This window comes from Solanum lycopersicum, chromosome 5 (assembly GCF_036512215.1).
Source record: "Solanum lycopersicum chromosome 5, SLM_r2.1".
In the NCBI taxonomy this organism is placed as follows: Eukaryota; Viridiplantae; Streptophyta; class Magnoliopsida; order Solanales; family Solanaceae; genus Solanum; species Solanum lycopersicum.
In genome coordinates, this window is record NC_090804.1 from 19,582,645 (window position 1) to 19,654,733 (window position 72,089).

General features: G+C 33.8%; 1 protein-coding gene, 1 long non-coding RNA gene and 1 pseudogene across 4 annotated transcripts; 2 read left to right on the forward strand and 1 right to left on the reverse strand.

Annotated features, from left to right (window-relative positions):
* The first annotated feature begins 1,988 nt into the window (after nucleotides 1–1,988).
* Nucleotides 1,989–8,077, forward strand: ACAT1 (acetyl-CoA C-acetyltranferase 1). 3 transcript variants are annotated; one of them, NM_001366014.1, is given in 15 exon segments: nucleotides 1,989–2,131; nucleotides 2,952–3,015; nucleotides 3,582–3,680; nucleotides 3,774–3,947; nucleotides 4,076–4,181; nucleotides 4,594–4,732; nucleotides 5,094–5,171; nucleotides 5,259–5,324; nucleotides 5,735–5,820; nucleotides 6,139–6,238; nucleotides 6,383–6,493; nucleotides 6,585–6,626; nucleotides 6,857–6,943; nucleotides 7,055–7,164; nucleotides 7,848–8,077. In NM_001366014.1, coding segments are annotated over 13 exon segments (1,215 nt in total). In that variant the 5' UTR covers nucleotides 1,989–2,131; nucleotides 2,952–2,978; the 3' UTR covers nucleotides 7,145–7,164; nucleotides 7,848–8,077.
* Nucleotides 2,314–2,423, forward strand: LOC112939976 (U6 spliceosomal RNA; annotated as a pseudogene).
* A 39,202-nt stretch (nucleotides 8,078–47,279) lies between the features above and the next one.
* LOC101260727 (uncharacterized) lies at nucleotides 47,280–49,864 on the reverse strand. Its single transcript, XR_182730.5, has 2 exons — nucleotides 49,039–49,864; nucleotides 47,280–47,622 (listed from the first exon to the last, which is right to left on the reverse strand). It is a non-coding gene; the product is annotated as an uncharacterized lncRNA (long non-coding RNA).
* Between the last annotated feature and the right edge of the window lie 22,225 nt (nucleotides 49,865–72,089).

Genomic DNA, 72,089 nt, shown 5'->3' on the forward strand with positions numbered 1-72,089 from the left:
AAAAAAAATAAACTATTTTTTTTGTCTATATTGTAATTTGATTTTTATATTCGAAGAAAAAAGTTTTGTCATCTACAATAAGTTTTACAAGAATATTAGTGAAATATAAATAAATTTAATTATCAAAATAATAATTCTAAATTAGTCATTGAAACAAAAAAAAGTAAAAAAAAACATGTTTGACGAGAATTAAATTTACTCATATGAGATTATATTTTTTAAAAAAAACTAATAAAAAATTAGGTTAAAATTAAAAAAGTTTCTCATTTCTGTTAGAGGAAAAGAGTATATCTGAGTCATTTGTTTATAAGTAGGGGTATATATTAGCTACATTTATAACAAGTAATATATCAACTCTAAATAACAAAATTGAGGGTATATCATACTCTTTTCCTTTTTAGTTAAAACCAACTCAATCCAAATATAGTCAGTTTTTTTTCCAATATCAAACCAAGTCAAACCAAATAACTAGTCGATTCTTTTCTGAATTGACTCGATTTGTAATTTGATTCGATTTCGATTCAATTTTGTACACGTCTAATATAGATTATAATATATAGGAAAACTTTCACATATAGCCACTTAAAAATAAGTAATTACTTCTCATAACTATAGTTTGATAACTACAATTTGTAGCTACATGTTATTGGAGGAGAGAGGCGAGTGACTAGGAGAGAGGAGAGAAGCGAGAGAGAGAGGGGAAAAGAGTGGGAGAAAGGTGAAATGTATACGTATAGTGGTTAGATAATTGTATATTATACATATGTATTTGTATATATGACAAGAGAGATTGGGAGAGGGAGGAGAGAGGCGAGCAAGACTGGGAGAGGGAGGAGAGAGGCGAGCGAGATTGAGAGAGGGAGGAGAGACGCGAGTGAGAAAGGGTAGAGAGTGGGAGAGAAGTGAATTGTATATGTATATAATTGTATATAGCTGTATATTATACATATACATTTGTATAAATGGCAAGTGAGATTGGGAGAGGGAGGAGAGAGGCGAGCGAGATTGAGAGAGGGAGGAGAGAGGGTAGATGGTGGGAGAGAGGTGAATTTTATATGTATATAGATTGAAAAAATTGTATATTATACATATGTATTTGTATATCCTGGCGAATTATACATAAACAAACATGACCAACTCTACAAACTTGAAGTCAACCCACGTAATTAATGTATAATGTTAGTCGCAAGTGGTAATTATAGCAAACTATAGCTATAATGAGTAATTAAATAATATAAGTTTGCTTAGCCGTATAATTTTCCCTAATATATATGCCATAAAAGTACATCAAGCACAAATAAAGGAATTGTTTTATTTATAGAACATATTTTCTTAGGTTTTATTCTCATAATCTAGACTAGCACCTACACCTTCAAATTCAAATTATATATAGAATAATTAACCTTTGTTTTACTATAGCTAATTCCTCTTGAAAAATTTAGTATAAACAAGTTCTAGCACTTGCGATACATATAGAGATTCCTCTTAATGGCCTTTTCATTGTTTTGAAAAATATTTTATATCGATTAAGACAAGGAGTATACTGCAAATTAAAGGTCATATGCCATGTAATTAGAATATCAACTTTAATCAATATTTTAAGTTATTCTTTTTATCATATTTGCATAAAAATAGTGGTTATTTATAATATATATTTTTATAATTAGAATTTTAAATTCTATAAAGTTAAATTTGTGTTAGAAGCGCCCATCTATTAAAAATACATATAACATAAAAATATTCCTTCTAACTTAGAGTATGTATAAATAAACATTTAAACTTATATAAAATTAAATAAGAACATGAATAGTAGGTGACATAATACACATAGAATACACACTTCTTGTAAGACGTGTATTTTTATTTATTCAAATATATGAAAATTTAAATATCTACTTATACACGCCTTAAATAAACATAAATCTAAGTTAAATCGAATTAACTACTAACATATTTATGTATTATTAGCTTTTAAAAGGACAGAGATTAGAGCATCGAAAAAAATACCCACGTTTGTCTTCTCCCACCCGCACCCCTTTCTTTGTTTATAAATAGTCTCCCGCTTCTGTTGGATTTGCATATCATACTCTTTGCTCTCTGCTATTTCACCTACCAAACTTTAACTACACAGGTATTTTTGCAACATGCAATTTCATTTCTTCAATTGTTTGTTTGTTCATTAGATCTGATAGTGGATGAATCCAAGTAAGGTATTTTTTATTAGAGATCATTTCAGCATTTTTTGTGGATCTAATGTCTCATTTCTTTTGATTTTTATGAATTTGTTTCCATTTCCCCCCTCGTTTTAGCTCATGTTCCTTCTGGTACATTTTGATAAAATTGGAACGATATAGAGAAGATAATAAGCAATATAGATCCTGTACAAAGATCACACTCAACTCTAAAAGAAAGGCACAAATTTTGAATATGAAAAGGAAAATCAATTTAGAGTGTCATGAGCAACCTTTACTATGAAACATATGCAGTGAAGTGAGGTCTGCGGAAGATATTGTTTATGCATATTGAACCCCTACTTTGTGAAGTTAGGTTTATTTTTGCTAGACATTGGTAGCCTTTACTATATATATGAGGTTGCTAATGCTAGGAAATATTGGAATCAATGAAGTGGTTGATGGTTAATACTCAAAGGAGACAAAAACACTAGGTGATTCTTTCTATTTGTCCTAGCTTTCGTGGACAGAGTTTCCCGTGGAAATAGTTGGCTAGGACACCACGGTCATCAAAAAAAATATTAATAGCCAGAAGAGTTAGCTAAATTTCCCATCCCGTTAAATGCCCTTACACCCTAATTATTCCAATTTATTGAAGATAACTCATGCTAATCATATGATTTGGCAACAATAAGTAGCAATAATTTTAGGTTATATGATCATTACATATTAATGATTGTGTTTAGAAAGAAGATTCTGATTTGTTTTGAGTGAAAACAGACTACTATTTCACATATATCACTCACGATGGCTCCAGCAACTGCAGAATCAATCAAGCCTAGAGGTAACACATTTGTTCGTTTTGCTCATTGCTTAGATATGTATAGCTCATTTCTTTAATGTCTCAGCATAGAACTATTGTAGTTTCAATATGCCATTTCTCTTGTTGGTTTTGTTTACCACGTTGTTAAAAGATTGCATAGTAAGAAATAGGTCTTCACTTCAGTCGCGGAGTGAAACACCTGTTCAATTTTTGCTTTCTGGGCTATTCTTTAGAACAAGTCATTGTTGGATGTAATTTAGTTTTATGTTGAACTAATGTTTCAAGAATTTGAATCTGTGTTTACTTTTGTATTGTAAATGTTAAAATTTTTAGACCTTTAGAGTGGAAAAGCCCTTTTGATGTTTGTTATCTTAGAGAGTCAAAATTCGGCAAGTACATCTTTATTTTACCTGTATTATGACATTTCTACTGGAGTTCCATACCAGTCATATCCCCTTTTCCGATAAAATTGACACCAAAAGTTGTTGTACACCTAGTCTTATTTTTTGCTTTTTATTTCAGGACCACAAGGTTCCTTAGATTCTAGTTTCTCATTATTGCTTACTTTTTATTCTTTTGTTGAACAGATATTTGTGTTGTTGGTGTTGCCCGTACTCCGATGGGTGGCTTCCTTGGCTCTCTTTCATCAGTTTCAGCGACTAAACTTGGATCAATCGCCATTGCTGGTATGACTCTAAACTAATTTGACATAATTTGTTAAGTATAGAGATTCATTGTCAAATGACATAGATTGATCTGTCTTTATATTGCAACTTTAGGTGCTATCAAGAGAGCAAATATTGACCCAGCACTTGTAGAAGAAGTTTTCTTCGGAAATGTCCTCAGTGCAAACTTGGGGCAGGCTCCAGCTAGACAAGCAGCATTGGGTGCAGGGATACCCAATACAGTGATATGTACTACCGTCAACAAAGTTTGTGCATCTGGAATGAAAGGTGTGCACTGTCTAGTTGCAATAAGTAGATCATTTCCTAGAGAACCCTATCACCCTTTATACAAATGTTGTTAAGGCCACGAGATGTGACTTGGTTGTAACTTAATGTTACTATATACGTCTTTGCAGCAACTATGCTTGCAGCACAAAGTATACAGTTGGGCATCAATGATGTTGTTGTTGCTGGTGGAATGGAAAACATGTCTAATGTCCCCAAGTATTTTGCAGAAGCAAGGTTTGTTTTCTTCAACAGTTTAGCTAGCACAGTTCAGACTTAAGGTTTCCACCTTCCTCCCCCCTCAGTGAAAAAGAGTAAGAGAGGAAAGAATTTACTGAATTCGCGACTATAAGGAGAATAAATGGCTTTTTCCTAACTTTTTGTCATATACCTGTTCGGGGACGATTCAATGTAATGTCTACAATGCCCATGTTCCCTTTGTTTGATCTTAGCATGCACATGTTCTGTTCTTAAGCGTAACGACGAGCTTAATGAACACTCAAACAGCAAGCCTGTGTGACTTTCTTTTTCTTTCATTTCTAATCCATGTGGTAGACTTGGTGTTGCCCACTTTTGTTTCTTATTTTTTATTACTTCTGAATAACATTGTTCTTCAATTCATTAATGGCCTAAATTGGCACCGTTGCAGGAAGGGATCTCGTCTAGGTCATGATAGTCTTGTTGATGGAATGCTTAAAGATGGTTTGACGGATGTCTACAATGATTGTGGTATGGGAGTTTGTGCTGAAATATGTGCTGAGAATCACAAAATCACAAGAGAGGATCAGGTTTGTTTTCACATTTCTTTTTATGTGAATAATATAGCTTCAACAACCATTATTTGACTTTGATGTACACTGGCATACTGTTGTACGATTTTACCATTTAAAGATATTTTTGTGACAAAAGATTCAAGTGATACACTGCATCTCCACCCTCTCTCTCTGTGTTTCGTAAAGTTGGACAATTCCGACTTTATGTTCTTTTGTAATTTTTTTATGACACTATTCGTATGTGGAAAAACTACCATTCTCTCATTTCTATGTTCCATCCTTTTGTTATCAAGTGTTTGCATGTCCGACCAATCTTTTCCTTTTCAAAAACAAAAAAGGGGAGTCAACTGCTTATGTCTGAACAATATTTTTGCAGGATAACTTCGCAGTTCAAAGTTTTGAACGTGGTATTGCTGCACAGGAAGCTGGTGCTTTCACATGGGAGATTGTGCCGGTAAAGCAACGAAAACTTCAATGCTATAGATAGCTCATAGTTAATGTAAAAACGTTCTGTGCACCTTTTAAATTTGGGCAATTTCAGGTTGAGGTCCCTGGTGGAAGAGGAAAACCATCCACCATTGTTGATAAGGATGAAGGTCCCGGAAAGGTGAGTACATATACTGCTAGCAAGACTAAAATATCATAGATGTCTTTATCCTTTACATCTTCCCTTTATGCGGTTCAATGAAATTACCGATACAAAATCTAATCATGTATGACGAGAGCATTGGAATGCAAACAAAAAGAGTTAGTTCCTGAAAATTGAATGCCAAATTTTATATCAATACAAGCATCATTTTTTTTGACCCGAAGAAGGGAATGAATTTTTTCTCGAGTGCAGTATGCCAGTATATGCCTTTCAAATACCAGAGGATCAAAGAGAGGACTTTGTTTTCTTGGTAGTTAAAATAGGTTAAACATACATCAACAGAGATTTTACAACGCCTATATATCCAGTCATGGAACTTCAAAGCTATCAGCTTTACATTTCTCATGTCTTTTGTTCTGTCTTGCTAGTTTGATGGCGCAAAATTGAGGAAACTCCGACCAAGTTTCAAGGAAAAAGATGGTACTGTGACGGCTGGTAACGCTTCTAGCATAAGGTTTGTGTGTTACATGCACCACGTCCTTTTCTTTCAATTCTTTCATTTATAAATATGTCGTGTGTTACCCTAAATTTAAATGCATTATATCCTTTTGTAAAATAGCGAAAGTAGTATATCTGTTACAATTAAGGTTCCTAAAAAAAAAAAGTACAGTTGTTTTTTGCATCCTTAGGGCTGTAGCGATTGGTAGTTTTATGTCATCTTCGACTTGCCTCAGGAGTATTTGATTTCTTCAATTCTTATAATCCATTAGAAATAACTGGTTTTTGCAATTTTTTCAAAATTGATTGGCAAGTGAATTATTTCCCTCTACAGTGATGGTGCTGCCGCACTAGTTTTAGTAAGTGGAGAAAAAGCTGTAAAACTTGGACTAGACGTGATTGCTAAGATCTCAGGATATGCAGATGCTGCACAGGTACTTTTGTTTATGAATTGAAAAAAATAACAATTATGTTATCCTCCCATGTATGAATCTGGAGATTTGTTGAAGTTTTTGTTTTCACTTAGGCATGTCTGTCAATTTTTACAATCTTGACGCGTAAATTCAACTACCGTGCAGGAACCCGAACTATTTACAATTTCACCTGCTAAAGCAATTCCAAAAGCCATCAAAAGTGCTGGTTTAGAGGAGTCTCAAATTGATTACTACGAAATTAACGAAGCTTTTGCGGTATGACTTTTTTTTTTTTTTTTTTTGTATTTCATATAAACTAGCTTTCTGTCTTTTGTCTGAATACGTCCTTAACAGATACTGCTTGCAGGTAGTAGCTCTAGCAAATCAAAAGCTGCTTGGTCTTAACCCAGTGAGCGCTCTCTCTCTATCTCTACCTTGAGCTTCTAAATATCTGAATTTCTTAAACTTTGAGAAAATTAGACTGGATCTGTTCTTTAGAGAAACTATTTGGATTTATCCATTCACGAATACAGATCAAGTTTGGCGGATTTTAAGACATTTCTATTATTTGCTTAGCAGTACATAATTTAGCGTTGGATGATCATGGTCATAAAAAAACTTTTCAAATTGTTCTTTCAGGAAAAAATTAATGTACATGGTGGAGCTGTTTCTTTGGGGCATCCTCTTGGATGTAGCGGAGCTCGTATATTGGTTACTCTACTTGGGGTATGTGGTACAAGACTGAATTCTTCACTATTACTAAAGTTAAATACAAAACCTTAGGAATGGTGGCACCTTCAAATGTTTATTATGCATCTTCCTCATGGAATGCTGCAGGTATTGAGACAGAAAGATGGCAAATACGGAGCTGCTGGTGTTTGCAATGGAGGGGGAGGTGCCTCGGCTCTTGTTGTAGAACTTATGTAATACATTTCTTCAGTCCTTTGGTAAGTACTAAAATAGGAAATTCATTTGAATCAAGTCTTACTTACATTACTCAGCATAGTGCATACAATACTTCATGTGAAATTTATGAATTATATAGGATGTAGTTGATAGATTGGACATTAATGTTTGAAAAGTGTCAGCAGGACAACTGTGGTGTGAGAACGAGAAGAATTTATATTTACAGTGAATACAAGAGACTATCACTGAGATGACCATGAGACAAAAGTGTTAACTAGATTGTAAATGTGATTATGTAATAATCGTTTGTAACTCAATTTGAAAATCCAGCAGGGAAATCTGCCCAGGGAGAAATGCTAGCCGATAGTTGAACAACTTTAGCATCAACGATACTTTTTTAACTAGGCACCTAAAAATTAACCACCTCTATAAGCTAGCAATTCTCCCCTCATTTACCGTGAAACATTAGTTTAGCTCAGGTGCTAAGCTTAACGATTCACACTTCCTTTGTTCTTCCACATGCATTGAGAGTTGTTGCTCATATCCTTAGTCGTTGAATGTTTTATCGTTGAAATTTCACTATTTCAATCAAAATATAGAGTTAGACTTCTAGGAAGGAGAATAGTGATTGTGCACTATGATCATTTCTATACGGAGCAATAGAACAATAAGTAGAATTTTGCTTGCAAATGTTGTCTTATGTGAGCTGCTAATTTGATTGCAGGTGAGAATTGCAAGCTTAGTTACAAGAGATGGAGTTTCAATGGTTGATTAGATTGAGTGGTTGGTGTCTTTAAGTAGAAGATTGTTAAATTTTTCTATCTTCTTCCAAGCATTTGTAGTCTTCACATATAAATAAATGTAATAGTGATTACTTTCCTAAAAGAGCTCTTTTCCTTCTTTGTGCTTTGTAAATGTTGTTATAGAGTTTGTTATTATAAACTAATTCAAATTATACATTAGGAGTGGCAAGCAGCTAGTCAGATCGAAAATGGGTTAGATAAAAATGGATAAGATATTTTACACGTTTATATTTAACATGAATAAGATATAGGTTAATTGGTGGCTTCCAAATCTTATGACAAGATGCCTATTAAGTTAAAATTAATTTTATAAATAATAAGTTGTGTACTTTTATATTTTTGGATGAAAGTGTTGCTTTTCAAATATACAGAACAATGTGTCACAGACTTAGAGTATTTGCTAAGACTTCGTGCGGCACTTGACAATTAACTCACGAATCTTTCACGATCTTGTAAGCTCAAATAAGCCTTTAAGACTTGGAAAGCTAAGAGAATGCAAAGAAAGACTTAGAAATAACAAAAGAGAATTTTGGAAGAAGGCTTGTATTACTTTGGAAGATTGCTTACAACTTGCTTGGTTGATTTACAAATGAGAGCTCACCTGTTTATACTACTTCATAGGGGTTTAAGTGTAAATAAAAATTACTTACAAGTCTCTAAGTTATTTACACTTTGATCCATATTCTAGAAAAGTTAACACTTTCTAGGATCTTCCAAAGACTTTCTTGAAATGTCTAAGTTATTCTAGAGAATTCTAAGAATTCTCTAGCCTTCTTATTAATGTAGAAGGTTCTAGAGTTCTCCGCAAACCTCTCCACAACTCTAGACCTTTCCGCCTCTATCTGGATGCAAAATTTAACTATGATGTGGCGGGACGTGATACTCTCCCCCACTATTGATGCCACGATCGCGTTGCATCGTCACTTCATCGGCCGATCGAGTCTTGTCTTCTCGTACGCGCGACCAATAGTCCATTGACTCGATCAATGCCCTTGCGCAACTCCTTCAATTGCATCTTTACCTCTTCTATCTCCACCTCACGATCTACCTCCATCTTGGGTGGCAAGCGTCTCAGCGACTTCTTTGGTATCACAACATTGTTCCCTCTTGGAACCTTCTTCATGCATTGGCAAGGACTTCTTAGCATCATTCTCTTCCTTCGAACTTGTAATGGTGGCTACAAATATCAACTTCTCCTTCTTGGGATTTTTCTTGAGTTGCATGGCCGTTAGTCGTACTTGTCCTTCCGTCTTTGGTGTCTTACCTAGGAGAACCATGCATGTTCCTCCTTGCTCCATGACCAGAATTCGTTGGAGGTAAGGATCAATCACCGCGTGACACGCTTGGAAGAACTCCTGCCCAAGAATTATATCAAAGAGATCTAAAAGAGTGACAGTGAAGTTGGTTTAACCTTGCCACTTGCCTAGCGTGATGCTTACTCCATGCGCGACTCCACTCGCGGGAGTCGGTGGTGCCTTGACCGTCCTAAGTTGGGCGTTGCTTGGACTGTAACGCAGCCCTAACCTTGTCGCTGCCGTCTTGGTCATGATATTGACCTCTGCACCTGTGCCGACCATAGCACGAGCGGGTCTTCCATTGATCGTGATGTCGACATACTGCGCCGCGCATACTCTCGGCTTCTCTGGTTGCTTGGTGATAGCTCTGCATAGTCTTATTAATCCCAATTGTGTCGTCTCCGCGCCTTGTTCTTGCTCATGTGCTTTCTTCTCTTTACTCTCTCGCAGGATAGCACCAACGCTCTTCAGCTCAGGGCACCTTGCATAGCTATGCGGCCCACCGCATATGTAACAACCACCTCTTTTGGAAATCTCTGTATTTTTCTCCATGTCGCCATGACGTCCAGACTTCTTGCCATCGGACTTAAAGGTATCATGTTTCTTAGGATGTGGCCGTTGCTCCTCGCCTTTGCCACGATCTACCCCACCATGGTCATGACTACCTCTTACTTCGTCTCCTCCAGCTTTGTTAGGCTTTTCATTCCTAAAGTCTTTCAAAGCTTCGGCTTGCCCGATGGCTTCATTAATCGTCCTGACCTGTCGGCATTTCAACTCCGTCCTGGACCAACTTTGCAGCCTATCCATGAAGTGGAACAACATCTTCATCTGTGAGGTTGGGAATCTGAAGCATGAGTGTGGTGAACTCTTACACATATGTGCGAATGCTACCCGTTTGCTTAAGATCCCTAAACTTGCGCTTCACCTCATAGATGACGTTGTTAGGGAAGAATGCCTTCTTGAACTCCTCTTGGAATTGCTCCCTAGTGTTTATGGTGCAACTCCCATTCCTTCTCTCGGACTCTTTATGCCTCCACCATAGCATGACCATCTCCGAAAGATACAACACAGCGGTTTTGATCTTACTCTCGTCGCTCTTCAGCCTGTTGCACTTGAAGTAATTCTCCAAATGCCACAGAAAATTCTTCACCTCTTGTGCGTCACGGAAGCCTTTGAACATAGGTGGCTTGGCTGGGAGCCTCGACCTTGGCCTCCCTTTTTCAATCGAACGACGACGATCCTCCAACTTCCACGCCTTCATTGAGTGCTTTTATCTCGGCCTCCATGGTCTCAATCGTGCTCAACGCCTCCATGAGCCAACACTCCAAGGAAGTGTTAACCTCCTTCATCTCGAACTCGGCCCGGTGACGACCTTCCAACTCCTTACGGATGTTCTTGATCTCCTCAAGGGTGAAGTCCTCAAGGGTCTTGAACTTGCCGTCTGCCACGTTCATGTGCCGGCCTAAGATCTCGACGGATTGTCTCGCCACTTTCACCCTTGCGACCCATTTTTCTCCAGCGATGACGTGTATGACATCTTTGCCCATTTCTTCGTCACTTGCCTCGACAGTCGTGGGTGGATGAGATATTAGCGCCTCGCTAGGTCTGAGTTCGGGCAGCACCTCCTCATTACCCTTTTGATGTTTCTTCCCCTTTCGGTTCTTTATACCACCATCCAGACGGACGTTGGTGGTGCTAGCACCGTTTATGTCTCCTTCTGTAGTCATTCCCTTAGTATCAAGCCTCACTCTAATACCACTTTGTCACGGACTTAGACTATTTGCTAAGACTCCATGCGACACTTGACAACTTACTCACGAATCTTTCACGATCTTGTAAGCTCAAGTAAGCCTTTAAGACTCGAACGCTAAGAGAATGCAAAGAAATACTTAGAAAGAACAAAAGAGAACTTTGGAAGAAGGCTTGTATTACTTTGGAAGATTGCTTACAACTTGCTTGGTTGATTTACAAATGAGAGTTCACCTATTTATACTACTTCCTATGGGCTTAAGTATAAATAAAAATTACTTACAAGTCCTTAAATTATTTACACTTTGGTTCCTATTCTAGAAAAGTCTACACTTTCTAGGATCTTCCAAAGACTTTCTTGAAATGTCTAAGTTATTCTAGAGAATTCTAAGGAATTCTCTAGCCTTCTTGATTAATGTAGAAGGTTCTAGAGTTCTCCGCAAACCTCTCCACAACTCTAGACCCTTCCGCCTCTATCTGAACGCAAAATTTAACTATGATGTGGCGGGACGTGACAAATGTCTATTGACTGAAGTGAGAAATTGGACTCGTTTGTTTGGGCAATGAAATTTTTTCACTTCGTTAAGGAGTTGCATGTCTGATCATAAAGATTCATAATTCAACTTGATGTTAAATTTCAATAAAAATTAATAATTTAGAAATAACAAAATAGTGTCCACTTTTTTCACATCAAATTACTCACAAAAAGTATCATTTTCATTTTGAAAACATTTCTTTTTTAAGTAATCGCATTGAAATATGGTCAAACACTTCAATTTGAATTTTTTTAAGTTGGAAGTGTGTTTGTCCTTTTTTTTAAAACACATATTTAGAATTTAAATGTACTTTTTCAAAAACATGAAAATATAATTTGAATGAGATTGTTTTATAAAAATAAAATTTTAGAGTAAATTAAAAAATGAACGAATGAAAATAAGCTTTTGGATGTTTTGCAAATTTTAAAAACAACTTGAGGTTGTATTTGAATATCTCTTGTTCGAAACACTCATTTTCGAATTAAAAAATCACTTCACACATCTATTTAAGATTAATATTTTCATCTTTTTATTTTTTTATTACTACTCATAAATATTTAATTACAAGTATTAATAGATCATTTTAATTTATAAATTAATTATAATAATTTTAATATTAAATGTACACTAATAGTTGCCTTTTTTTTAATTTGACTTTTAAAAGTACTTTTCCTTAAAAAAAAAACTAGTGATACACAATTTGCTCATGAAAAATACTTTTTCAATAAATTAGTGAAACACAAATTATATTTTTCAAAAGCACTTTTCTAAAAAATTATTTTAAAAAATGATTCGGAAAATAAACAATTTTCAACATTAGCCAAACATGCTCCATTATAGTATCACACCAACGTTTGTTTGGACTTGTTAATTTTCACTTTTTTTTTTCAATAAAAACACATTATCTGAAAAGTGAAAATCTTATAATTGACATATATAAGACAATTTATTATTGGTTATGACATTATCTTTAACTTTCAAGTTTTAACATTAAACAATTATGAAATATAACATTTTGTAAATAAAAAAAAGTTAGAAAAAATGTCTTGACGTTTTTTTCTTTCATCTGTGATTTTTTTGTTTTGCTCAAAACTCATCTTTTTCTCTCTCATCTCAAAACATTAGTCATCACTGTATAGAATTTGTCCTTCTAATTTTATACCAATAAAACGGTAAAAAGTGATATGGAACAAAAAAAGGCACAATTTTTATTTTTATTTTATACGAAAAGAATTGCATAGCATTCTATTAGCAGTGGAGAATGTTCTAAAAATTTTAAGTGTAAAAAGGATGAATTTGTTTATAATTAAGGAGTGTTTACAATTAATTTGTTTGACTTTGCTACTTCTTGGTATGTAGAGCCGTCAATATGGGCTAGGTCTGTTGGGTCAGTCTGGGCTAATTCGAGATTTAACAGGGTTGAGCTATGATTTTTGGAGCCCATTTGAGAAAAAGGCTTTTTAGTTCGGCATGAATAAGTCTGCTGATTTGTGGGGCTTGAGAAATATCGGTAGGGCCAGTCCGTGGTCCGATAAAAAATAATTAAAAAATATAATATAATATTAAAATTTAAAATCAAAGAAAATCCAAAGTCAATATAATTATGTTATTATTTCTATAGATATTTATACTTTTACTTGAAAAAAAACTTAATAATATTATAAAGATAATTTTATTTACGAGTTTGATTAAAAAGTAGCATGTAACCCACGTACTTGTGGGTTGGATTGGTCTTTTTCTGGCCCACACCAAAAATGGGATAGCCCGGTCCGACCCGTAAAATTTCTCTCTAAAGAAGGAATTCTTTTTCGCTCCTCAATATTATATTATTATTTTTATTTCATTCTTATTTTATAATATAAATTATTTAATTTTTTCCCCAAAATAATTGCTTTATATAATTTTTAATGTGATAAAATATTATATTTTATTCCAAATTTTTAAATAGTGTAAATTGCAAGAAAATATAATATAATACATAAATTTGGGGACAAATTCAAATAAAAGTTACATATAATTACATAAACACTCAATTTTCAATATCATTATGTTGGTCCCATCAATGCTCTATTAATGCATTACGGAGTTCAGATGCTTTCATGTCTACCTAAAAATTATTCAAATCGACGATTTTTATCTACCACCATTTCTACAGCTGGAATTGAAGTTGGAGCCTCTACAACATCTTGAATTGGTGTACTGAGATCACGTTCATCCTCAATTATAATGTTGTGCACTATAATACATGTTGTCAATATATCATGTAACACTTTCTTTCTTCAAAAACGTTACAGTCCTGCAATAATTGCAAAAGTGATTGCAAAACTTTGAATGCACATTCAACATCTTTTCGTCACGATTCGTATTTCATCGCGAAATACTTTTTCTTTTGTCACGACCCAAAAAGAGCCGCGAGTGGCACCCACACTTATCCTCCCATGTGAGCGAACCAACAAATCTAAACCCCAACATTTACCACTATTTCAACCATAATGAACAAAATATAATGCGGAAGACCCAAAACTTATTAATATAACCAATAAATAAGCTTCTAAAGTTTATCAATTATCATCCCCCAAAATCTGGAAGTCATCACACCAAGAACATCTATCCTCAAATTTCTAAATCTAAGAGTATTTAAGAAGCTAAAATAAGTAAACAGATGGTCCATGTCCGAACTTCAAGGACATCAAGACGTGAATGAGAGATCCAGTCCTAGCTAGGAACAATAGCTCACCCTGAAATCTGATATGCTGGAGACTGGCTAGAGTTGAGGGCGAGTCGAAGTCGATGGCACGCTTGCTGCACTCCACAAATAACAAAGAAGAAAATTACAAGTAGGGGTCAGTATAAGGAACACGTACTGAGTAGGTATCATCGGTCAACTCAAAATAGAAAGCAATATATACTGAATAATAATATAAAATCAACCATAATACTTAACAGGTGACAACAACAAGTACAAGAACCATTGGCAGCAACACCAAGCACACCTATGAGGACTCAAGCCTCCACACCATACTCATTTGGGAAAATAGGTTCTTCGAATTTGAGTATATTAACATAATTCAAGATTACTTCTCTTTATTATTATCGTGTCGGAACGTGACACTCCGATCCCCTAATACTACCGTGTCGGAACGTGACACTCCGATCCATTATTACTACCGTGTCGGAACGTGACACTCCGATCCCCTAATACTACGTGTCGGAACGTGACACTCCGATACATTTCTCATTGTTTTAGTTCATCAAGCCTTCATTATGTCAAGGCGTCATCTTAATAGAGAGGATTTAAGATTTAAGATTCAACAGTCTCATCATTCTAATCCACCACAATTACACAATCACAACATACAACCACACAATCAAGCATATAGAAGACTTTACAATACCACCCAATACATATCAATCACTATTTAGAGTTTATCTATCACATAGAAATAAACCATAACCTACCTCCATTGAAGAATCGTGATCAAGCAAGCTACTTCCCAATGCCTTTGCTTTCCTCTTCGTTCTCTCTCTCTCGCTCGTTCTCCCCTCTTCCTGTTCTTTTTATTTTTCTTCTGCAGATTCTTTTTCTTTTACCCTAATTATCATATAATCCGTTATGATAAAAGTAACCCACTAATTATTTCCTTATTATCTTCTTTAACCCCCAAGTAAATAAATTATTAAACTTACCCCACTAATTTCATAAAGTTTGTCATGAATAGTCCAAAACACCCCTTTAAAACTTTTAGCAGAAATCCGACCCAGTTGGGGTTACGCGACTTGTGACGGACCGTCGTATCTGCGACGGTCCGTCCTGCAGGTCCGTCACAAAGTTCAGAGATTTAAATTCAGTAATGAGGTTTGTGACGGTCCGTCGTATCTACGACGGTCCGTGCTGCAGTTCCGTCGTGAAGTTCAGAGAGTTGATCCCAGTATCCAAATTTCAGAGTTGAAGTGTTTTGGAACGAAGACGCTCGACAGACCGTTGTGCCTATGATGGTTCGTCCTACCTGTCGTCGAGGGTAATGAGGAGAGCAGCAGAAGAAATTACACAAGTATGGGACAACGAAGTCCACCACGGTCCGTCGCGACCATAATGGTCCGTCGCGTAATCCGTCGATCCAGTCAGTTTTTATCACAAATGATTCTACTGCTCGAAATGACTAAACAGGTTGTTACAATAGATACCAATTTACCCATCGTTCGTCCTCGAAGGATCACAAGAAGAAAAGCAAGGGCGAGAAAGAGTACCTGGATCTGTAAAAAGATGTGGATATCTTTCTTGCGTATCAGCCTCATTCTTCCAAGTGGACTCTTCAACTGGCCGATTCTTCCACTGAACCTTGATGGATGCAATCTCCTTCGATCTCAACTTGCGGACTTCTCTATCTAAAATGGCAACAGGCTCCTCCTCATAAGACAAATTCTCATCAACAAGAACTAAATCCCAACGAATAATGTAGTTTCCATCCCCATGGTATTTTTTCAGCATAGACACATGAAATGCCGGGTGCACTCTTAAGAGTTCTGGAGGCAATGCCGATTCATATGCCACCTACCCCACGCGCTTCAGAACTTCAAATGGACCAATATACCTCGTACTAAGCTTACCAAACCGCATCACCCCTTTCATGGGCAAAACCTTCAGCAAGACTTGCTCACCCTCCATAAAATCCAAGTCCCTAACCTTTCGATCTGCATATTTTTTCTTCCTGTTCTGAGCGGCTAGAAGCTTCTCCTGAATGAATTTTACTTTATCTAACGACTCCCTCAAAAGATCGGTACCCCATGGTCTCACCTCAAATGCATCAAACCAACCAATGGGAGACCTACATCTCCTCCCATACAGTGCCTCAAATGGGGACATATCAATACTTGAGTGATAGCTATTATTGTATGAAAACCCTGGTAAGGGTAAGAAGTTATCCCAATGACCACCAAATTCTATCACACATGCACAAAGCATATCCTCCAAAACCTGAATCGTTCGCTCAGACTGACCATCGGTCTGAGGGTGAAATGCAGTAATAAGATCCAACCTAGTACCTAATTCAGCATGCAATGTTCTCCAAAACTTAGAAGTAAATTGCGTACCTCTATCTAATATGATGGAAAGTGAAACTCCATGCAATCGAACAATTTCTGAAATATAGAGTTTGGCTAACTTCTCTACATTGTAAGTCACCTTGACCGGAATGAAATGGGCAGACTCAGTTAATCTGTCAACAATTACCCAAATAGAATCAAACTTACCCAATGTCTTTGGAAGACTTACCACAAAATCCATTGTAATTCTTTCCCATTTCCATTCAGGAATGGGCATTTTCTGAAGTGTTCCTCCGGGCCTCTGGTGTACATACTTTACCTGTTGACAATTCGGGCATTGGGCAACAAAATCAACAATGTCACGCTTCATCCTACTCCACCAAAAATGTTGCTTTAGGTCACGATACATCTTGGTTGCACCAGGATGTATGGAATTCCTTGAACTATGAGCCTCTGTAAGAATAGTGTGAATCAAATCATCAACACGGGGCACACATACCCTCCCCTTAATTCTCAAAACGCCTTCCTCATCAATTATTGCCTCTTTAGCCTCTCCTCGTAATACCATCTCCTGAATTTGACTCAGCTTCTCATCAGCAAACTGCCTTCCCTTAATCTTGTCAAGAAAAGAAGATCTTGCCTCCACATAGGCCAAAAATCCTTCTTTCTCTAGTACTTCCAGCCTCATGAGGTCATTAGCCAAAGTCTAAACCTCTCTAGCCAATGGGCGTCTAGAAACCTGTAGGTGGGCTAGACTTCCCATGCTCCCGTGGGCAAGTAATTTGGGACAGAGGGAGTATTAATTAAGCAATACATAATTATTATTATTGAATAGGTAACATAAGCAATAAGTAAGCACATATATAACAACTATAACATATGCAATGTAATCTCACATTGAGAAGGGTTGCGTGCACGAAGACCTTACTATTGGGTTTAAAAGGTGTGAATGGAAAATAAAGAATTGCGACTTTTATGATGAGTTGCGACTTTTATGAAGAGTTATGACTTTTATGAAGAGTTATGACTTTTATGAAAATATGTGACTTTTCATGAAAAGTTGTGACTTTTATGAAAAGTTGACACTTTTATATAAGGTGACGACCTTTCTAAAAGATTGTGACTTTTTCAAAGGTTTGTGACAATTTCGGTAAGGCACAATAAGGAAATTTTACACTACCCTTTGTTTTCTATAAATTGAGGAATTTCATCTCATTTTATATATAGAATTTCTGGACTTCTTCTACTATTACTAAATCTAGTATTATAAAAACAATCTTAAGAAAATTATTATACTATTAGTATTTTTTGTATTCTACTGATTCTGAGAATCTGAGCATGGAAATAGAAGATAAATGCATTACTTCTCCATAATTTGTTGCTTTGTTTTGTAAGGTCGAAGTGAGAATGTACCAGAAAAAAATAGGTGGTATTCCGATTAAAGATTACACTCGGTAACATTCTTATTGTTTATCTAAGGAGGAAAACAATTTCTAATTTTTAACAATTTTGATATTTATCATGTGTGTATTCGTAAAAAGTTTTGCAAATCGTATATTTTTAAAATGAGATATGCATATTTTTGTTTGATAAATAATATGTTAAAATATTATAGTTAGAAGACTATTTGAAAAGAAAAATATTTCTATGTGATGGCCTAAGTATATGTGTTATTATGTTTGGATATGGGGAAAAAAAAGACTCTTGTAATTTTGTACTCCATGTGAAATGTTAGTGATTCTGATTTTTGTAGATTAAAAACTTTTGTGATTTTGTACTCTGGATAAATTGGACTATGCAATTGGTCTGAAGAATATGAAAGTTTCACATAATAAGTCAGTGTTGTACTTTTCATTTTCTATTAATTTCAATGTTATATAGAAATAAATTGTACAATTTTTTTTGTTCTTATTGTTAGTATTTATAATATTAAGTGGTATGTCTATTTGTAATAGAGAAAAAATACCAGTGACTTAGAGTTGTGATTTTGTGTCTCTATGAAATGAACTTTGACATTGTGTAAACATTGTCAAAGGGAATTGAAGGAATATAATTCTTTTCTAGAATAATATTTACAAAAGAGGTTTCATATTGTCAATGACATTTTGAAAGTCTAGGAAAGTATGTGGAAAAACTATTTTCAATTACTTGAAAAATATTTTTGACATCACATTTAAAATGTGGGGGTTCTTTGCTTATGCTTAAACTTGGTGTCTAATTTAACTTTAAAGAAAAAGATATGAAATTCAATGACTCTTTTGTATTATGTTAGACCCAAAAAATTCTTGGAGTATATTTGATATTGTGGTTGTTGTGTTTCTCTATAACTACTATATGGCGTGACAAGTATGAAACTACCAAACGATATATATATTTGTTCAAAATAATTGTGTTTTTTTAATGAAAAAGTGTCACTTAAATGTTGTGATTTTTTATGAAAAGATATGTCTATTATAATAAAAGTATTTGCATAGACATGAATATTGGTGAATAGTCATTTGTTATGTTTTTGTAAAAGAAATATTTGGACTATATTGCATTTATTAGACCCGATGAAACTTTGTTCATGGATAGATCTATAAGAATCAAATTGAAAGTTATGGCAAGGTCCTTCTAAAAAGGACATTTGACAAGGTGATGACTCTAAACAATGTTTGTATTACACAAAATTCAAACTTAATATTTTTTATTTGTTCTTACTTGCTTGAGTCAAAGTCATTTATGACATGAGTACTTGGGGCATGTCAATTACAAAACCTTGTAAAGAAAGCTGATCAACTTAGAAGTTTTGTCTAACTTTGAGTGCAATAAATAAAAATGTCAACTTTGTGTGGAATCTAAGTATGCTGAACATTCTTAAAAATACTCCCTCCGTCCAGAATTTTTTGTCATGTTGCGCTTATCGAAAGTCAATTTGACTAATTTTTAAATGTAAATTAGATCAAATTAATTCTATATCTTAAATAAAAAATTAGATATTCTAAAACTATATGAAAAGTACTATAAATTACAATTTTTGTCATATTAATATGATAAAAAAATAAATCTTAAAATTTTAGTCAAAGTTTTTATAGTTTGACTCTAAATATAGAAACAGTGACAAACAATACCAGACGGAGGGAGTATGTTGAAAGGAATTCCAATCCCTTAGAATTGATTTACACTGACATTTGTGATATGAAGTTAACACCAGCTCATGGTGGAAAAAAGTATCTCGTTACTTTTATTGACAATTGCATTAGAAATGACTATGTCTATTTGCTAAATGATAAGGATGAAGCAATAGAAATGTCTGAACAATGCAATATCGAATTTGAAAATCAGTGTGAAAAAAGATAAGAAGTGATAAGAGTGGAGAGTATAAAATCTCCTTGTGCAGAAATATGTTTGGAAAGTGGAGTTATCCATCAAACTGCTACCCTATTTACCTCAATCTAATGAAAAACCGAATGTTGACAGAAATGATGAATGCATCATTTATAAGTTCGAGTTTACCACAACACTTGAGTGGAGGAACAATCCTTACTGCAAAATGGAACAACAAAAAGTTATCTTTTTAGAAAGAAAACAATTTTGTTTGTTCAAGACACAATCTATTATATGAGAAACTGAAAGGAACAAATCCAACTTGAAATATTTCAAAGTGTGGGGGTCTCTAGTTAAAGTCCAATTTCCTATTCCTAAAAGGATTGAAATAGGACCTAAGACTGTGGACTCTAAAATTAGACTTGAGTAGTCTAGTGAATGGTCTAAACGACCTTGGAAAGAACAAAGAAGAATGTTCTTAATAAAAAGATTTAGAGGTGTAGTAAATGTCAAGGGACATATACTTCCTTCGAATAGGATTTTGTAACATTTCTTGTGTCTTCTGTAGACTTATTCTTTGAAAAGATGTTGTCAATAGGGAGATTGATGCAATCTTGAGCAACCATATGGGAAGTTAATTGATCTTCTTCAACAAAATAAACCCTTAGGTTCAAAGTGAATCTTTAGAAGGAAAATAACAGTTGATGAAACTGTTGACCAATATAAATCAAGACTTTGTGTCAAAGGTTTTAGACAAATAATAAGGTTTTGATCTTGTCGATATATATACTCGATAGTAACTAGAATTACATCCATTCGGATGCTAAAGTTATTAGTTATGGTATTTGGCCTCCAAATTCATCAAATGAATGTGAAAACAACTTTCTTAAATGTAGAATAGGAGAAAGAAATTTAAATGGAACCACCAGAGGTTTTTGTGGTTCCTGGTAAATAAAAGAAAGTGTGTGAACTTGTTAAGTCACATTATGAAATAAAACAAGCACCCAAACAATGACAAAAGAAATTTTACCAAATCATGTTGGCAAATGGATTTAATCTCATGGAAGTTATAAATTTGTTCACGTTAAAATCACGAGGTCATTGTTTGTTTGTATATTGGTGATATGTTGATCATCAATAGAGACATTAATGACATAAATGCTACTAAACATATGCTAGAAAGCAAGTACGGAATGAAAAATCTTGGAGTTGCTGATGCGTTCTTAGGTACAAGAATCCTTAGAACTCCATATGTTTAGCATTTTCATGGTCTCATTGCATTAAAAATTTAATTGACTAGTTCAAATATTTGGATGTCAATATTGTCAATTCTCCAATAAATATGAGTTTTGTATTTCAAAAGAGTGAAAGCGAAAGTGACTCACAATTGAATTGTGCTAGAGTATTGGGAAGTATGATGTGTATCATGAAGTGTACGCGATAAGATTTTGCACTTGCTATTAATAAACTGAGTCGGTTCACAAGTGAGCCCAATAAAACTCATTAGATGACAATAAATAGAGTTTTGGAGTATTTTAAAAAAAAATACTTAAAGCTATGTTTTGCATTATAACAATATTGAAAGGATATAGTGATGCAAATTTGATCACCGAACAAATGAAGTAATATTCACGAGTGGATATATATTTACTCTTGGTAGAGGAGTAGTTTCTTGGAAATATTTCAAAAGAGATATGTATCGCTAGCTCTATAATGATCTTTGAGCTAGGTGCTCAAGATAAGGTCGGTGAATAAGTTGAAAGACTCCAAAATTTCTTGATAGATATTCTTCTCTGGACCAAACCATTGGCATTAGTGTGCATACACTTTAATAGTCAACATGCAATATGTAGGGCATAGAGCATGTGTATAACGGAAAGTTTCGTCATATAGGACATAAACATGATACTATTAGAAAACTACTCTGTAGTGGAATTACTATAATTGACTATATAAAGTCAAAGGATAATATGTCGATTCCACTTACAAAAAGGCATAACTAGCGTGAAAGCTTAAGATCATATAAGGAAATGGATTTATGGCTTAGGAAAAGTCATCATGGCGGTAACTCTGCCTAGCATACTGGAGATCCCAAGAGCTATATTCAAGGAGAATAAACAAAGTTGTGAATGACGGTTCGACATTTTCAACTAACTCAATCCATTCTAATGATGAAGATAATGTTCAGGAACAAGGATACAACTGAAAGGTTGCGACTTTTATAAAAAGTGCCGACTTTTATGAAAAGTTGTGACTTTTATAGAAAGTTGTGACCTTTCTGGTAAGGCACAATAAGAACCTTTTTGCACTACCCTTTGTTTTCTATAAATTGAGGTATTTCTTCTCATTTTAAAAAGAGAATTTATGGATTTCTTCTACTACTAAATCAAGTATTCTAAGTGTACTTTAATGTCATTGAGTGGATCACTCACACCAGCATATTTGGTATCAATATACTGGTGATTGAGATCATTCTATCCTGGGAGAACATATTTCAAATCAAACCTCGGATACTAGAGGGGAATAATTTCCTTAAGGGGACATTGTGCATTCAATGGGCTTGATCTTCTTTCTGTTTTTTCAGATTCTGGTATGTGTTACATATTTTAGATTTGTGAATTAATTCATGTTCTTCCTTTCTTCTATTTGTCACTGGTTCATTAAACTTTGATAACTTCGTGAATCTACAAAGTTTGTTGAAATCAGTAAGATTCTTTAAACAGTGCAGATTAACAACAATCTTCATTAAGAAAAATATTTCGTATATTTTTTCTAATCTGTTTGTGATTCTAGATTCTCTACTAGATTTAATTTTTTAGTTGTGAAAATTTCTTAAACTTTGTTTTTTCTTACAAAGTTCTTCAAAGTTTTGGTCTAAGCATGTTACAAATACAAGATGAACAACACTTAAACCTTGTGATTTCTGAAAGAAGAAAGATTATTTCCGAAAAAAGACCCTCAGGTTAGGCTATTTATAACAATGAATAAACGATCAAATAAATATCAATCCAAATATACGAATCTATGAAATATTGTCAAGGTTATCTCTTAAAGTTTGATGTTATATTCAGAGCTTTGTTGAACACTTGTCGATGATGTATCACAATTGATAGATGTGCACATTAACTCACATTATAAAGATCATTCTGTTCACTTATAATTTCTCCCATTTGTAGTCGATCGCTTTCTTGATCAAGATCATGAGCCTAAGAACGTATATTATGTTTAGTGAATCCTTCCAATGCATTCGCGACTTCTCCATGGTAGGTCTTTCTTCACCTTTTATATCAAGACATCTGAAGACATGCTCAACCATAGCATTAAGTTGATCTAGAGAGCCTTCTTTCATAGAAACTATGATTCTCCTTCATAGAACTTGAAACAATAGATTCTCCTTCATAGAAACTATGAAATACGCGGCTAAGATTTCTCTTTGTTGGGTAAAGTGAGATCAATAGCTTTTTGTCTTGTGAACAACTCGCAAGTACTACACCAAAACTTTAAACACCACTCTTATCTTACAATCCCATTTGTATAGCTTCAGGGTCTAGATAACCCAATGTACCCGGTATAAGAAAGCTCATATTATCTTGATTCAAAAGGTCTAAACCTAGATGCTCCTAAATGAGCAATTTTTGTTGTATAATTGTCATCTAATAGAATATTAGCGGATTTGATGTCTCTATGTAAGATAGGTACAGAATTTGCATAGTATAGATAACTAAAGGCATCTGCTGATTCAATGGCTATTTTTAACCAATTTTTGAAAGAAAGAAAAGTAATTTTTCCGTTATTGGCATGTATTTGATGGTCAAGTGTACCATGAGATATGTATTTGTAGACTAATAAAAGAACTTCAGTCTCCAAACAACACCCCAATAGTTTCACCACATTCTTGTGGTTAATCTAAGTTAGTATTACGACTTCATTTATAAACTCTACGATTTGGTTTTGTTCAAGCTGTTTTGATTTCTTGATTGCAACTACGCGTTGATCTGGTAGAACACCTTTGTAAACTACAGCAGTTCCGCCTACTCCAAGATTCCGATCTTTTGAGAAATTGTTTGTGGCTTTTTCAAGCTCATCTGTGGTAAATACTTTGTTTAAATAGGATGATATTTGTTGTTTTAATAACATATCACCATTTTTTCGAAGAATTTCTCTCGTAATTTTAGAATTTTTCTTCTTTTTAAACTGAAATATATCCATGTAACACTAACTAGTATTGACAACAATCCGAGACGTAAACCTGCAACTGATCAATAATATATTGTATAATGTCAAAAAATATACATAACGGGAACATGTTTTTTTCATGCTAACTTAAAGAAGAGACTTTATTTTCTCATATTAACAGTAGGGATTTTTACGTAAATCTCATAGTGTTAAGAGCTAATTACATCATATCCCTATTCTTTTTCAAATTACAAAACATACCCAATATACATCACGTCCCACTTTTAGATACATTTCAAATATTTTGATATATCGTTTCTTGATTTTGGATACATCACTCAACGTCTCGATACAACGCGTGAAATGATGTATCGGCCCAATGAGTAAAGTGATGTATCCGACTGATACATAGCATAAAGTGATATATCAGATAATAGGAGGGAGTAAGGATTTTTGTAATTTTTTCAAATGGTGGAAAATTTTTAAAAAAATATGGTAAAATAAGTTGTGCATCTAAGGAACAGTGTGTGAGGAATTATGTCTCAAAAGAGGGTTGAAGAAACCTTACCCTAGAACACGAACCAGGTTCGTGTAAGTTGTTTTTAAGTAAAAACAGAATAGAAACACAAACACTTATTGAATTAAAAACCTTCCTCACTCAAGGAAGGAAAAACCTCGTTTTATTAATTCAACTATAAGATTTTGTGATTACAACTTAATAATCAAAAGTCTTATCTCTACTACTCCCTTGATTGACTCCAATCAATCTCACCAAAAGGTCAAACCCACCTTTTGTTACAACTCTTACTAACACTCAACCCTACAAAGAGCCAAACCCACCCTTTGTACAATAAACTGTAAACTACAATTAAGAACAAAAACAAGACAAATAGTTCTTCGCGATAAAACCTTCTAACTCAAGAACGTTTTGTCCGTGGCAGTCCTATCAATCTTGAAGACCTCAGTTTGATGATTAATTCCCTCTTGTTCTCTGCGTGAAGTCGTAGATGTTTTCTCTGCCTCGTGTGCTTCTTATAGAGTTTTGTCCTTGTACAATCCCTACTAATAAGGTAAGAAAGTTATGTTTAAACAAGGATTCTTTTTTAAATTAGAATCCTTATTATACACAACTTCCTTCCTTAATAATATATTTAAGGTTTTCCTTATTTATATTGACTTGTACCTTTAATATATTATTTTGACTTTGACAAATAACTCTATTTTCTACTTGATCTTGGACTTCTTTCGCCGCATACATTTTCTACTGTTCTTTGCGCTTTTTGTCTATCATCAAAACGAATTAACGATTCTATCATATTCCCCCTTTTTGATGAAGACAAACATGTAACGTGTGATGCATGCGCAAATAAATCTTCCCCCTTTTGACGAATCAAAAAGACATAAGCAGCGGCTAATCAACACTAATCAATATCCATAGCAACAAAATATGCCCAGCCAGGTGAGCAATGTAAATTGTTCTGGCAACAAAACAAGGAGCAACAATACAGAGTGAAAACAGCTAAGAGAACCAGGTTCAGACAACATGCTTTATCACTGTGGAGGCTGACCAGGCTTAGTTGAAGCTGAAGCCAGCATATCCAAAACTCTGTCAACTCTGGCATTGTTAGCAAGTAGCTGCTGCACCAACTGATCCTTCAACCTGTGTATTTCAGCATTTGAGGAATCGAGCTCAGCACGTAACTTCTGATTGTCTGATTCAAGAGAGACGTTCTTTTCTTCAGCTACTTTAAGCTCCCTAAGTAACTGAGCAACAGGACCAAATGTACGTGGAGGCGCTGTTGCAACCTGCTCTGACTCCATAAGAATGCCACAATCAGTAAGGATAGTTTGAGTGAACATGTCTGCACGAGTTAAGATCCTGCCTTCACCCAGTGGTACTTCAAAAGCATCAAACACCCTAGTCAATAGGTTGCCAAAGGCTAACTGATGGGAGCCTAACTGAGGATCCACAATTCTAGCAAGATGTTTAATAATCAATGTAGGCCAATCAATGCGCTCTTTGCACTCAAGTGCACTCATAAGTCCCATGTCTCGTATGGAGGCAATGTGACGTTGGTGACCTCTAGGCAGTATCACCTTATGAACTATCTCAAAAAGAAGCTTATGCAAAGATCGCATTATTCCCTTTAAAACAGTTTGAGCCCTGGAATTGACTCTACCTTGCGAGAATCGAGCTGGCAGACTTGAATACTCATCAAAACTCCAATTGTACTCATTTATACCTACAGATGGTATATGCAATATTTCCCCAAGCTTGGTTGCATCAAACACAATATCAACACCCTTTACACCAGACGACAGCACATCTCCTTCTAAGATTACCAAATTTGTATAGAAATCGACCACTTCCTTTTCATAAATAAAACTAGGTTCTAGAAATAACTCCTCCCACCCTTGAAACCTTAGAAGTTCACAGACCTGCTTCACTAAATCCATTGACAGTATATCAGGATGAAAGATTCTACCCCTAAGCACTGATTTGGTTTAGAAGTACTTTTTCCTTCCCACTTTTAGAAATTTATCTGCATTTCTTTTCGCAGATTTTGTTTTGGATTGAGGGGTTGCAGAATGTTTTCCCTCAGACAGAGCATCAGTATCAGAAGCAAGATCCATTGGAGAGACTGATGAAGGGACAGGAGACTTACCCAAACGTCGACGCTTCACCCCAGATGTTGTATCAGCAGCTAGCTTGACCGCATGCGCACTCCTTGTTACTGGCCTGTGTGGACGAGCCTGTTTGACGGCAATATGCTTTCTTGGCCGCCGTGGTTTTGTAGGGTGAAGGGAACTCAAAAGAATATCATCATGGGTGTGAGAAGGTGGTGGGTTTTGAGGAGTAGTTTGGTGAGATGGTGAAGAAGGGGGGATGGTTGGGACAGTGGTTGTGGGAGATGTTGGGTTTGGTGAAAGTAGGGTTTCGTGGGCCGGTGATGCTGGAGTTTCTTGGACTGGTGATGGGGAAGATTCGATGATGGGTGGTGATGGGGAGTCAGTAACGACAAGTGACGATGCTCCTTTAACTGTTGATGATGAGGGGGTTACTTGTGGTGGTGGAAATGTAGCTTTTGGTGGTGGAGATGGAGTTTTTGGTGGTGGTGATGGAGCTTTTGGTGGTGGTGATGGAGTTGCTGGTGGTGGTGATGAGGTTTTTGGTGGTGGTGATGAAGATGTGGTTGGGAGTTGGGTTTCGTCCCCAAGATCGGGCACACCATCAACAACTTGGTTTTCTTCCCCCTGAAGAGATGCACTATCAGACGAGCTGTCGTCATCGGAGTAAGCAACAAGTAGATTAGTCATGGTTATGGAAGGGATTGTGGTTTCTTGGTTTTCTGAAGAATGAAGATGAGAGAGGGGAGGTTGCTAGTTTAGAGAGAGTGCTTTATTGGGAGTGGGTTTAGTGTGGTAATCAAGGGATTGGAGTAATGATGGGGGATTGACATCGAGGGGACGTGCACCGTGACGGTTGCACCTGCTTGTCAGGGGGCATGGGAGAGAGAAGATGAAATTGATTTCCCCCTTTTTTTTTCTTTTTTTTTTGATTTGATTTTTTTTTTAAATTTTTTTTTTAAGAAATTTTTTTTTGTTTTGAAATAAAGATTATGTGGAACCATCTTGACAGAACCTGGTTCGTACCTCAGTAGAACTTGGTTGGGCATGGTTCATTCCAAGAAGATGAGCCCTAACTCAAGTCTATTTTTCTGAAATAACTCTCTTCCTAGTGCCTTGGTGAAGATGTCCGCAACTTGATTCTCAGTTTTGCAGAACTCCATAATTATGTTTCCTTTTTCAACATTATCACGAAGAAAGTGATGTCTAACATCTATGTGTTTGGTGCGCTTGTGTTGAACTGGGTTTTTGGCCATGTTTATAGCACTTGTGTTATCAAATAGAATAGGAATACAACCTGTTTCTATACCAAAGTCTTTAAGCTGCTGTTTTATCCAAAGAAGTTGGGCACAACAAGAAGCAGCTGCAACATACTCAGCCTCTGCAGTAGATAGAGCCACGGAATTTTGTTTTCTTGTTGCCCAGGATATCAAACATGGTCCTAAGAAGTGTGCGATCCCAGAAGTACTTTTTCTATCAACCATGTGTCCTGCATAATCAGCGTCAGCAAATCCCTTTAGATCAAAAGAATCACCAGTTGGATACCATAGAACCAGGTTTATTGTACTTTTCAAATATCTCAGGATTCTCTTGACAGCTTTTAGATGTGATTCCTTTGGACACGACTGAAATCTTGCACATAGACCAACACTAAACACTATATCAGGTCTGCTGGCAGTGAGATATAGGAGTGATCCAATCATACCTCTATATCTAGTGTCATTTACCGGTGAACCGGATTCATTTTTATCAAGCTTTGTTGTTGTCCCAATGGGGGTATCATTAGTCTTCGCTTCATTCATATCATACTTCTTCAGTAATTCCTTGATGTACTTTTGCTGATGAATTGATGTTCCAACTGGAGTTTGCTTAATTTGGAGTCCCAAGAAGAAATTCAATTCTCCCATCATACTCATCTCGAACTCACTATTCATTAGTTGAGCAAATTCTACTCCTAGTGAGTCATTGGTTCCTCCAAATATAATGTCATCTACATATACTTGGACTATGAACAGATCTTTACCTTGTTTTCGAAGAAACAGTGTATTGTCAATCTTTCCTCTTGTATATCCATGTGTGAGAAGGAAGGTAGACAATCGATCATACCATGCTCTTGGTGCTTGTTTCAACCCATAGAGTGCTTTGTCCAGTTTGTATACATGATCAGGATATCTGGTGTTTTCGAAACCTGGAGGTTGTTTTACATACACCTCTTCTTGTAGGTAACCATTTAAAAAGGCACTTTTGACATCCATTTGGTAGAGTTTAAACTCCATGTGAGCAGCATATGCAACCAGTATTCTAATTGCCTCAATTCTTGCTACTGGTGCGAAGGTTTCATCATAATCTATACCTTCTTATTGGTTGTATCCCTGTACAACTAGCCTAGCTTTGTTGCGCACTATTTGACCTTGCTCATCGAGCTTGTTTCTAAACACCCACCTAGTTCCTATTACTGTTCTGTTTTGGGGCTTTGGAACCAGGTTCCACACTCTGCTTCTTTCAAATTGGTTGAGTTCTTCTTGCATAGCACCAGTCCATTCAGAGTCTAGCAATGTTTCCTTTGTATTTTTAGGCTCAATCAGGGACATAGGCAGAGAATGCACACATACTACGTAGTTTGGATCTTGTAGATATCCCTGAGTTAAGAGGAGTGAGAAGATTTTGCAGAGAGTGAGAGCTTTGATGTTTCCAATTATGAGTAGGAATACTTACTACTTCTTGAGGTGCAGATGAACCAGTTTCATTAGCAGACTTATCTCCTATTTCAGATGTTTTGTCAGATGGTATGGGTTCTTTTTCCCGTGTTTTTGGGTCTGACGGCTTGGAGCAGGTTCCCTCATCTTGTTCATCCTCTGAATTTCCTTCAACTTCACTAGTATGTTCATTAAAGACAACATGGACACTTTCTTCTACACGATTTGTTCTTTTTTTCAGTACCTTGTAGGCCTTCCTTTGTGATGAGTACCCCAGAAAGATTCCTTCATCACTCTTGGCATCGAATTTTCCCAAATTGTCTTTGTCATTGTTGTGTATAAAACATACACATCCAAAGGCCCTAAGATGTGCTAGATTTGGTTTTCTTCCTTTCAGTAGCTCATATGGTGTTTTGTTTAACACTGATGTGATCATACATCTATTTATTAGATAACATCCTGTATTTACTGCTTCAGCCCAATAGAATTTTGGGAGTTTGCTTGAGATTAACATTGTTCTTGCAATATCTTCCAGTGTTCTATTTTTCCTCTCAACAACACCATTTTGTTGTGGTGTTCTAGGTGCTGAGAAGTTATTTCCCATTTGTAGTACAAAATTGTAGGAATTATGAGTTCTCAAACTCCAGTCCATGATCAGATCTGATGCTGATTATTTCTTTGTTGAATTTCTTCTGAACCAGCTTTGCAAAAGCTTCAAACATAGTGAATGTCTCGTCCTTTGTTGCAAGAAACAATGTCCAAGTGAATCTTGAGTAGTCATCAACTATTACAAACACATATCTTTTTCCACCCCTGCTTTGTACACACATTGGTCCACACAAATCCATGTGAAGCAATTCAAGTGGCTTAGTAGTACTTGCTGTCAACTTTGGTTTGAAGGATGACCTAACCTGTTTTCCTTGAATACAGGTTCCACATACTTGGTTGTCCTTGAAACTTTTGGTTGGCAGTCCCCTAACCAGGTCTTTAGATATGAGTTTGTTTATAGTTGTCATGCTAATGTGTCCCATTCTTTTGTGCCATAGCATGGAGCAATCTGAGACTGCACTCAGACATTTAAGATTATCTTCCTTGGAGTCAACAGTCTTGACTTTGTACACATTCTTGTGTCTCTTTCCTAGTAGAACCAGATTTCCAGTCACTGAGTTTGTTACTCTACATTCTTTTTCTGTAAAGAGAACGTTGTTTCCTTTATCACATATTTGCGATACGCTCAAAAGATTATGTTGTAGACCATTTACATAATATACATTCTCAATTGCATGAGTATCCATTGTTCCAACCTTTCCAATTCCTTGAATTTCTCCACTTTTACCATTTCCAAAGGCAACATTTCCTCCTTTGATGTTCTTGAGTGAGAGGAAGCTTCTTTTATCTCCAGTCATGTGTCTTGAGCATGCACTATCCAAGTACCATTGTTGCTGCTTCCTCTTCACTGATTCCTGCAATTTATTGTTGGATTTTAGATTTTGGTACCCAAATCCACTTTAATTTAAGCTTAGGGAATGGGTGAATAAGATTTCTTCCGGCCCATCTAGGAAGAGACTTGTCTATAAAGATTTGTTTTTGCTCATTGGGTTTATCATGATGAGGTTTTCTCAAGGATTTCAAGTTTTTGTTATGGGCAGTTTGTTTCTTTTGACAATCATGACTTTTATGTCCTACCAGTCCACAGTGCATGCATAAACAGTCTATGTTGGGAATTTTTACTTGAGAGCTGGTTCTATCAAAACCTATCCCATGTTTCTCAAATGTGCGATTCTTGTGAATGTTGTCAAGCAGTATGGAGGACCTGGTCCATCTCATTCCATTTTCTGCTTCAGTTTTAGTCACAAGAAGCTCTTTGGAGAGTGTTTCATTCCTTTTAATTACCAGTTCTAGATTTTTACTTAGTTTGGTATTCTTGGATAAAAGATGAAGATTCTGTTTTTCAAGACTCTTGTTTTCTTCTCTTAGTGATGCATAGTCTTCCATTATCAGTTCCCTTTTTGAGTCTATGGTTTTATATTCATCAATGAGTGCAGAGTAAGGATTCTAGCTCTCTTTTTGAGTATGAACCTAGATTGTCTTGTAAGTTATGAAGACTGACCTTTTTCATTTATGTCTTCTTCTTCTTCTTCTTCTTTTTCAGAATCTGATCCAGCCATAAGTGCTAGTATGATTTCTTGTGATCTGCAAGTTTCCCTTTCTTCCTTGTTTTCCACTTCTACAAGGGCAAGAAAGTAATAATCATCTTCTTGTTCTAGTGCAAGAAGAGACTGGCTTTCTGTCTCATCATCCTCAAACTCTTCATCAGATGAATTCCCCATTGCTGCAAAAGCCCTCTTCATTGACATGTCTGCGTCTTGAATTGTCATTCTTCTGTTTGAGGGGACAAACTTATCCTTTTTGATATCTTTCCCTTTCTCATAGTTTACCTTTTTCTGTTCTACAGCCCAGAGTGGACAGAATTTGATGAAGTGATCTGGACTCCCACACTTATGACAAACCTGGTCTTTAGTGTTTTCAGATTGTTTTTGAAAAGCTTTCTTTTGAAAGGGTATCCCTCTCTTTAGCATTCTGGTGAACCTTTTGGTTATGAGGGCAATGTTTTCATCTTCAAAATCATCTGATGCAGTAGCCTTTAGAACCAGGTTCCTTTCCTTTATTTTTCCTCCAATTTCCTTTTCTTGGTTTTTCTTAAGTTCGTAAGTAATGAGATTACCAATTAACTCATCCATTCCCAGTGAGTCTAGGTCGCGAGCTTCAGTGATAGCCTCGACTTTGCTTTCCCAGGTTTCAGGAAAGACACTCAAGAGTTTCCTTACTGCTTTTCTATTAGGCACTATCTCTCCTAAAGAGTACATTTCATTGATGATGGAGGTGAACCTGGTGTGCATATCTTGAATAGTCTCTCCTTCTGCCATCTTGAACAGCTCATATTGCCTGTTCAAGTTATCAATCTTAGACTTCTTGACTTGTGTTGTTCCCTCATGAGCTATCTGCAGTGTTTCCCATATGGCTTTGGCATCTTGACATGACGAGATTCGATTGTATTCGTTTGGTCCTATGCCACATATCTGAATTTTCTTAGCTTTGGCATTGTTTTGAATTGCAAGCTTGTCTTCAACATTCCATTCCTTTCTTTCCTTTGGGATTTTGGTGATTCCATCAGTTGCTGTTTTCATAGGTATGGTTGGGCCATCTAGAATTACTCCCCACAGATCAGGGTTTTCGCCAATAAGATGGTCCATCATATGATTTTTCCACCATCCATAATATTTGCCATTAAACAGTGGTGGTCATGTTTGTGAAGCTCCTTCTTGTGGGGTAGGTGGTGCTGCCATTGAATCTTTTCAAGGTGTGAATCTTTTAACGAAAAGACCTGCTCTGATACCAATTGAAGAAACCTTACCCCAGAACACGAACCAGGTTCGTGTAAGTTGTTTTTAAGTAAAAACAGAATAGAAACACAAACACTTATTGAATTAAAAACCTTCCTCACTCAAGGAAGGAAAAACCTCGTTTTATTAATTCAACTATAAGATTTTGTGATTACAACTCAATAATCAAAAGTCTTATCTCTACTACTCCCTCGATTGACTCCAATCAATCTCACCAAAAGGCAAAACCCACCTTTTGTTACAACTCTTACTAACACTAAACCCTACAAAGAGCCAAACCCACCCTTTGTACAATAAACTGTAAACTACAATTAAGAACAAAAACAAGACAAATAGTTCTTCGCGATAAAACCTTCTAACTCAAGAACTTTTTGTCCGTGGCAGTCCTATCAATCTTGAAGACCTCAGTTTGATGATTAATTCCCTCTTGTTCTCTGCGTGAAGTCGTAGATGTTTTCTCTGCCTCGTGTGCTTCTTATAGAGTTTTGTCCTTGTACAATCCCTACTAATAAGGTAAGAAAGTTATGTTTAAACAAGGATTCTTTTTTAAATTAGAATTCTTATTATACACAACTTCCTTCCTTAATAATATATTTAAGGTTTTCCTTATTTATATTGACTTGTACCTTTAATATATTATTTTGACTTTGACAAATAACTCTATTTTCTACTTGATCTTGGACTTCTTTCGCTGCGTACATTTTCTACTGTTCTTTGCGCTTTTTGTCTATCATCAAAACGAATTAACGATTCTATCAAGGGTATTTTTAGAAAGGCTCAAATACGCCATCGATTTTGACAAAAGACTCATCGATATTATCCATTAAAAGTTTGGTTCATCTATGTCATTTCCACTTGAGAAAAGCTAATCCATGTCATTATCTATTGACTGAAATAACATAGATGAGCCAAACTTTTAACTGATGATAGATGTTCCTTTTCTTAAATTTTGATGACATATTTAAGCTTTTACCCTTTAAAAAATGATTTAATTAGTGACATGACAAATCATAATTGACCACGTAAAAATATAGTTTTACATAATTGGAACTGTTTTCCATTAAGAAATAATGGCATGAATGAACTTTTTTTCTCAAACAAAAATGGACCAAATTTTTAACCAATGACATAAATAAATATTTTTTCAAAGATTGATGACATATTTGAGTTTTTTCTAATGCTAAAGATAGGTTATGTTGAATATATAAGTTTGGAGAGTCTCCTTCCCACATGTACTGGCAATTGTAAAATCTCCCTATTTTAGTGATAGGCTTACTGACTCTAAGATAATTAAAGACTAAAACTATCTAAATCATTTTGAGCTTGGTTCTATAATTTCTAACCATATTGTTTTGATAAATTGAAACTTCATGCCATTGTAATTGCTCTTACATACCAAGAGATAACTTTAATATGCCAAAATCATGCTCCTTCGGGCAACCACGTCCCTTCTTTCCATTGCCAAAATATCCCTTCAGGCACAAACATTAAAACCCTCCTAGAGTATTTTTGCAAATTCCATCACAAGGTCTCGTTGCACACTCATCGATATCTATTACATGAATGCTCAAATTAGTTCATCAAAAAATTGATGTACCTCTCACATCTTATACTTTTAGATGAGATGGTCACACAATTCAATATGGTAGTAGAGCAGAAAAAAATGTTGAAAGAACGTGCTTGACTCTTTCTAATAGCTTAAGCTATTAGATGAGATGGTCACAAATCTTGACATCCTAGACCTAAATAAGGATTTCTGTCATATCCTTCTTCATAAATGAAATGATAACCTCCACGTCCACTTTCAAAATCAACTCATAGACTATGTTGGTAAGATTTGCAAACTATTTTTGACTTTGTTACACTTACCTATGTCATTAGTGATATATGTATGATTTTCTCCTTCTGTAAATAGAGCATTTTTGCTCATTTGTAGAACACACCAAGTTAGAGCCATTTTGTGATGAAAGTGAGGTGTTCCATAGACTACACAAGAAAAGCAGTTTGTGAAGAGAAATAGAGTGTGAGCGATATTTTAGTAAGGTGGAAACCAAAAGAGTGTTTTTCCTTTTGAGTGTATAGTAGTCGCTTTGAGTATTGTATTCGTTACTACATAGTGTAAAATTTCTTACTATAGTGATATCAGTTGCTCCTCTTGGCCTGTAGTTTTTCCCTTATTTACAAGGGCTTTTATGTAAAATTTTGGTGTGATTATTTTCCTATTTTATCCTCATTACTTTTACCATATATACTTTTATGTTTACCCGTTTTCCCCCAATTAACTGGTATCAGAGCCAAGGTTTTATCTGAGTATGCTCAGTGGTTGCAGCATAGTCTGAACTTCCACATCATGAAAAATTTAATTTGATTCACAATAACAATATTTTTTGGGGAAAAATGATGGAAGTCAAAACAAGTAGAATGGTTACTTTGAATGGTGATAATTATGTCATTTGGAAGGGGAATATGGAAGATCTGCTTTATGTCAAGAACTTTTACAAACCAGTACTTACCACTCTAAAGCCTGATAATAAAATAAATGAAGAGTGGAATATACTGCACAGACAGGTTTGTGGATTCATTAGGCAATGGGTTGACGATAATGTGTTGAAACATATTTTTGGGAGACACATGCTCGAACCCTGTGGGAGTATCTTGAAAGTTTTGTATGCTCGGAAGACTGGCAACAATAAAATGTTCTTAATAAAGTAGATGTTGAGTTTGAAGTATCATGATGGTTCTCCGATGACAGACCATCTGAATAATTTTCAGGGGATCATGAACCAATTATCAGCTATGGGCATCAAATTTGATCAAGAAATTCAAGGTTTTCTTCTACTTGGTTCCCTTCCAGACTCTTGAGAAATATTTAGAACTTCATTGTCAAATTCTGCTCCGAATGGTGTGATGTCTATGGATTCCGCCAAGAGTAATTTCTTAAACGAAAATATGAGAAGAAAAACTCAAGGTTCTTCTTCGTCGGATGTCTTGATCACTTGCCCCAAGGGGGAAACAAAACTCATGGTTCTCAGTATAGAGAATAAAATAGGAGCAAATCTAGAGGCATACTTAAGGATATTGAGTGCTATCATTGTGGCATGAAAGGGCACACAAAGAAGTTCTGCAGGAAGATGAAGAGGGAGAGCAAAAACAAAGAAGAAACTAAAAAAGATGGCAATGAAAATTGCCTAGACACCATCACCACGAAGATCTTATAACCGTTCTTGATGTAGACATGATAAATATTGTTTTTGATGAGTAAAACTGCGTTGTAGACACTGGTGCCACATCTCATATGATATCAAGGAAGGATTTTTTCTCTTCCTATACTCCTGGTGATTTTAGAACCTTGAGTGTGGGTAATGAGACTGTTTCTAGGGTGGTTGGTATTGGTAGAATTTATTTGGAAACTAGTGTTGGAACTAAACTAGTTTTGAACAATGTGAAACATGATCCTGATGTTCGTCTACACCTGATTTAAATGATGAAGGATATTTTAGTACCAATGTTGATGGAAAATGGAAGTTCATTAAGGGTTCCTTAGTTGTGGCTCGTGGTAACAAATGTTGTGGTCTGTACTAGACTATGGTCTCTTCTTGTGTTGATATGGTGAATACGATTGAGAGAGATAACTCTTCAACATTATGGCACAAGATACTTAGCCACATCAGCGAGAAAGGACTTAATGTTCTAGCCAAGAATAAATTTTTGTCAAATTTCAAAAGTGTTAAATTAGAAAAATGTGAGTACTGCTTGGCTGGTAAACAAAATAGAGTTTTCTTTAAGTCCTACCCTCCTTCGAGACAGACAGAATTGCTTGAGTTGGTGCACTCTGATTTATGTGGTCCAATGAAGACAAAGACATTGGGTAGTGCAATATACTTTGTCACTTTCATTGATCATTTCTTTAGAAAACTTTGGGTCTATGTCTTGAAGACTAAAGACCAAGTATTAGGTGTCTTCAAGCAATTTTAGGGTTCAGTTGAAAGAGAAACTGGAAAGAAACTTAAATGTATTTGTACTGATAATAATGGTGAATATTGTGGACCAATTGACGAATATTGCAAGCATCAAGGTACTAGAAACCAGAAGACTCCTCAGGTTAATGTTTTGGATGAGAGGATGAACATGACCTTGATGGAAAGAATTTGATGCTTTCTTTCTAAAGCAAAGTTGCCGAACTCATTTTGGGGTGAGGCTTTATTGATAGTTGCACATGTTATTAGTCTATCTCCTGTTGTTGCTTTGCAAAGTGATGTACCAAATAGTGTTTGGTATGGAAAGGATGTTTCCTATGAACATTTGAGAGTATTTGGTTGGAAAGCTTTTGTACATATGCCAAAAGATGAGAGGTCAAAGTTAGATACTAAGACAAGGCAGTGCATCTTAATTGGATATGACCTTGATGAATTTGGTTACAGGCTATATGATCCAATTGAAAAGAAACTTTTGAGAAGTCGTGATATTATTTTCATGGAGAATCAAACAATTGAAGATATTGACCAAGCGGAAAAAGTAGAATCTTTAAGTTTTGATGGTATAGTTCATCATGATGAAGTTCCTCATACAAGTGTGCATGATGTTGTTAGGCTTGATGATCATGGTGATGCCCATAATTATGTATCGGATCAACATGTTAATGTTGATAATAACAATCATATTGTTATTGATGATCCTATTGCTCATGAAGTTGTGGACGAATCAAATATTCCGCTTTGGAGGTCCATAAGACAGCGGTTTCCTTCCTCCCGTTATTCAACCAATGAGTATGTGTTACTCACTGACGGGGGAGAACCTGAATGTTATAAGGAGGCCATGGAAGATGAGCACAAAGCTCAATGGATTGAAGCCATGTAAGATGAGATGAAGTCTCTGCATGAGAACCACACTTATGAGTTGGAAAAATTGCCTAAAAGGCATGAGAACTTTGAAGAACAAGTGGGTGTTCAAAGTTAAAGTTGAAGAACACAACTTGAAGCCCAGGTACAAAGCTAGATGGGTTGTTAAGGGATTTAGTCAAAGGAAGGGTATTGACTTTGACAAAATATTTCTCCAATTGTGAAAATGTCCTCGATTCTCACAGTTCTAGGTTTGGCTGCTCGTCTTAATTTAGAAACTGAGCATATGGATGTGAAGACGGCTTTCCTTCACGGTGACCTAGAAGAAAAGATTTATATGGAACAACCTGAGGTCTTCAAAGTAGAAGGTAAAGAAATTTTTTGTGCAAACTCAAAAAGAGTCTATACAGAATAAAGCAAGAACTTAGACAGTGGTACAAGAAGTTTGAATCTGCTATGGGAGACCAAGGATACACTTCATAAGATCATTCTGTATTTGTACAAAAACTTTCTAACCATTATTTTATCATCCTTTTGTTATATGTGAATGATATGTTGATTGTGGGCAAGAATACTTCAAAGTTTGACGAGGTAAAGAAAGAGTTGTGTAAATCTTTTTCAATGAAACACTTGGGTCATGCCAAGAAAATTTTGGGCGTGAGAATTAATCATCTCAGAAATGAAAGGAAGATTTATTTGTCCCAGAAGAAGTACATTGACCGTGTACTAGAGCGCTTCAATATGATGAATGCTAAGCCTGTCAGTACATCTTTTGCTGGTCATATGAAGTTGAGCAAGAAGATGTGTCCTACAGCTAGGGAGGAAAAAGAGAACATGGTCAAAGTTCCATATTCCTCTGTCTTCGGAAGTCTAATGTATGCAATGGCATGCACTAGACCTGATCTTTCTCATACAGTTGGTATTGTTAGTGCAATCCTGGAAAAGAGCATTAGGAAGCTGTGAAGTGGATACTCAGATATATTAGAGGAAGCTCATATGAATGTATGTGTTTTGGAGCATCAAATCCAATCTTGAAAGGCTATACAGATTCTGATATGGCAGGTGACCTTGATAATAGAAAATCCACTACTGAATATTTGTTTACTTTTTCTAAGGAAGCTATATCATAGCACTTGAAGTTGCAGAAATGTGTTGCATTATCTACAAATGAAGTTATGTATATTGCTTCTACTGAAGCCAGCAAGAAGATGATATGGCTAAAATGATTTCTTCAAGAGCTTGGTTTGAATCAGATGGAGTATATTGTCTATTGTGACAGCTAGAGTACAATAGACTTGATCAAGAACTCCATGTACCATGCAAGAAGAAAACACATCGACGTAAAATATCATTGGATTCGTGAGGAAGTGGAGAGTGAATCATTTCATGGCAAAAAGATTCAGACAAGTGAATATCCTGCAGATATGCTGACCAAGACGATACCGAAAGACAAGTTCGAGTTATGCAAAGAACTTGTAGGTATGAGCTCTCTCTAAAGAAGATGAAGATACCTCATTCCAGTGAATGGGACAGAAGGGAGAGATTTTTGAAGTCCATCCCATATTTTTATCAACTTTTTCTATTCAATTGCTACAAGTAATTGGTAAAAAGGAATGGTGAGAAGAGTTGAAAATAATGATTTGGTAAATGGCAAATTGGTAAGATTTGCAAACTTTTTTTTTACTTTGCTACACTTACCTATGTCATTAGTGATGTATGTATGATTTTCTCCTTCTATAAATAAAGCTTTTTTGCTCATTTATAGAACGTAACAAGTCAGAGAGAAAAACCATTTTGAGAGTAAAGTGGGGTATTTCATAGACTATACAAAAAAAATAGTCTATAAAGAAAAATAGAGTAAGCGATATTTTAGTAAGGTGGAAACCAAAAGAGTGTTGTTCATTTTGAGTGTGTAGTAGTCACTTTGAGTATTGTATTCGTGACTACACAGTGTAAAATTCCTTACTATAGTGATATCAGTTGTTCCTCTTAGCCCGTGGTTTTTCCCTTATTTAGAAGGGTTTCCACGTAAAATTGTCATTATTTTCCCATTTATTTCCATTACTTTTACCATATATACTTTTGTATTTGTCCCCGTTTTCCCAATATATATTTCGTACATGAATAAGTTGTTGAGTTTATAACCACACTGCAATTTTTAGTCCCACTTGCCCAATCAATCACAATAGGAACATCATTCACTATTCTGTCCACAAAGTTTGGGTCCATGAAGTCTGATATACCCCTAAATGTGAACTTTTCATGATCGCCAAGGAACGCATAGATTCAAGGGTTAAAGGACCATAGATTAGTGTGGTTTCCGGGCCTATTTACAAAACCTAATAAGTCGTCAACCCCTTAGGGATCGCGGCTTGACAACAACCAATCCCACAACATGTCCCATTAGCTCACATCCACCTCTCGAACAAGTTATCATACAACCAGTGATGAAATTCTTCCCTTCATATAACGAAAAACCAAAAACCATAGTCGAATCATCACATACTATAAGAATCAACTTGTTATCATTCTCAGATAACGTGAAAAATGAGACTCTTGTATTGAGAAACACAAGTTGTTGAGCAGATAGTTCACCATTTTCTTCATAACATTTGCTTGCCAACACGTTTCTAATACGTATTTGACTAGTTGATATGTCGATGAACTCCATGGGTTTAGTTGTTATGTTGAGTACATTCGTGGCTTCGGTGTTGAGATAGGCAATACGAGGGTTCGAGGAAGTGTTGCACCTGATGTCAAGTATAGGATGTATAGAGCAACCAACATCTAAACCAATACCAAATGGATAAGGAACAGTCAAGCTCCCATATTTTGTTTGGCAGCCAGGCTTTGCCATGTTGTTGTTCATCATGTTTGTGTTCTCTATTGACATAGCTAACATAGGTAGAACAAGAAGCATAAAGGCAAGAAAAGCCATCTTGTTATACTTCAGGTTTAGCTAGTTTTTATTTGAAGTGATATGGTTATATTTTCCATCATCACACACACACATATATATATGGATAATACTCCACTGCTTTAAAAAGAATGATGACCTAGTTTGACTTGATACGAAGTTTAAGAAAAATATTTTTTTTCAATATTGTGGTTCTGTATTAAAGTTATGTCAAATGCACCAAAATATTTTTTAATCTTTGTGGTTTAAATCAAACATGTCAAGCAGAAAATTGAAAATAAAGTGTTATCAAAAAAAGAAAGAAATTATTCTTTTTTAAACAAAATAAAAAAGAAAGTAAGTCATTTTTTTAAACGGAAGGGAGAATATATATTTTGGAAATTCACTTGAAATTGTTATAGAAGGTATCAAATTTCTTGTCAAGTTAGATAGTTCTTTTGAATTCCTAAGCACTGAAATAGCATAAGGTGTTGAAGACCCCTCGATTGCGATAGTGTTTTGCCGGTTACATAGTTTAAGAAAGAAAGAAAGACTTTTGAAACCTATAACCTGCATCATCCATAAACATTTTAATGTGGCTACAAAATCATGTAATTATGTTTAAAATGAGAAATTTGAAGTTCATTTCTAAATAGAGAGATGTAATAAAAACAATAATTTATGGTTTATTTATATTGATCTTCATATCTTAACCATCCCTTGTTATCTTTTACCTATCTTAAATAATCAGTATCACTCCCTTTATATTAAAAACACATCTCAATTTTGAGTTGGCCAAATATTGTTCGCACTGGAGAACACGCGTGTGTAGATCAACTCAACACGGAGGTGAGTTGTAATAGAAGGGAGCGGTAGTTTAGATTGCTAAATATAACAATTGATAGTTAAAATATGAAATTTGTGAAAATATAACAGTTCAGATTTTTATTTTTATTTTTATTTTAACTCCAAAAACAAAACAAGTGGGAACTATTCAATACTTGTACTAAAGTCTAATTCTTGAGAGAGAAAAAAGAAGGATAACATTAGAACTATATAAAAAAATATATATAATTTTGTATATATTATATATTGTATTGTCTATAAACTTAAATAATGCAGACGACCATTGAGAGAATTTCGTGCTTTGCATATCAGATAGATGCCTCACTGTTCATGGCCTAGTTGACAGTAAAATATATATAGTTTCCAAAACACTTTGAAGGAGTGTGACTACATATCAATATAATATTTCTCGAGACTGTTAATTTTAGACAAAATTTTATTTATATTTAATTATAAAAAAGTTCACCTAATTATTAAGCAAGTCAAATATTACTATATATATTTTTTGAATTGAAAAGATTTTCTTTCCCTTCCAATGATTTTTTAAGAAGTTTTTCTACAAGTAGTACTCTTAAAGAAATATATAATTTTTATGCTTGCTAAAAAAAGGATTAAATTTGGAGGTCTAAGACACATCTGACATCCCCCATTTTCTACCCTTTGTAATCGACCCTACAACTTGTTTTTTAGGGAAAGGTGAATTTAAGATTTTTTATTTATAGATTCTGAACTAGGTATAAATAATCTTTTATATAAATATGGGGTTGAACCAAATGTATTAGATTCTGCTTAACTCCTAGCTCCATCCTTGTTTCAAAGTCCCCATCTGTTGTAAATAATGATGTTATTGGTGAAGAGTTATGATTTAATTAAAGTAGCGATGGAAAATATATATCAAGAACGAAAAACTATGCGAAGAACACAAAGACGAAGATTTGACAATATAAATGAGGAAAATTTGCATAAATATACTATAAATAAAAAATATTTATCATTTATAGTAATAATATTTTTTTTTCACTTTATCGTTTTCAATACATTTATAATACACTTTTAATTCATATTACAAAAAATAAATTATTATTCACATATAATACAAGTTTATTGATGGATAATATATTTATCACATTTTAATACACATATAATACAATGTGTCAACTTCTTACCAAACAGGCATAATATATTTTTAAAAATAGTTATAATACATATATATTGCATACTTAATTCACTTTTAATACATATTCCAAATTTAACATAATATTGCTATAAATAATAATTAAAAAAATATCGGTAAAATAGTTGTAATATATATATATATATATATATATTTCCTAATGTGATGTTGTTATTGGTGAAGAATTTTAATTTGGCTGAAGTACCTATTATTGGCAAACATATATCAAGAACATAAAAAAAATATACGAGGAACAGAAGAAGATTTGATAACATAAATAACGAATACAGACAATTGAAGATTTGAAATACGTGCAATACTAGAACAATATTTTCTCCCTCTCTCTTCTGTGAGATTGTATGGGACTGTACGTAAATAAATTTAATGGATATGTGAATTTTTGTATTAAGCAAACAATAAAGAAACATTGTTGGTAAAAATATACACTAGAAATTACAAAAAGTTGATATAAAAAAATGATTTAGTGATAACCAAAGAATGAAAGGACACATTCTTTTAGGGAAATTTTCACATAAAGCTATCATAATTAAAGAAATTATTCTCTTTATCTAAAGTTTTCATAATTATAGACCGTAGCTATATTTTTAAGTTACTACAACACTAGTTGACATTCGGCTGTATAATTTTTTTTTCAAAGTTTTATACAAAATTGAATTCACAATTTTTTAAAACAAATGGCAACAATCTCGGGTAGAAAATGGTATAAAATCCTTAATTCACAGAATATTATCTTGTTAGACTTTGCTACAAGTTATATCTTCTTCGTACTAATTGATTTCATCTTCGTACATCCAATCCAATCTCAGCGACATCTAATTTTTCTTGGCTAGTAACGTATATTTTATTTGCATTGATTTGTATTTTTAATTTGCATTCAATTAGATAAGGAATTAGAAAAAATAGAACAATAGAACTGATTTATATATGCAATTGTATAAATTCTCCATTAATAATTGGAGTTTCATTTTAATAGTGGTTTGCAATTGTATTTAAATAGATCGAGGATTGACTAATTTTTATCCGTGATTGTATAATTACTCGATTGATAATTGAAATTTGGTTAAAAAAATTGTTTTCAATTGTATTTGAAATGATCAAGAAAGATGGCCTTATATGTGCAATTTGGGTACGTAAATGTATTAAAGTAGAATTCAATTGTATAATCTAGTGTATGTCAAATTGTATATATCCTTAGTTGTATGAATATATTCACCAATAATTGTTTATAGACTTGTATATTTTGCGTATGTATACTTTTACGTTATTTGTAGAATCTTATAAGAAAGTGTTTGTATGTGTATAATTAGACTTGATGAGATTAGTGCTTGTATATGTATAATTGATTGTTGGGGGTAAATTATGTGGAACAGTTGTTTGTATAAATTGACTAATTTTTTTGTAGTTATATAATCGACAGAAATTTGATTTGTAGACTTGTATAATTTAATTGTGGACTTGTATATTTTGTATATGTATAATTTTACATATTTATTTTGTGGAAAAGTTGTTTGTTGAATGTGTGTTTGTGTATCTTTGAATTCATGTTTGTATATGTATCTATGAGTTATTTCTCTCCATACAGTAATGTCTTCCATCTGTATTTTGGTAAAACATTCTGAAAAATGGGATGCTATAAATTATTACATTGACTACGTTATCAGGGGTACTTTTTAGAGAAAAATGCGTTTGAAAATATATAAATTTATACGAATACCAAACCTCAAGAGTAGATATAAAAAATATATACAACAGTAAATCCGAGCTTGAGGCGTTTATACAAATAAATAATATCATACAAGTAGTATAATTATATTATTATACAACTATGGGTCCAGGTTTACCCAAACCAAACCCAAATACAAAGAAATATAGTAAAACATAATTTATTTAAGAAAAGCTATAATGAGAATTTCTTTTACCTAATAAATATACAGTTGAATTCGTATATACAAAATGAATTTGTATGAAAATATATGATATATTGTATTTTCAAATTTCAAAAGTTTATACAAATTTGAAAATTTAAAAAATCAGAAGGAATTCGAAAGATATACAAAAACAAATCAGAAAATGATGAAATCACAAAAAATGTAAAGAGAATCGGAAATCATATTGAGAGGGAATTTCAAAATTTGAAATCAATTTTGATTAAGAGAATAAAGGAAAAAATAAGGAAAAGTGATTGAAGAGAGAGAATGGAACCATTTATATATAAGGAAAAGAATGTTATACACAGTTATACAAATAAGAAGAATTTAAAAAAGTAATTATCGAAATTAAATGGTTACGGATGGTAATATAAACAAACATTAACTATGATAGATAATTAAGTGATATAAATTTGCTTAGTTACATAATTTTTTCTTTTTTTCATTCAAAAGACATTTCTTCATCTAAAATATTTATTAATCCATCAATTTTATTTAAAAGAAAATTCCAACACTACTTGTGGGAAGTCAATTTATTAGGAAAGAGAACTTGAAATTTATGGACTAAAATATGTCATTGACATTTATGTATTTATATAAAACTAGGGAATTTGCTGGCTGTTTGCGCGGTGGCTAAAATTTTTTAGGGTTAATTTTACAAAATTCAATTCCCTTCTGATTTATAATATTAAGTATATCTTTCTTATTTTGATTTTTCTTTCAACCATTTTTAAAATTTTATTTAAAATAAATGTAAATCAATTATAATTTGACAACTTTGTCATTTTTGTATTAAATTTTTCATATTAATCCACATTATTTTAAAAAAATGACTTATATAATGAAATTTTAAAAATAATCAATATGAAGAAGTGTGAATCTTTGTTTGGTAAAAAAAAGACCCATTTATATATATTTATATAATATATATTATAGTAAGACAATGACAAGACAAATGTTGTTGAATGACTTTCCCCTCCAACTTCATAACTTTGATTATCACTCTTTCATCAACTACCACTTTCTTCATAGAGAAAAACTGCTCAATCTTATAAACCAACCAGCTCTATGATCTTTCCCACAAAATCTTAAGAGCTCTATTCTTGACAATCAATAGAAATTTGATTCATGAAAATGAGGATTATTATCATTATTAGGTATTCTTTCCTTTTTATCACTATAAGAAAGTACATACCAAAAAGTATTAAACTTTGTTTATCTATGAAGCCTATACTATTACATAAGGATATCGGAACAAGACCCACGACATATTCAAACTACTAAATGTAATATAAAGGTGAAGTCCTCCAGAATGTAAAAAGATGCACCAAAGCTGTTTGGAATATTCCATGACCTTAACGAAACATCTGCTGATGATCCTGAATATATGTATATGTATCATGAAATGATGCAGGCCAAATGGATCAGTACATGAAATGTACAAGCATGTAAGGGGAATTTCAAAAAATAAACATAAGGTTGAACTGGTGGAAAAGAAACAAACATACCTCTTCTCAACTCAATCAACTCAACTCTACTCAAAGAAATATAGTTTGACTCAACTTAAGAAAACATAGTTCAACTCAACTTAGAGAAAATATGGCTCAACTCGATAACATGATATTGAACTTAGTAAAATAAGGATCAACTCAAAAATAAGATGCACAACTATGGATACTCAACTCTGGATACTCAGCTCTAAATAAAGTAACAACAAAATATGCAATATATGGAAACCATTTAAAATAGTAGAAAACAACTCAATGTATTGAAGGATATAATAATAACCAAGTTTGTATAAGGATACAAAATAACTTTGTTTGTATATGGAAATACAAAATAAACTATATGTATATACATATACAAAATATCTTTGTGGGAGTTTCTCTACTTGACAATCATTCGTATGAGCAATTTCATCATACAATGTTTCACCCATACTGCTAGAATTGTGCTATATCTTACCAGGGTATAGAAATTCTCAAGTAAGTTGATCCACTAGTGTATGCTAAAATCATTAAGGAATCATCTAAAAAGTATGACCCTTTCTGCCCATGTTGGCTACATGGTTTATGGTGGCTATGAGTTGTCTGAACTTTCCTCCATATCAATGTTCAATACTACTCCAAAAATATAACTAGCTCATATGTTAGAACATAACTCTTTATGTGGTTTAAGAATATTACTCAAAATCTTTATCTAATAGGAGACGGTGCTCGATTGCTTAAAACTCTTTCGAAAATATCAATTTCCTCCTCTTTTAAATGTGAAAACATTTACTCTTTAGAATACTTAGTTCTCATATAATTTTTCAAGAAAATGAACTTAACTCTGTTTTATACGTTTTAGGAAAAATATTTTTTATTTAAGATTTTTCGACTTTTTTAGAGTTGCTACTTAATTTTTTAAGAAAAATTAAGAAACTTATGTTTTCAGAAGACTTAAACAGAAAAATCGATTGAAAACTTTTTAAAGGGGTTCGGGGATTCCTATTTATATTTTAGTAAGGTTTTTACAGTACCTAAAATATTTGCTAACTTGCAATTATCCGACAACTGATTTTATTTGGCTAAAACTTAACTTGAATTATTTTGGGGTAAAAATTATTTAGAGTTGTTTGGAAATGAATACTTAACTTTTTATCTAAGTGAAACATCTAACTTTAAAAATTTATTATTTTAAAACTATTTAAACTTGATTCAATTTTAAATCGCTAAAACATTACGACGTTCTATGGAGATTTGAAGTTTTCTAACTTTAAACTAGCGACAAATAAAAGCAGATAAGTAATAAAAATAAGGGAGAGAGAGAGAGATAGAGTTTGGGCCCAAACCCGGGTTGTGTCCGCCTCGAACGGTATTTAGACAATTTCTTTTGTGTTTTTGACCCATTTCCACCTGTCATAAACTAATTACGAAAAGAAACTACAGAAAAGGAGTACAACAAGGGCTTAGGCTCAAAAATGACAAATACAATTAAGTAAAATAGATTTGGCCCCTTGGTAAACTTCATCCACTCTTTGACTTTCTGCCTTGCAATTTCCCAACGTTGGAGTCCTGTTCATCGGTTTTCGGGGGAGACTCGAAAAGATGAAATTAAGCCTTTACGATTTTTTGAAATGCGGGGAAGAAAGAGTTCTCGACAAACTCGGGCAAATGCACTTACAAAGGCAAATAAAAGCCACATTAGTAAAATAATGACAATAATAATAGTAATAATAATAATGAAAGGAAATAAACAAATAGATGCATTGACACACCTTTACAAAAGGACAAAATAAAATAACAATTAAGACTAGCAAAATTGACATGACAAACCCATAACACGATATTAAAGAATCAATCTAAAACTAATCGATTTGTTAGCTATGGGTTACAGTAAGAAGAGATGATATAAAAAGGGAATTCCTTCAAAAGTGCTGCAAATATTTTGCAAGATTAAACACATACTTTACTCAAAAATAAACCTTTCAGCCTTACCGACAGCGAACTTTAAACAATGAAAAAAGATACATATTTGTTTAGCGTGCTTAAGGATAGTAAAAAAAACTATACTAAAACGTAGTCTAAAACTTTGCCCGTATTTTATAAATTCAAAGTGAGGGAATGAAGCTAGCAAATAGTCCGTATATTATACTTGAACGATTAGCAATATGCCCAGGAAGCAGGAGCCACAACTAGACAAATAGCGTTGCAGCTAAAATTCTGCACTTTTTTTAGAGAGGCGTCTAACCCTTGAAAAGCAAGCAAAATGTGTATTACTAAGTATACTCATTTAGACTGAACATGGAGGACTTCTAATTATAAGAAGGAGTGATGAATAAGCGTAAACCATAGAAGAAATCACAACCCTAAATTCTAGAAATGCGAATAAATACACAAAGTAGAGGAAAGTGTGACAACCTGCAGAGATGAATAATGAGCAAAAGCATTTAAGGAAGGAGTAGGAAAAAGAGTATCAAACACAACTATAATTTGGATGCGAACGCTAAACAAATTAAAAATATGATCTCTATCTTTTAAAATTTACAGCAAATGCAAATTTGTAGCTCAGGACAACAACAACATGAACAGGGACTGTGGCACTCGATCAACATAATGATCCAGCCAACTGTTTGAAGCAAAATACTGTAAATTAAAAAAAACAATGCAGATGCAGCCCAACAAGATCGCTTAAGGAAAAGAAAACTACACATATTTAAGATTTAAATTGTATTATACACATAAGAAAAGACTAACACAATGGACGACATTTACAGCAAAAGGGGGGACAGAACATTGTTACAATACTACCAAGAAGATATAGCGACTGTATACCACCCTTCCAAAAAAACCACATACAGGGTATCAAGAATATGATGACCGGATGACAACAACACTGACAAGAAACCAGCAGAGCTTTGATATTAAACTACGACTAATTCGTGGAACATACGCCTTATGTAACGACATCAGTCTGACGAATAATTAGTGGATAGACAACAGAACAACGATTTCCACATGTCATTAGAACAAATCACAGTAAACACAGAGAAGAGGGGGGAAGAAGATGAAACTAACAAAGGAAGGACGTTTACCTCTTGCAGTGCAGTGAACTTGGGACGGCACGAGCAAAGAGGGGCATCTAATTTTGACGGTTCCAAGAAATTTCAATGATCGAGGAAAACGAACAAAGACCCAAAATATGCCTGAACTCCTGTTATATTTGTCTAAGTATTTATGTGGAATTTTTATAACTAAAGGTTAGTGTCTTCTCCCGATTTTTGAGCTATTTATCTCTAAACCAAAAAAAAATTCAAAATTGAGGAACTTCTTTGCTCAAAGAACTTTCTGTTAAAAAAACTCTCTCTTTTTTATCGAACATCCTCTGTATTTCTTTCTGCAAAATCTTTTTACCAAAGAAAATTTTTGAAACCAAAGAAAAGTACCCCACTCAACAAAGAACCAAAGCAATTATATTTATAAGGGAGCTAGGGTTTTCGAAATGTGCGGGAAAAGGGCAAAGACGGGATTTGCCTTCTATCCCAAACAATTGAAATTTCTCGCCAAAGAAAAAAAAAAGCTGAAGACAACTTGAATTCGTACAACACTGTACGATTCCTCAACATACATCAACGAGAGCCGCTCGATCTTGGGCCAAGGAAGAGCAATCACGGAGATCGCTCCACCTGGCCTGCGAAGGACACATTTTTTCGCTGGCGACGAACTGTTTATACTGTTAGAGGGCAAATGGTGACGCGCTGGAGTTCTGGGTTGATACTCTACTGGAGCCGCATGAAGAAACGCGTAAGGGGATGCTTTCTATTCATGCGCACCCTGCTGTTGCGTTTGACGCTATCGCCGCTTCTGTTTTCCTTTGGAAGAAGAAACGGATGCGGTCGGGTCTGATGGAGAATTAAAGGGAATGTTGGGCTAAAAGAAAAATGGGGTTATTTGGGTAAAGGAGAAAAAAAGGTTGGGCTAGGGGTTTGGGTTTTTTTAATTGTGAATTAACTAGGGTTTGCTCTAGAATATGGAAGAAGGGCCCAAAAGAATGGTTTATCTAAATGGACCGTAATATTGGCTAATAATAATAACAATGAGCTTCTTAATTTTATGAAACCAGATAATCTACTTAATAATGAAAGAACTTGTTAAAAATATAAACTCATATATAACTAAACTAATTAGTAAAATATTTAAACAAAGTAAAATATTTTTTGCGATGATTTTCGAGTAATCATAAAAATATATAATTATACGCATAATTACGCAAAACATACGCTATCTAAAAGTTATAAATGTAACTATGATAACTTAGAATAACTTGGAAATCATTTTATTTTATATAAATTCTTTAAACTTTATAAATCTAATTATCTGGAATCGTTTAGAATTGAGAGGCTCATTGATTAATTATTATCGAAGATCGTTAAAATCGGGTGTTACAAACTCTATTCTCTCTCAACTCAAGTGCTCAGGTCTTAAAACAACTTTAGGAAAAATTGTAAAAAGACTTGTCAACATAAGGTTCATGCCTAATTATGAATGTGAATGTCTCAATTCAAAATTTTCAATAACCATAAATAGAACTCCATACACTGAACTCAACACCTCAGAAAACAAAAAATACAACGAAAATACACATTTAAAGAATGCTCAACTCAGAGGGTTCACGAGGAATTATGAGCAGGATCAACTCAACTCAAGGACTTCATGATACTACTTTTATTCAAGGATGCTCAACTCGTAGGGTTCATGCAAAATTATGGACATAAAACTCAACTCAATGACCTTCATGGGTAATATGTACTAGTCTCGTGGTTAGGAAGATAATCTCAAAAAGGATTAGAAACTTAAAACTCAAAACTTAGAACTTGAAGATACTAGTCCTCTCAAAGATAGTCAACTGATGGAAATTTCAAATCAAATCTAATTCATTTGGGATGATGATACTAGAGAATCAAGCTGATAGATGATTTACCTTTTCTATTACTTCACATGAAATTTTGACATGATACCTCTAATTTGTTTGAACAACATGTTGTTGTAAGTCTTACGATAAATATCTTCATCACGAACACTTGATATGGAGTTCACCAAGACATATACTTCACCATGAACTTTGTAGGAAATTTACATAGCTTGAGGCGTGTCGAAAGACATAGTCCTTAAGGATATGTCACCCGAAATGAGTATATCCCTCATGATTCAACAAAGTATTATAGTATAAACTAGGAGCAAGATACTAACAACGATACACATAATAAAGAAAATACATCACATGAAAAATGGAGAAAGGAGAAAGGACAAACTCTTTTCTCTACATCTTCCGTGAACCAAGAGGCAAATCATTTATATGAAATGAGACCAAATATCTGCAGGAAATTCAAGACAATAAAAAGAGGATTAATGGGTTATAAAGGATAATAAAAGTTATGTTTTAAACGTGAAAGTAAAAGCCAAAATATGGCTTTCAATGGTGGAAAATATAACGGAAGTATGGCTAATCAAGGCCAGGCATTCGATCATAATAAATATATACTTAATACTCATAAACAAGATACAAAAGAATGCACCTAGAGTATATTATAAATATTTCTTTTTGAGATATTAGAACCAGTTTTCCAACAATCTCATATATATCTCAAAAGAATATAAGAAATTGAAATAAATAAGAAGTTTTGTTGGATTTTCACATATGAGTACAATGCATTAAATTTGGTGTCCGTAGACTATGAACCAGATCTAGGTAAAACAAGATTAAACATACAGAACTATTGTTGAAGTTTAGAACTTTTATGAATCAATAATTCTTTTGTAAGTATAACAATTATTATATCACATTATACCCATACATTCTTTGTTGTTATCGTGATTGTGTGCTAAGAGGTCATGTGTGTGTCCTGGTATTCATCAGTGCTCTAGAAATTTGTCACAATTTTATAGAAGTGGCACCACTTCACATTTATGTAGGTCCAATCATCAAGTGTATTCTGCAAAGCAATACACCAACTATAAAGGATATGACTTGGATTAAGAGCTCTAACTCTGCGTCACTTTGCTTTGCAGATTATTGTACTATACTCACACATCATAGGAGGGACGTAACTTTATAGTTTTTATTGATCAACTAATGACTTGTTATTACCCATATGAACCTAGTTCATGGGATCTCCAATCACTTAGGTTGGGTTACCATCACTGTTGATTTTCTCATATGACTAAAGGTCTTACTACCCTCGATGTTTCATTAGTCCTTGAATTGAATCAGATTCACCTCTGACTACACATAATTTATTTACGTAAATAATTGGTCTCACTATAGTATTTTCATCACACAGTGTCTTCAACACATATCTTATTTAGTCACATATAAATTGATTGTCTTAACCACTTAGTCTCATTACCAATCAACTCCACAACAATTAAATCTAGTTAATTGTTTTTATATTATGGCATTTACAAAAACATACCAGCTTCTTATACATTTGCCATCATATATTGTACCATCTTCAACAAAATATTTAATTTTTTAGTATCGTACTTATTTTACCTCTCAAGTATTACTAAAGTCTCTTATTTAAGATGATGTATCAAGAATGAATATCATTTTCAACAACAAGAACATTGGAAGTGTTTCACTATTAAAAACTAAACAATACTTTTTATATTTCCCCACGCTAACATATAATTCAATTAAATCACAATTTATTACCACAAATATGTATATACAACATTAATTAACATGAAATTTGAAACATAGATCTTATTTTTCTTTTCTAAGAATCATGTAACACAACTTCAACAAGATATCCCTACACTTTTAAATATCTCATAAAATTTCTATTTCATTTCCACATATCAATTTATACATAAAAAATAGTCTATATATGAGAACTAGTAAATTCAATAAATTGTTAATTATGAGAGGCATTCCGTCAAACAATAAGAATAAAACTCATGTCCGTTTATATGCACAAACATAGATCGTTTCAAGTCAAATCTAGAAAGGTAATTCACTAACTTAGTGAATGAGTCAGTAGCAAACATAAAATTTCATCTTATCAAATTAAAATAAATGTTTATTTAATTATTGTTTGCACTAATTAATTAATTTGCACTAATATAAATATCACGTACCACCTCAGATAATGCTATATATATATATATATATATATATATATATATATATATATATATATATATATATATTTTTTTTTTTTTTCCCTTATATAGAAGTAGGAGTTGAGTTGTACGAACATAGCTCCAAAAAGTTGTACCAAAAGCATTTCAAATTATACTATTAAGGTCTCATAATTTTTGGCCCTATTTGACTGGCTCTTGTACACGTGGAAGGATAATAATTTTGGAATTTACTCTATTATATAAGCCAACAAGCAGTTGTACGAACACTGCATTGATTAATTGTACCAAAATTAGTATGAATTGTACCATTAAAGTAAGTTGAATAAGGATGTATTAGGAAATCAACATTGTATGTAGTCTTGCATGGTTCTTTTGTGTGTCCCCCACGTGTCCTCATTAAGATTTGATTTCATTGCATGTCGATAATCACTCTCTGTCTTTGTTCTCTCAAATTTTCTGCCTTTTTGTCAATCACACTTTTTTCTGGTTTAGTAGCTACGGGTATTATGGTGGTTTATTCTAAGGTACTTTCAGTTTGTTGAATGGATGGTGGTGATTCTTGCAGGTAAACCCAACATATAATGATTTATATTCATGCCTCTTACTCTGGTTTCATTTAGGATTGGAATAATTTCAAGAGAAATTGGATGCCCTTAAATTTTTTATGTTTGCATGACATGTAGCTCTTCTTTTTATAGGACGTGGAGTGCAAATGTGGATGTTGACCGCATGGTAAGATGAAGGCTTGAAATTTTTTTGATGATCTTAGTTTAACATTTGATTATAAAATGTTCATGTCACTTTTCAATCAATAAATTCAACCCAAACTCTATAAATTATTATTGTCAGGTGTGGTCAAACTTGTGAAAGTGTATGCTACTGATGCTTCTTAAATTTGCTGGTAAGTTTATTATATGTGGATATATTGCAATTGTAAAAACTTTTCGGTTTATATTGACCTAAGGAATGTTATGGTTCTCCTCTATGAAGAAGAGTTAAAGGAGTAATTTTGTGTTTATGCTTAGAAAGCTAATTCACTGGAAGATATTCTCTTCTAAAAAAAGCTTACAAATTCTAAAGAATATTTAAATTTAATGTCTGAACATTGCGATTTACCATAGTGAAAATCTGCTAATACCATTGTTTATAATTTTATACCTTTATAATGTATTTCTCTCGAGAAATAAAGATAATTTCGGGATAATTTTTCAGTGTAGCTTCTGTTGGTGTAAAATACCGAAAATAATAAATTACAGTTAAAATAAAATGTACAAAAATTGAATAAATTATCATTTAGGCTAAGGTGCGGATATTTCATGTTTAAATCAAGTTGGAGATGAAACTTATTACATAAATAACATATAATCATCTAATGACTTCATTTGTAACTCTTTCTCCCCTACATTTCAGTGTTATAGTAGAAACATCCCCTAAACTATTTGATGTTGGAAGTTAGGGGTTTTAAAATATAAAAAAAATGGGAATATATTGAGATTTTCGACGCAGTTGAGTTTCCTTTAGTTTCTTCTGCTTATGTCTTTAAAAAATTTAGAGCCATTTAGACTATTTTTTATTTTACTAATATGCACTTTTATAGTTTTATTACACGGAAGAAGTAGCAAAAAATATGATTTGAGAAGTAAATACAAGAATTTACATGTCAATCTCTTGAAAAGTAAAGTTGATAACTGGTAGTTAAGACATGAGACATCGGAGCTGATCTTTAACGGATGAATCAAGGTTAGATTAATTAGTTTGTTGTTCAAATTATATCCAATAATATCATCATTCAACTTAGTTCTTCTCTATAGAAATTTAGAGACTATGATTATATTATTGAATGGATTAATAATCTCTATAATACTATCCATTGGTTCTTCTCTGTAGAGCCTATATTAGATTATTGAACAAATTGAATATTCTCTATAATACTATTGATAACCAAACTTTTTCCCTAATGACCTTAGTACTTGAAATCGAATTGCGTGATGCATCACATGATAAATTTGTTGCCAATGATACATGAGGTTTATTTGTTGAGGTTGACAAGATGATAGATATGAAGTTCAGAATTTTTCATTTAGCCCTCTATTAAGTCTTTCCTTCTCATTAACTCCCATCACAGGCAAGATCAATTCTTTTAAGTGAATCTTTTTATTCCATTGCTAAATGCTGTCTCATATATGGTATATGGCATGCATATTCTGTCATGTATTAGCCTTTTGATTTCTACACCAGATTATGGTTATCAGTGTCTTTATATCTACCTTTTCTCTGACCTAAAATTATAACTTGTGTTGTGTTTTAAGAAAAGGCTAAATCAAACTTCATAATCTTTTTTTCCCCGAGAAATCATTTTGTGTGTTATTCCAGATAATGAAGAATATAACTATGTTGCATTTCAATTTTGGGACCCTCTTTGAATCTGGTCAGGTTATATTGTATGTATCAATAATGAAAAAATAGTTTCCATATTGATAATTTATAGGTTTTACTTTCTAAAATGTGCAAATGCTGCTCCAAACAAGCTATTTGTTGGTGTTGGTGACTCAAATGCTGATCACAAGTGTTTGTAAAGGCATGAAGATATGGACACTGTTCGTAGTGTCTATTATGTGTCTCCCAGCAATCCTAGTTCTGATGTTGCTGGAGAAATGGTTGTTGCTTTAGCTGTTGCCTCATTAGTTTTCTGGTCTGTTGGTCAAGCTTATTCGAAAAAGATATTCGGAAATGCAGTTAAAGTTTTTACGTTTGCAGTTCAATAAAGAAGGTCTTATAGTGATTCAGTAAGCTCTACACCCTTGGTAGCCATAACAACTAAATGTGGACGGAGGTAGTATGATATTAAATCTATATTGCAGTAACCATTGGATTGAACTTGATGAAGGTTTTTAGAAGACTAATTACTCAGATAAACTATAAATTGAAATGATGTGCCAAATCTTTAGCAAACTTTGATATTTAGTTTTAAGCGATATTTGTGCACTTTCTTTTAGTAGTCACTCACTTACACGTGTTTTGCTCTTGCAGGGAGCCAATCTTGATGATTCCTTTGAGAATTCACAAATTGAAAGATCAATATTGAGAAATTATTGGCTTTTGTTGTCGTTGTTGATTTTGTCTGATTGTCCAAAGAATCCAGGTAAAGTGAATTTGTTGCTTCCATATAATATGGTGTGAAATGTCATGAATATGAGTTATTTTTCACTATAAATTTTCTCAACTATTGATACTGGATAGGCTATAGCTTATATGCTAGGCAAGTTTCTAAGTAATTGAGTCTATTCTCCTGATTTGGGGCCCTTTCGAGGATGTGGAGTAGGCCGGGGAAGATGTAGCAACATTATATATGGAAGATCTTATAGGTGAAAATTAGATATTTTGTAATCTTAGTTTCTTTAATCATCTCACAAATATATTTGCCTTATCAGTGTACTTCATATTTTCTATTTTTTGAGCAGTTAAAGTTCCTTTTATTATGATAATGATTTGTGAAGTTTCTACAGAAGAGAATTATGTTCTCTGTTTTTTTTATTGTTAGGACATACTCAATTCGAATAATTTTGCAAGCAAATGGATATGTGGTTATGAATTCTGTGAAATGCATCTGCACTATTTATTTAATGAGACATTTATCCAGTCTTCTTCATAGTAGTATTTGATTTGAGTAATGTGTATACAAAATTTAGGAAGATGATAAGTTTATACTGTTCAACAATTAAGGTTTGCTTAATTTTGCTTCAGGTTCTTTGTCAAATTCTTAGCTTGTGACAGCAATGCAGGGAGAACTTTTGATGGATGGGTTTTTCTTTGCATCAACTATTGAAGATTTATTTAGTTCTTTATTTTACCGGAACTACAGTGATTACAAAATTCCTTTTTATATGATGTAATGATAATTAAAATGCTTTCGATTTAAGTGTAGATGAACAATGACACGGTAGACAAATCAAAATTCAAGTCATTTTCTCAACAGTACACAAATATACGTGTTGGGCCCGTGCTGGCACGGGTCTGCCCATCTAGTATATATATGTGTGTGTGTGAATATTTAAGAAGAAAATTTCATTCTAAAAACTTCAAGTAGTTCTAGAATCACAACATAAATAACAGTTTCTTCTTCTCCAATTTGGTTATAGAACACAAAATCACTTTTAGCAAATGCTTAGTAGCACTAAAATTTAACACCCTCTTTGTCATATATTATCCACAAAATTTACTTAGCGGATCTATCATTCTCCAGACATCTTTTCATTGAGCGACATACATGATAATATAATTAACTACATACAAATTCAGTAAAATTGTAAACAAGTGTGGTATGTACCATATTAACGTTAATACAAAAAATCAATTGACCTTCTATTTGTTTTATCAAAATTTTGTAATTGATTTTCCGTAAAATAAAGGTTAAAATTTCTTAAGATTGCTGTAAATCATACGGAAAATACCTTCATCGTGAAGACTTGATATGGAGTTTCCCAAGACTTATACTTCAATATGAACTTTATAGGAAATTCTCATAACTTGATTCGGGTCGAAAGACACTGTCCTTAAGGATACTTCACCCGGTATTGGATGTATCCCCCTGGAATCAACAAGCTCTTCTAGTATAAAACTAGTAGCCATATACTAACAAAGATACACAATATAAAGAAAATCTAGCACATGAAACATGAAGAAAAGAGAAAGGAAAATCTCTTTTTCTCTACATCTAACGTGAACCAAGAGGCAAATCATTTGTAGGAAATGAGACCAAATGTTTGCAGGATATTCAAGAAAATAAGAAGAGGATTAATGGGTTATAAAGGAAAATAATGGGTATGTTTTAAACCTGCAAGTAACAGCCAAATTATGGCTCTCAGTGGTGGAAAATACAATGGAATTATGGATATCAAGGCTAGGCATTCAATCACAATAATTATATCTATAATACTCATAAACAAGATACAAAAGAATGTACCTAGACTATATTATGAACATTTCTTTTTGAGATATTAGAAACATTTTCCCAACACATGTATCTAATATGTTTAAACAACATGTATATATAAGATTAATGTATACAGAACCATTCATGAAATTTTCACATCACACGTCTGATTCAACTATTCAAATGACATGTATATTGTTTCACTAGGATTGTACAATATTGGTGAATGCTGGATCAATATCACAAAATTATGAAGGATATATAACAGCTCAAGGAAGATCACATCCAAATGATGAAAGTGCATTTGTGTTAAAAAAAATTGTAAAGTGATTGGCGTAGGCAAAACACATTCAGGAAGGGCATGGAGAGCTTATGCTAGAGTTCTATTATATAAAACTCCCTCTCAAAAATCATTGTTCCTAGCGGTTGGGATGCATGGAGTTACAAAGGCCATGAATAAGTCCACCCCCATCCCCCAACATAAATATATTTTTTGGAATATTTGTGGTGTTTGCATCAACCTGCAAGCACGGAGAGTAAAATTTGAGGGATATATATCAACTACTTCTCATCAACACAAGTACCTGGTTAATCTGTCTAAAAAGACTTGGACAAATATGAAGAAATGACCCAGTGTTTTGTCAACTAGCTTCCCTATACAAAACTTTAAAATAATTGGGGTTTTTAAAAATATATATATTTGGAATATTCATGGTGTCCATATCTACTTACGAGCATCATAAAGGAAATTTGAGGGGTATCAACTACCTCTCACCAAGATAGATGTACTTGGTAAATCCGTCTAACAAGACTTGGACAAATATGAAGAAATCACATAAATTATTACTGATAAACATTCTATGTAAAAGTTCCTAAAGCCTATGGCAACATTGAATGTAATGATAAGTAGCTAATGTTTGTAAAGCCTTTAGCGGTCTTCATTAACGTGCAAACATGTGTTTATCTTTCTTGGTTCTTTAATTTTCTTTCTTTGTATGAATCTTTACTACACAGGCTTGTTTGTTCTTATAAATCTCAATTCAATCTTAAGAATTGTTGCCTTAGGTATTTACTTAGGGGTCGTTTCGTAGGGAGTATTAGGAGAAATAATACATGTTTTACCATATATTTAGGGGGTTCATTCTAACCCCTTCGGCGACAAATTATATTATTTTTATATAGTTAAAATACTTTTTTAGGTATATATAGTAGATGTCAAACCCCCTTCAGCTACTTATTGTATCTTTTCTTTCGATTTTGAACACACTTATCAAAAATTCTAGCTCCGCCTTTGAATTGGTACTATTTAGTACTATGATTGTATGACTGAGAAGTTTGACTTGGATTATCCCCTGAATGGCGCCCATGAACTTTTATGACGTTAAGGTTTCAAACAACTACTTTGAAAGCCTAGTATGCCCCATTTCATGAAACGTGAAAATGAATGAAGCACACAACAAGAATGAAGGTTGCGAACTATATATATATAGTAGGTGGACCAAGATTTTATGGTCATTTCAAGATCATAAAGTTAAAATCATGGCTTCGCCTTTTGATCGTGATTCGTTAAAAAAGGTTGAATAAGATTGCACTGAACTTCATGCATCTTCCCTCTTTGTTAGAAAATTAATGAATTCATTCAACTCACTGTTATGTTGTGGAGCCTGATAAATATATATAACTACCTACGCGGTTTAATCGTAACCAAAACTACTCTGATTTAATATATATATACCCCACCGCCGTGGAAGTTTACTCACGGGGTGTTACCACGAAATATTGGGTTTTCTCTTTCTCTCTCTAGATCTCTCATATCTTTCTCTTCAAAGTTATTGTGTTCTTCATTCATCAAGTGTGTGTGCGTGAATTCGATCCGAACACTCACATCAGCTCATCAAGAGAACTGTTATAGATGTCAGGTGGAAAATTTTGTGGCGAAATGCGCCTAGTAGCATTTGTAGACAAACATTTGGTCGATCCAGCCAATGTGCTTTTGACTATTACTAATTGGTGTAAATAACCAGAATTGGCCGCAATGATGTCTTTCATGAGCCTCAGTGTTTAAAACCGCCATAAAATGTGTGAGTTTCTTTGTGTTATTGCACATATTCATGTGGTTTAATTCAAAATATTTATTTTCATTGTTCACTATTTCTATCTCGGAAAAATTTAATCTTTATTAACAAGAAATATTTGTACGTTGTAAACTGAATATTCAATAACTGCACAAAGCACGAGTAGCTTACCTAATTTATAAAATATTTAGTCGCAAAGGCATCAAACGACATTGGAACTAGAATTATGGAAACAATCAATGAATTTACAGAAGAAGCCCTTTTTAAGAAATTGATACAGCATTAATCATAACATACTTTTTTGGCCAAAATTCTTTTCAATTAAAATAGCCGCATGTGTATGTAATGTACTTCATATCATATAGATACCGTATAATCATGTATGTATGACATGCAACTATGTATTAGGGATGTACATTCGAATTGTCATATAAAATTAATACATTACAACAATTTATCTTCTTCGTCACGAGTTGTATTATTTTTTCAATTCCAACTAATTCAAATCTCCTCCATACCTTCATAAATTTAGGTATAAGATCCTCTATATGTTTTCATTACATTGTTATCCATTCGTAATGATTCACGTTTGTGGCAGGTCAAATTTCAAACTTGAGCTTCAAGGCTCTTTGATGGCCGATTTTAATAGACGTTATCCAACTCAAATCTCTTCTAAACGATCATAAAATTTTCACATAAGATCAGCGCGATGTTGTGATTATATATTATCTAGTTGAAACATTTCATGTTTGTGGCAGATTGAATTTTAAATTTGAGCTCCAAATCGCTTTATCGGCAGATTTGAATGGACATTCAACTCAAATCACGTCTAAACATGTCCTGAAATTTCATTATGAACTTCTCTCGATATTTTAAATTCTTTTGATATATTTACTTAGTCGAAAATTTTTAGGAAATCTGCGACAAGTCAAATTTTAACTTTAGTTTCAGCTTTCCAATATTTCCAAGTGAAGCAACAACAAGGTCAAGATTTAAGTATAGACATATACATGATTAGTTAATAACCAAATAGATAATTAGCTGAAACTTGTCCTATTTTTTGGTTAGAAACAAATATATTAAAGCCATTTTCCTAATATAAAAGAAGAAAAACAACTACAATTCAGGGCCCTTATTGTCCCCCCTTTTTAGGTCTTCATTTGTAGAAAAGTAGTTGCCTCCAAAACACAACTACAAAATGTATTTTGAAAAAGATGAATTCTTCAAAGGCAAAATCATTGTCCATTCAATCCGTGCTCTGCCATTAAAACTTGTCTTTCAAACCATGTTAAGGCTTATGGTGAAATCCCTTTTGAAATTCAGGTCTGTATCGAAATCTTAGCTTTCTTTAATATCGATCCCTGAATTTATCAAGAATCATCTTAAGAAATATCAAATCTTAGCTGATAACTAAGATTGCACACAACATAGCCTTGTGTTGACCTAGTTATTAAGCTATATCAATACTTTCTTAAGAATTAGTCAGTTTGTTTGTTACTTAATGACTCTGTGATTAAGAATTATCCAATGAATGATGCGGGAAAACATGTTTGGGTTGTTGGTTCAATTAATGGATTGTTTTGTCTTGCAATTGCGGAAGCTGAAATGTTTATGTGGAATCCATCAATTAGGAAGGTTAAGCAGTTTCCGAATTGTAGACTTCATACTAGTCACATAGATGGTTTTGGATATGACGACTTTCGTGATGATTATAAGGTAGTGTCTGTTAATAAATCTGAAAGTCCATTTCAAGATGAGGTTAACTTATATAGTCTAAAAGCTGATTTTTGTAAAAGTGTTGATGATTTAATTCGTGTAACTAACCCTCAAATTATTCAAATTCAATATATAGATCTCATTAGTCATTAAACATCAAGATATTATAAAATTAGTTAGCACCATATACCAACAACATGTTCATGATTACATCTATATACTTAAAAATAGAAAACAAGGATAACTACGGAGATGGACGTTCAACAATATCATTAAGGAACAACACTAGTTTTGAAGTTCATGCATTCTAATGTTTGAAAAGTCTCTTATAGAGAGAATTCCATTATATATAACCCATACCTTATATAGAATTAAATCTAACGAATATCACCTTGCACGAAACCTTGAAGAAAACCTTGAAAATGCTAAGAGAAACGAGAGAAACTTTCTGTTTTTCATTTTCGTTTGCCCAATGTTTTGGTCGTGAATTTTTCCACTGTTCCAACGTGAGTGTAAGCATTAGGAACTTATATTGTCTCATTCGAATAAGTATTATTAAGTAAATTAAATAAATTAATTAACTAAATACTAAAAAGCCCCTCCTAGATTGACTAAAAATAGGAAAATATATGACTTTGTCAAATATGAAATTTTTCATAATAATTTCGGCCTTGCTTTTGAATTTTTCCTTAATTAATTAATTCCTTAATTTATTTAATTAAGGGACCTCACCCTTTTAGACCATCCTAGGTTAAGTACTAGGTTGTTCCTTGAGTTATACAAGGTTAGTGTAAGGATTTCGATTTAACCATTTAATTAATTAAATAACTAATTTAATTAATTAGGTTATCTAGGGTAATTACTAAAGTAACCTTAAGTTGTTTGTATCATAACTAACCTTTGGACCATCCTAGGTTATGTAGTAAGCTATCTCTTTAACAAGTTACTAGGATAGTGTTACCCAATAAGTGTTAGGTTATCGGGTGTACTAGCTTATTTGTTTTTGTTTGCCCTAAATTACTTAGATAGTTAGGTCAGTTACTTAGAGTCTAGATTTAGTTAGAGAGCTAGGCCCCATACGGTTGAACACTTGTGCATGGCTTCCCCCTAACTACCCTAATCAAATTTGGTTAGGGTGGTCCCCTTCTTGGCCGTTTCTCCCCATGTGCTTGCACATGTGTTGCTTGTACTTTCCTAACTAACTATACTTGATGGTTCATTTGGAATGTTTACTCATTTTCCAAAGGATACTCACTATGTACTCGGGCACTTCTTAATCTACATGATCATTTTTAAGTGGTCATGTGCTATGATACCCACGCTTGACAGTTTGATGCCTCGTATCTAACGTGTTTAATTATGAATAAAGTTTGTTATTTTAGGGTCTTCATTGAAGGTACATTTCTTAAACAAGCTAATTAATACTTAGAAAAATTTTCTAACACCCTTTAAGCCAATATTTTCAAATATGCCCAATATTTAGCTTAGTTGGGTACTATATTGGAAATTGGCTAATACCCTTTAGCCAATTTCTATACTATGACCAATATTTCTGAATATTGGGCACTGGAATGCCTATGTACCGCCAATACACATTCTTAAAGACCTATTGGGGTCTTTACTAGATATGTAATTTTTTCTAGCATAAGTATCCACAACATGGGACATTCGTCCCTGAATGACGCTACATATCATTTTAAAATAAAGAGGGTGATTTTCAAAAACACTTTAGCATAGTTGAAACTTTACTCTTTGTGAATATGTGATTCACACTTACTCTGGATGATGCATATTACTCAAAGCTTATCTGAAGCTTCATATTTGAGATTGAGAAACTTCTTTTTCAATCACACTTAACGAATACACATTACAACTCATGCAACGAAAAAATCATGTCTACCCTATACAAAAACAGCAAAAAAAAAAAATGCAAGCATGAACACATTTTAACTCATATAGTGCAAGTGTAAGTCACACATTTATGGATTTAGAACACTAAAACCGTCTAATGTACAAAGATTTATAGTTTCATTAACAAAATCGGACTATGGAACAGTATATCTACCCTGAAGAACTTAATAAGTAAGGGTAACAGGATCTCATGTCGACTTCGGCCTCCCAAATATCTCCCTCAACAAGGTGGTTCCTCCATAATACCTTTACGATGGAAACCTCCTTGCATCTAAACCTTTTCACTTGGTGATCTAAAATTTCAATGTAAACCTCTTCGTATCAGATCCTAACCCATTAGATAACATCTAGTTGGCTTTAATATTAGAATTATTTGGCTCATTCGATTTGAACCACGCCCTTCCCATTTAAACTCTAAGTCATTTGGCAACTGAAACCTTACTACCCTTTTTTTATGGTCTAGGGTACCATAGCATCTATAAAGCCAATCCATACCCAAAATTATTTCAAAATAAATCATGGTTAGTTCTATTTGATCAGTATGAGTAAATTTATTGGGAACAGTTTATTGGGCAATTCCTAAATACTCTTTATGCCCTAATAATGTGTGCTATGGGAGTACTGACAAGAAGTGGTTCATGTAAGATATCATGAAGCGAGTCACATTAACTTGCTACTAAACGAGTAACAAATGAAAAAGTGGATCCTGGATCTAACAATGCATACACAGGAAAAGAGAAGACATGTAACGTACCAGTGGCCACATCAGCTTACTTCTCTTGTTCTTCTCTACTATTTAAAGCATGGAAATTTTTCCTCTTGGGAGGTTCGGCTGTAGCAGTAGTATTAGGTCGAGGATGAGCATCTTTGCTGGCATGTTTCCTCATCTATGGGCAGTCCCTGACCAGGTGCCCACTCTTGCTGCACCCATAGTAGATATTATTACCTACCAGGCACTCACCACCATGAAAACGAACACACTTATCACACAACTTCCTATCACCATGGTTTTTCTTATCATTGACCTCCTTGGAAGTAGTGTTCATAGAAGGAGTAGGATTACGTTAGTGCTTGTTCCCCTTATTGAACTTGAGCCTATCTGGAGCTCCAAATGAATTATTACATTACTCAAACTTGAGATATCCGAGGACCTACATTTCTTGCTCTCTCGGTGTCACTTTCTTCGACAACTCTCCTCTACCTGTTGTGCATGTACCATCAACCTACCAAGGTCCATGTTATAAGCAACATGGCATCACTACATTCCTTCTCCAAATCCTCCGACACACCAATCACAAACCTTCTCATCCTATCCTACAATTAGACACCAGTGAAGAAGCATATTTGAAAAGCTTAACAAACTTCGAGTTGTATTCCCTAAATGACATACCTCTTTGTCGTAACATGATGAATTCCTCAAGCCTAGACTCTCTGTATTATCAGGGAAAGAATCTCTCTAGGAATGTATTCTTATGAACTTCCCAAGTAATGGGAACTTCTCCTGGAGCTTGACCATCTCGCCACATCCTGTGTAACACCTGAGCCACATCTTTGAGTTGTTAAATCGCCAACTCTTTATTTTCCTCTTCATTAACACCAATAGCACATATTATCTAATGAAAATCATCCACAAATTCTTGGGGATCCTCATTAATCTTGGACCCGTAGTAGACTGGAGGATTCATTCTAATGAAGTCCCTCAATCTTCTAGCTATGGTACTAGGATGTGGGTTCTCCCTGGGAGCACACTCTCTAGTGGCTTGGTCTGTGATAAAATGTGACTAGTAGTGATAGCTTGGGCCATCTAAACTAGTGCTTCCCTTACTTCTCCATCCTTCAACACAGCTGGGTTAACATGCACTTACACTCCAGCAACTGGGGCTTGAGGAGGATCTTGGTTTCCTCCAGCAGTTGCTTCTTCGACTCTTCTGCCTACGTTTCTCCTTGTGTTGATTTTATACAAGTATACACAAGAATTTTGATGCTAGAATGACATAAAATGTCGAAGATCTACACGACACGATAAAGAATAGAAGAAGGAAAGTTTTCGATCATCACTTTGTGTCTAATTTGTGATTGTTGAGCGCTTTATAACCATAAGTTAGAATGTACATGACGTGGTTGTTTTGAGCTTTAGTTCCCAAGTAATTTAACCTCATGCGCTGATACCAATAAAATGAAAGTTTCCTAAGCATCACATAAACTTATATTCAAAAGTTTGGTGCGCTTCACAATTACGAATATGAACCTACATAGACTTTGTTGAGAGAGACATTGACAGAAAGATATTTAACCGCATGCTCTGATATCAAGGTTTTCACATCTGGAAATACACCCTAGAGGTAACCGATGTCGTCGTCCTTTATGAGGACTAAGACTAGCCTTTTAGGTTACATCATTAAATTCATAGGCCAAATTTAGTGGAAATTTATAACTTTTTATTACTTCTACATTGAGTTTTACATATACCTCTACATACACGTAATAGATATATATCGAGTACACATAGACCCTTCGTATAACAAGATTACATAGTATTCTACTTTTATTGCACATAAATATATAGAATATAACATAGTCTCAAAATAGTAATCTCATCTCATAACCATCTAATAAGAGTATATCAAAATTGTCCTAGCCCATACATCAATGAAACAAGACCACATATAGTTCATAAAACATTTAATATCCAAACGAAAAGGAAAGAGATATAAGAGTCTTAATACTAAAAATCCTTCGTAGCTTCATATTTGAATTGCCCTTGGGAAATGAGGACCTACCCTACTCTGATGATAAAGTATTCCAAGTCTTTTTCAAAGTCGTCTCAAAAATTCCTTGAACGACCAGAACCTAAACTATTTTTGAAAAGGGCAAAATGGGGTTAATGCACAACTTTTACTATGTATGAGACAATATTTACACAGATCTTGAAATAATACTTTGAAAAGGGACATTTCATAACGGTATGGAATTTACTTTTAAAAGATTTATGCATATTCAATAAGACCATATCAATCAATTAGACACATTCATTCAGTAAAAAACATGTATACATAAGACCAACAATACAAAGCATGGTCAACTTAATGAAAATATCAATATACTTTACATATATAATCATGATAACACTAATCATAAAGCTATGACTTCAACAAGCATGAATAATAGTACACGTCATCATAACCGAAGTAAGACAATTACCCATGAACCCTTATCAAGTGAACAAGTGCAATGACAAAGTAAAGCCCCATAATTTTACTCAATGAATCACATAAAATTGGATTTGAGTGTATATATCATTACACCTTAACAATATAGACCAACACATATTCATAAGCGAAATAATTCAATATATATTATGAACAATGTGCAAGTTCATCATACACATATCATATACCATCATAAACACACTCATAAATAAGAATATCATCCCAAGACTTCCCTCAAGTGTAACTAGTGCAATGTTTAAGTAGTCTCATACCCCTACCTAAACTAAGCTAAACCCCTTAGGTTATGTTAGTTAGAGTTAATTCTTTTAATTCATATTACCTTTTGGGAACATCTTTCCCTAACCTACATATACCACATGATATAATATGGAATCCAGTGTCATGGAACCCTACACTGAAAGGAGGCGGACTACTTGCCAAGGTAGTATCAAAATATGAATATAGCAAATGTGTAGATCCACTAGTTAGTGTTTCTATGGAAGCAACATAGTTCATGAATTAGGAGATATAATTGGGACCCTATTTATACTACATGGATGATAGTCTCCAAACTCAAGAGTACATAAGTGATCTACCTTCCCTATGTGGGAAGGACACTCCTCACTCAATTCACTCTTTGCCAAGCTAGAGTTCCTTTTTAAAATGTTTTAAAGCCTTTATTATCAATCATACCTCATTTTAGGTTATAGGGTCTTACCCTTGTATAAACATCTCATCATAGATCAATAAGAATTGCATAAGTATAATCCTTTAACTACAATTCATATTAGTGAGGTTAGCGCATTTACATTTCACATTGGTAAATCATTCACTGTCCTTATAACATTAGATCTTATCTAACACCTCACAAAACATAGTAAAAAAATTTCAATTCAATATCGTACAACCCTATCAGTCCTCATACAAGGCATACTCAAATGCAATATCATGACTTAATCACAATTAACCATAATTTGAAGTAAAGCATAGGGATCTTAAGACTTACCAAGTCTCCTTCATAATTTATCATCAAGGTCTTACCATCAACCCTTAGTTCAACCCAACTAGGGTATAACATCATCATAATTCATTCAACAACATTATAACAAGGCTAAAAGAATCAATAAATCACAATTCAATAATAGTTCATAGCTTAATACAATAGACATTTATCAAAGTCATAATCTAATTAAAATACTCAAGAACTAGCATGATAGGACTATAATTAACCCTAATTAATTCATGGTTTATATATTAACATTATTTAGTAGTTATTCTACTAATAACCAAGTCAATTGAATGAACTTACACAACTCATATCAACATCATCACCTAGGGTTAAGAGGTAAGGGTCATCTTCTACAAACTAGACCAATCCATAAAGATATATAATAATTAAATTAGAATACATGTTAATATATTCATAATATGTAAAATATATCATAAAAAAATCAATTCATAACATAAAATTTGAGATTGGAAAAGACCCACTTGAAAACCAAACTTTTGAAATCAATTTAATGGAACTCCTTGGGTAAAGAGGTCTCAAAGGTCAAAGAGATTACATACCTTTGTAATTGATGAATATTTATGGTGAAAATTTCTCCCTTTCATCCCTTAAAACCTCCCCTATCTTTGTCTTTAATGTAGTTATTCACTAGAGAGTGAAAGAAGTGAGAAGGAAGATTGTTTGGGTTTGTGGGTTATGAGAGCTAAGATTAGTTTAATGGGGTTAAGGTCTTTTCATGGGATGATAATTAAATAAATTATACTCTCTGAACCCCCAACAAACTACCTAACCCCTTAATTAATTAATTAGAAAAAAACAAAGAACATGCAGCAAAGTAAGGGCCTCACACAGGAGACCTCGACCAACGATCCGAATGGAAGTCAATGACTCATGCCCTTTTCCATGCTACACTTGGTTGATGAGTTTAGATACGCGCAAAAATAGGCCTTTGAATAATTTATCTAAGTTATGCTCGAAGAATGGTATTGACACCTTGTCCATCCAAACCCGCTTCGTCTACTCTCCTTGTGAGTGCACACTATTCAGGCAATGCTTTTGGCCCCAAAACAAAAGGGTCCAACTCAAGGGACCTTGGTTGGTCCTTTGGGAGTCGTACCCGTATGTTTAGACTATGAATAAAATTAAACACGTGTTATAAACACTTGTACTAACTTTAATAATTTTCCGACTTCTAAAAGCTATTGAAATAGGCTAAGGCACACTGGGACTCCTTGAACTAATTTCAAGGCGTCACGGATGTTCATAGATGTTTTGGTTTCTAGATAAATGACTTATATTCATTAAAATGGACCTTAAAACGGTGTCTACACCCTATTACACTTACATTAGGCTCTAGAACACGTCCTCAATTTTCAAATTGTTACACTTCTAAATCACTCGAACCCACATTATCACTCTACAAGGTAAGCACATTATTTTCATTTCTAGCACGAAGCCTAATCATGAGATTCCAATCCATACAAGGAAACTATGAAGCAGTACGCACAAAATAATGCATCTTTTGAAAAATTCACAAACCTAGAAGGGCCACATGCATATTTATATAGTTATCACACTTGTTCAAAGCATTTCATGTCGAAGCCATATCAGTAGAGTATCATCATACAATACCATATATCAACACATTATTCAAAAAGGGGACTCATTTTAACCATAACAACTTTTAATAAGCTATAACAATATCATAACATAAATTTTCAAATAACATGTCATTTCTTATAAATCGCATATATATACATAAATGGTATCACATCTACATATATCAAAGTTCACCTTCACACATACTCATCAAACCATCAAACCAATATAAGCATCAAAACTCACCTTTTGTCCCTCAAGCATAGTGATACCATCTAATCCAAGAAATCACATCAAAAAAACCACGGACAAGAAAACATAAGATATAGATTTTATCGAGTTTAAATTCTATGGAACGATATGAGAATAGTGAAGAAGGAAAACTCTATCATCCAATAGCCTCTCCCTCATAGATGTGTTGCGACTCACCACAGATTAAAGAGACTCTACTAGATGTGGCAACATGAGAATTTGGACCCTAAAACTACTTTTATAACCTCGTGCTTTGACACCACGTTTTTCATGATCTAGGAGCACCCCCTAGAAGTAAAATGGAGTACTTGACCTCTCGGAGGTCTTATACAAGCCTATAGTTATCATTCATCACATTGTTATAGGTAAATTTAGCGGAAAATTTAAAATTTTTTATAGCATATCATATTCTAGAACATCACTTTCATTAATATAAAAATAAAATAAGTACAAAGTTAGACTCTAAGTCTCTAGTCAAAACTTAGACTCAACATCATAAAAGTACATTAGAGACACGTCCCTTATATCATCAAATCATAGACATGACATTATAAAAGCTCAACATAGAAAATCCTTGAGATTAGGAAACACATATAAAGCCATTCACCTTAGAGACATCATGTAAGAATCCATAACCTACACTTTGTGTAGAAAGGTGAAGAAGAAATGTGTTAGTATGAATTCATTAAGTATGACGACCATGCAAACACATGCATTTAAAATTTACTTTGAAATCATGCATCATGTCCTTTTGTGAAAACTTTAAAAAACATCATACAATTCCAATAAATATGTTAGGCATAAACAATAGTCATAATATCACAGAAGCCACAAATTAAACTTAACGCATAATCACAGTAAACACCTTCCATTTACAGAAAGCTTTTTTTCCCCTTTTTACAGTAAACTGTCTTTCTTATTATCTCCTTAATTTCCTAAGTAACCCTCTACCGATACTTGGTATATCTATAGATAATGTCCCATTACACTCTCCAAACTCAATCATCACCTTAAGGCCAGTAGGTACTCATACATACAACCCTCATTAATCAGCACATGCATTCATAGAACCATTATAATAACATATATACTTCTTAATAGATCAAAATACTTTATGGACCACATAGAAGAACTCATTACATAAAAACATTCATGAGAATATCTATAAATATCATCGTAAGAGGCATTAGTTAATTAATAGCATATTTAGACTTCACATCACTTAAATATCATAAGACCTTAGTTATAATCCCACTATAAGCCTACCACTGCATTGTACATGTGAAGCCTCATAACCTCACACATAGTTAATAAACTCATCAATACACTACAAGAATATCATTTACTTCATACATTAACAAGGTATGTAAAGTCAACTTTATACATGCCATGTGGGACCTTCATCATACAGTCAATAAGACCCACATTTTACATGCAGGGTAGGACCACATCATGTAGACTCATTAGGACTAATAATATGCATATTATCACAGCATGTAGACGACACTATAATGTAATTGATAAGAAACATAACTATATAGATATACATTAGAACACTTTCCTAGAACTCCCTTCAAGAGCTACTTTTACAATGCATAGGCAAATTCTAATTTACTCTACTACACTAAGAAACATCCCTTAGGTTATCCTACTTAGGTATCCTTTAATTTACTTCCATTATCCATTTTACTATAGGGAAACTATAGATTTAACAGACATTAAGACAATAGGTGCTAAACATGGAATCCGGTGTTGTTGAACCTCAAATTAAATAGAGGTGATCTAACTTGCAAAATTAGAACATTACCATCTGACTAGCATATAAGGTTATCTCACTTGATAGATTCTACGGGGGAAATAATAGTTTATGGAATTTGGAGGAATATATGGAAATATCACTCATACCCTTAGGGCCATGAGGTTATCCTTCTCATGCGGACTACTGTAATACTCCAGAAGTATAAAGCCTAATCTAGAACATAACATGATAGTATAACAGTTGTAACACTTTTTTAAAGTTAAAGTTAATACATATATAACATTTAGGATATTTTACAATCAAAATGTCACAGAACGTCCATGACATCTAAAACTAGTTCTAGAGGTGCTAGTGTGCCTAAGTCTAATTGACAATTTTTTAAGAGTAGGAAAATGACTGAATTTGGTAAAAACTTGTCTAACACATATTCGAGATGGTGTATAGTTGAAACATCCAAGTAAGATATCCTAAGGACAAACCAAAGGGTCCTTGAGGAGGACCCTTTTTTTTTGCTAATATCTTTAAAAAGACAATGCC

Excerpts from the sequence above, each read along its gene's own strand:
- ACAT1 (XM_069297528.1), top strand. Across the intron at positions 4,182-4,593 it reads AAGTATTTTGCAGAAGCAAG|GAAGGGATCTCGTCTAGGTC; the intron begins GTTTGTTTTCTT and ends GCACCGTTGCAG. Across the intron at positions 5,821-6,138 it reads GGTAACGCTTCTAGCATAAG|TGATGGTGCTGCCGCACTAG; the intron begins GTTTGTGTGTTA and ends TTCCCTCTACAG.